The sequence below is a fragment of the Prunus mume genome, linkage group LG3 (assembly GCF_029339155.1).
Source record: "Prunus mume cultivar Tortuosa linkage group LG3, ASM2933915v1, whole genome shotgun sequence".
Taxonomy (NCBI): domain Eukaryota; kingdom Viridiplantae; phylum Streptophyta; class Magnoliopsida; order Rosales; family Rosaceae; genus Prunus; species Prunus mume.
The window spans coordinates 1,041,288-1,102,235 of record NC_142700.1 but is presented as its reverse complement, the minus strand read 5'-3'; the positions used below and the strand labels follow the sequence as shown (position 1 = coordinate 1,102,235).

At 37.1% G+C, this 60,948-nt stretch overlaps 6 protein-coding genes, 1 long non-coding RNA gene and 1 other non-coding gene across 10 annotated transcripts; 3 read left to right on the top strand and 5 right to left on the bottom strand.

Annotated features, from left to right (window-relative positions):
• Positions 1-5,677: 5,677 nt before the first annotated feature.
• LOC103324543 (autophagy-related protein 8-like) lies at positions 5,678-7,842 on the bottom strand. 2 transcript variants are annotated; one of them, XM_089048494.1, is made up of 9 exons: positions 7,703-7,842; positions 7,412-7,461; positions 7,241-7,317; positions 7,056-7,134; positions 6,890-6,951; positions 6,731-6,803; positions 6,592-6,644; positions 6,104-6,222; positions 5,678-6,006 (listed from the first exon to the last, which is right to left on the bottom strand). In XM_089048494.1, the coding sequence occupies exons 1-9, from the start codon at positions 7,737-7,739 to the stop codon at positions 5,894-5,896; spliced, it is 663 nt and encodes a 220-aa protein (XP_088904620.1). In that variant the 5' UTR covers positions 7,740-7,842; the 3' UTR covers positions 5,678-5,893. The 2 variants fall into 2 exon arrangements, with proteins under 2 accessions (XP_088904620.1, XP_008224837.2); XM_008226615.2 differs by having other exon boundaries at positions 6,911-6,951.
• A 396-nt stretch (positions 7,843-8,238) lies between these two features.
• On the top strand, positions 8,239-10,346 carry LOC103324544 (autophagy-related protein 8C-like). Its single transcript, XM_008226617.3, has 6 exons — positions 8,239-8,380; positions 8,522-8,584; positions 9,347-9,402; positions 9,470-9,522; positions 9,953-10,071; positions 10,151-10,346. Exons 2-6 carry the CDS (start codon positions 8,548-8,550, stop codon positions 10,243-10,245), a joined length of 360 nt encoding a protein of 119 aa, XP_008224839.1. The 5' UTR covers positions 8,239-8,380; positions 8,522-8,547; the 3' UTR covers positions 10,246-10,346.
• Positions 10,347-10,487: 141 nt separating this feature from the next.
• LOC103324545 (uncharacterized) lies at positions 10,488-11,395 on the bottom strand. The gene is made up of 2 exons (XR_001677513.2): positions 11,354-11,395; positions 10,488-10,868 (listed from the first exon to the last, which is right to left on the bottom strand). It is a non-coding gene; the product is annotated as an uncharacterized LOC103324545 (transcript).
• Positions 11,396-13,298: 1,903 nt separating this feature from the next.
• On the bottom strand, positions 13,299-16,282 carry LOC103324546 (ankyrin repeat family protein). The gene is given in 3 exon segments (XM_008226619.3): positions 13,299-13,866; positions 14,569-14,793; positions 14,795-16,282. Coding segments are annotated over 3 exon segments (1,899 nt in total). The 5' UTR covers positions 16,061-16,282; the 3' UTR covers positions 13,299-13,458.
• A 2,307-nt stretch (positions 16,283-18,589) lies between these two features.
• On the top strand, positions 18,590-24,037 carry ADT1 (arogenate dehydratase 1). 2 transcript variants are annotated; one of them, XM_008226620.3, is made up of 11 exons: positions 18,590-19,304; positions 20,665-20,729; positions 20,816-20,908; positions 20,997-21,197; positions 21,794-21,874; positions 21,967-22,062; positions 22,514-22,591; positions 22,700-22,789; positions 22,895-22,962; positions 23,252-23,333; positions 23,556-24,037. In XM_008226620.3, the coding sequence occupies exons 1-11, from the start codon at positions 19,028-19,030 to the stop codon at positions 23,610-23,612; spliced, it is 1,188 nt and encodes a 395-aa protein (XP_008224842.1). In that variant the 5' UTR covers positions 18,590-19,027; the 3' UTR covers positions 23,613-24,037. The 2 variants fall into 2 exon arrangements, 1 of the variants encoding a protein (XP_008224842.1); XR_016124998.1 differs by having other exon boundaries at positions 18,592-19,304; positions 22,895-22,969.
• A 501-nt stretch (positions 24,038-24,538) lies between these two features.
• Positions 24,539-26,499, bottom strand: GLX1 (glyoxalase/bleomycin resistance protein/dioxygenase superfamily protein). The gene is made up of 6 exons (XM_089047808.1): positions 26,359-26,499; positions 26,039-26,250; positions 25,726-25,773; positions 25,509-25,616; positions 25,237-25,389; positions 24,539-24,817 (listed from the first exon to the last, which is right to left on the bottom strand). The coding sequence occupies exons 2-6, from the start codon at positions 26,084-26,086 to the stop codon at positions 24,776-24,778; spliced, it is 399 nt and encodes a 132-aa protein (XP_088903934.1). The 5' UTR covers positions 26,087-26,250; positions 26,359-26,499; the 3' UTR covers positions 24,539-24,775.
• LOC148918366 (uncharacterized) lies at positions 26,380-26,786 on the top strand. Its single transcript, XM_089047809.1, has 2 exons — positions 26,380-26,546; positions 26,645-26,786. Exons 1-2 carry the CDS (start codon positions 26,380-26,382, stop codon positions 26,784-26,786), a joined length of 309 nt encoding a protein of 102 aa, XP_088903935.1.
• A 22,358-nt stretch (positions 26,787-49,144) lies between these two features.
• LOC148918365 (uncharacterized) lies at positions 49,145-50,511 on the bottom strand. The gene is made up of 3 exons (XR_016125622.1): positions 50,197-50,511; positions 49,674-49,740; positions 49,145-49,239 (listed from the first exon to the last, which is right to left on the bottom strand). It is a non-coding gene; the product is annotated as an uncharacterized LOC148918365 (long non-coding RNA).
• Between the last annotated feature and the right edge of the window lie 10,437 nt (positions 50,512-60,948).

Sequence of the window (60,948 nt, the reverse complement as noted above, 5' to 3'; positions counted from 1 at the left end):
GCATGAGAGCAAACATCATATGGGATTTGTGCGTGATTACGTTGAATGTAGTAGTTTACCTGCCATAGAACTGCGGGTGAAGGTTATCATTAGACGCAAATTTAACAGAAATACATTCCGCATCACTTATTTTAGACACACGCCAAATGTTCCCGAAATGGTAGTAGACATAAATAGGATGTCGTGAGATGAGGTTATGAACTCCGAGTTACAAGGTGCTTTCGTTTACGAACCTGATGCTTGCTGTCATTTGGATGGTTAAATATATTATGATCCAACATGATTGTTTATATATGACGGACTATGATTTTAAGTATTATTTATGAAGCACTTTGTACATGTTTGAGGAATATTATTTTGAAAACTTTGACAAAGATAATCACACTATTATTTTGTTGGATAATTCAAAATTAATTTCGAAGGAACACAATGATGAGCCTAATGTATCATCTAGCTTATTGTATTATTATTTATGTTGGAGAGGAAATAGATATAGTGGAGTACCCATCATCGTAGGGGATGAAATAGATATTGATTATAGTAATGATGGTCCGAGTAAAATGATTTAAGTTGTCAAGATAATTAACGGTCCGAGTAAAATGGTTTTGGTTGTCAGAATAGTTGAGGATTATGATAGTCTACTTAGTGGGCAAAATAAACCTTCGTTATGACTATTATGGATGAGATAGATTGGGTTTTTGGATGTTTGGTACTATATGAATGCGGAGAAGTTGGAGCGGATGATTAAATATGTTATGATCCAAAGTTGGAGCATAGCTAATAAAGATGGTTCGTTCCTTTTTTTTAAAATATATTTATTTTTTATTTTAAAGGATTCAAAATGTACTTATACTTATTAGGTTACATGGATTTGTGTGACAACAAAGAAGATGAAGGAGATGATGATACTTGGATGAATGAGAAGATGATATCGGGGATGAAGAAGCAGGTGGTGATGGAAATGGTTCCAATGGCAGTGGAAGTGATGAAGATGGCTTCAGTTCCTCCTCCGACAGTGATCTTATGTCACTACTTGTCATACGAGTAATATTGCGTGAGAGCAAGTATCGGGTGGGATTTGTGCGTGATTACCCTGAGTGTGGCAGTGTACCTGCCGTAGAACTGCGTGTGAATGGTATCCTTAGATGAAAGTTTAACGAAGATAAATTTCGCATCACCTACTTTAGATACACGCCAAATGTCCCTGAAATGGTAGTAGACATAAGTAGGATGTCATGGGATTAGGTGATGGACTCCGAGTTACAAGGTACACTCATCTACGAACTTGATGCTTGCTCTCATGCGGATGATTAAATATGTTATGATCCAACATGGATTGTTTATATATGGCGGACTATGATTTTAAGTATTATTCATGAAACACTTAGTACATGTTTGAGGATTATCATTTTGAAAACTTTGACAAAGATAATCACACTATTATTTTGTTGGATGATTCGACATTAATTTGAAGGAACACAATGATGAGCCTAATGTATCATCTAGCTTATTGTATTATTATTTATGTTGGAGAGAAAATGGATGTAGTGGAGTATCTATCATCATGGGGATGAAACTAATATTGTAATTATAGTAATGATGGTCTGAGTAAAATGGTAGAGGTTGTCAGGATAGTTGATGATGATGATAGTCAAGAATACTTAGTGAGCAAAATAAACCTTAGTCATTACCGTTATGGATGAGAGTTAGAGGTATATGGTGCTAAGTATTGTAAGGTGATATAAAAAAAACTTTGGGCTGAATATGCTGAGGACTTTGCTGATTGTGGTCGCTCAACTCCCGTACATGAGCAGGCGAAAAATATCCTTAGTGAAATCAAGAAAGATCTCATGCTTAATGAATTTTGTATAATATATTCTAAAGACTAGATGCATATACACTACATTGAGGTGGATATAACCAACATGTCATGGGATAATGTTGTTTTGGGCAGCTAGAATGGGTGTTCGCCTACGAGGACATTAACATACACCTCACACAAGATAGCAATTTAGTAGTTTATTTTTATGTTTGTTTTATTATGTGATATACTTATCAATTTCACTTGCGTTAATTTTTATGTTTCTTTTTTAAATTTGGTTCTTTTGATTTGGAGGAAGAAGATATGAGACTTGATGTAGACAACCTTTAGAGTTCTCCCGATGAGGATCCAGATAAGTTTGACAATAATCCAATCTATGCTTGGTGCTACACATGATTAATTATTACAATAATTCATAACAACTAGAAAATGGAGTTCAAAATCTCCTTATGGATACAAGTGCAATATTGCGTTAAACGCCATTGACCACCAAATATATCATGAGGTATCTTAGAAAGGATAATCATCAAAATTGAACAAATCTTTGTATATTTGTATATTTGATATGGATTGGGATGAAGTTTTTAAGTGGCTATCTGTAGTTTATAAAAAACATAACATAATGGAAGATTTAGACCTTCACTATGTGTGGGTGTTTCGGACAATTGATGGAGCATCACAATAGATTGGGTTTTTGGACCCTTGGAACTATATGAATGTGGAGGAGTTTGAGCGGATGATTAAATATGTTATGATCCAAAGTTTGAGTAAAGCTAATGAAGATGGTTAGTTTTTTTTTTTTTTTTTTTAAAGGATTCAGAATGTACTTGTGTTTTCTCCACTTATATATATATATATATATATTCTGCTTATTAGATTACTTTCATATGGAGGGCATAATTGAAGGTGAAGATATGGATGTAGATGACTCTAAGGCTCATGCCAGCGAGGATGACATGGATTTGAGTGACAATAATAGAGATGAAGGAGAGGATGATACCAGGGGATGAAAGAGAAGATGACATCGGGGATGAAGAGATGAAGGAGAAGATGATATCGGGGATGAAGGAGCATGTGGTGATGGAATTGGTTCCAATGACGGTGGAGGTGATGGAGATGACTTCAATTCCTCCTCCGAGTGAATTTATGTCACTGCATGTTATACAAATAATATCGCATGAGAGCAAGTATCGGGTGGTATTTGTGCGTGATTATGCTCAATGTGGCAGCACACCTACCATGGAATTGTGGGTGAAGGTTATCCTTAGACGAAAGTTTAATAGATATACATTCCGCATCACCTACTTTAGACACATGCCAAATGTCCTCGAAATGGTAGTAGACATAAATAAGATGTTGTGAGATGAGGTTATGGACTTCGAGTTACAAGGTGCTTTCTTCTACGAACCTAATGTTTTCTCTCATGCGGATGATTTATGATCCTACATGGTTGTTTATATATGGTGGAATATGGTTTTAAGTATTAGTCTGGAAGGACTTGGTACATGTTTTAATATTATTATTTTGAAAACTTAGACAATTTTGATGAGGATACTCGTACTGTTATTTTGTTGGATGATTCAACACTAACTTGGAAGAAACTCAATGATGAGCCCACTGGATCATCTAGTATATTGTATTATTATCTATGTTGGAGAGAAAATGGATGCAGTGGAGGACCTATCATCATTGGGATGAAACTGATATTTATTATAGTGATGATGGTCAGAGTAAAAAGGTGGATGTTGTTAGCATAGTTGATGATGATGATAGTCAAGAACACCTGGTGAGCAAAATAAACTTTAGTCATTACCGTTATGGATGAAAGTTGGAGGTGTATGGTGCCAAGTATTGTAAGGTGATGAAAAGACTTTGGGCTGGATATGCGGAGGACATTACTAAGTGTGGTAGCTCGGCTTGGAAAGATCCACATCAAAACATAATCAACAAAATCTCCAAAAAGTGCATCCTTAGGGACAAGGTACCTGCGGTAAGAGAAACAAAATCTTCAATTGAGAGAACGTTAATTACCAGCACAAATTGAATTTGGAGTTTGACTTTGTAGTAATAACTTAAGTATGTCTAAATGCACAAATTGAACACATGAATACATCCTATCTATAATCTATGTAAGCATAAACTGCATGTACACTTTAAAATGCACAACTTCATTTGCAACAACAAAAACATAATTGAGGATTTAGACCTTCACTATGTGTAGGTATTTAGGACAATTGATGGAGCATCGCAATAGATTGGGTTTTTGGACCCTTGAGACTATATGAATGCGGAGGAGTTAGAGAGGATATAAAATATTTTATGATCCAACATGGTTGTTTATATATGGCGGAGTATGGTTTTAAGTATTATTCAGAAGGACTTGGTACATGTTTAAATATTATCATTTTGAAAACTTAGACGATTTTGACGAGAATATTCGTACTATTATTTTGTTGGATGATTCAACACTAACTTGGAAGCAACTCAACGATGAGCCTACTGTATTATTTAATCTATTGTCTTATTATCCATGTTGGAGAGGAAATAGAAGCAGTGGAGACCCCTCATCATGGGGATGAAACTAATATTGATTATAGTGATGATGCTCTGAGTAAAAGAGTGGAGGTTGTTAGGATAGTTGATGATGATGATAGTAAATAATACTTGGTGGGCAAAATAAACTTTAGTCCATTACCATTATGGACGAGAGCCTAAGGTGTATGGAATTAAAACATTTATATTCCATGGTATGGTAGCAATAAAACAAATCAAGATATACTTAAAGTACAAGGGAATTGAATTTGCAACTAACTTCTTCATGTCAATCTCAGCAACTCATTAGTATATTGTGATGTTAGCCTTGAGGATTAACAAAGGAAGATTACTATTTGCCGGATTTGTAATTAAAGGATGGTTCCAGCTCCTCCTCTTACGGTGGTCTGATTCATTGCGTGCCATTCAAGTATTTCCAAATAACTTAAGAATTCTGGTGGGATATGACCTTTGGTAGCGTTTTTAATTTCCCTATTCACATTCACAACTTCTCTCTGCCTCTGGTTTAATAGTTGGTTTTGTAAACCAACTTAAACGTTTTTTGGATAAAATATGACCCAGTGTTCATAATGTTTCTGTTCACATTCACTTCTCTCTGTCTCTGGCTTAGTAGTTTATTACTTGTAGCAAACTTGCTTGATGCTTTATTATATGGTAATGGTGAGATAAATTAAACATCATTTGGAGTGGTGTGGCTTAAGGCCAATTCATTGTTTTTGGAGGCTTTAGGCAAAAATGAAAAATGAGGGCTTTTTTGTTTAACACTTGCCTCATTTTGAACAAAAATTATAATAAAAAGTTTCAAACTGAGGTGATAAGTAGGTTAGTTTAAGTTTAAAATAAAAAATAAAAAAAAAAAAAACCCTCATATGAAAGAAAAAGAAAAGGACCCAAAAAAATTCAAAAACATTAGTTTCACACAAAATGCTTTTTTTTGGGGGCCTTATGCTATCACCCAGCCCGCCAGGCTTGCTACTAAATAGAAATATTCAAATATGGATGCAATTTCATCTCAATGCATTTAATTTTGCACAACGTGTAAATGGAATGGGATGTTCTGTGTGTTCCAAAAGCCTGCCTTGTGGACACCCAAACCTGGCACATCTATCCAGAATTATGCCCTGTGCCCCATAAAGTTTATGTCCCATTTTATTGTGGCTTGGATATTCTAAGATGGCATTCCAAGAATGTATCCAATGATACTTGACCCAAAAGAATACATCCAATGATGTGAAAGATACTTTGAATTTGCAGCTCATAAACTTGGGGCACCAGATCGTCGGAGATTGATCACATGCAAAATCCGATAAAGCTTTTAACTAAAAGGCAACCACGGCAACCAAATGACATTAGAATTCCCTGATCCAACATCCATCCACATAAACATTACTAGCAAATCATTCAAATATTTCCACTCCATACACGAAAATCCCCTGCGATGTCAAAAAAATAAATACTTATAGCACCATAATAAGCTAGCCCATTGATCTCAAGATCAGGAGGATAGACTATAAATAATCAACAGGTCACATCATTCCCACAGTAGCTGAAGGTATCATTCCCACTGTAGGTCATGTGAAGAAATCCATCTTCACCCATATTTTCCTCATCAATTGCACCCATAGAGGCACCTGTAACATTCATTGAAAGACAAAGGAGAGTTGGGAACGAAGATACCATTATTATATATATGCCTATTTTAATAAAGGAGTTGCATGCGCATCTCACCCGTAGGAGGTACAGTGTTTTTGAAGAAGACAAATATAGGTTTTTTTTTCTTTAGAAAGATCCACATCCGAACATAAGCAATAAAATCTTCAAGAAGTGCATCCTTAGGGACAAGGTACCTGCAATCAGATAAACAAAATCTTCATTTGAGATAACGTTAATTATCAACACAAATTGAACTTGGAGTTTGACTTTGTTGTAATAACGTAAGTACGTTTAAATGTACAAATTGAACACTACATCGTATCTATAATCTATGTAAGCATAAACTGCATGTACACTTTAAAATGCACGACTTTATTTGCAACAAAAACACAACAGCATATATACATCTTCTGTTTTTCCTGAACGGTTTCTGAACATATAAATATATATATATATATATCAAAAGAACAAACAAAAAGAGAACATTTCTATTCCATGGTATGTTAGCAATAAATCAAATCAAGATATACTTAAAGTACAAGGGAATTGAATTGGCAACTAACTTCTTCACGTCAATCTCAGCAATATCACTCCTTGCATCCTTCTCCACAGCCACCTGCACGGAAGCTCAAATTAAAACAAAGTATAACCATCGAATGCATCCATACAAAGTAAACATATTTAATGCAGTGAAATTCTTACTGGTACACAATCTGGGTCCGTCACCCTCAAAAGCCAAGGGTCTATATGTTTTTCAGTACTAGCCCTCAGATCCCTGAACACAAATCAAAAGCATAAGCGAAAAAGATATAATCCTATTCCACTGTAGCCGTACCCAAAAAAAAAGAAAGATAATCAAACCACACGGGAATTGCAACTAACTTCCTCCCATCAGAGCCAGGAATTTCACTGCTTGCAGCCTTCTGCACAATCAGATGCATGAGGCTCAAGTTAGAACAGAGTATATATTTCCACTGAATGACATAGCCATAGGCAGTAAAACTACTTAATTCAATGAAATTCTCACCGCATGCTTCCCCACGCGCCTCATATTCCAATAGTCTAAAAGTCTAGCTCTAACCAGAGATATTTCTATTGTCGGTTTCCTGAACATAAAAAATAAATAAATGAAAGGGCGAACAATATTCTTGTTCCATTATTGTGGCAATACGAATCAAGAGAATTAAAGCACAAGAGGAATTGGTAGCAAACTTCTTCTTCTTCTTCTTCTTATTAATGTCAGGAATGACACGCAGGGAAGCAGCAGCGGCAGCATTCTTCACAACCATCTGCATAAAGACTCAAATTTAGAACATAAAATTTCCACTTAATGCCTGCCTAGAAGGAAGTGAACATATCTAGCTGATTCAGTGAAATTCTTACTGGTGCAGGATCTGAATTGATCTCTACTGTTTGCATCCTTTCTAAAATATCTGAATTGTCCAAAACCAGCACAAGAAAACAGATGAGAAAGAAACGTTAAACAAAAACAAACCATAATCACCATCAACCGCAGCATTTTGCATGAAAAGAAAAATTCTGCCAGAAAAAAAGGTCGACGTTTTAGAACCCTAGAGTATTATTCCATCAAACGGAAAAAGTTAAATACAATAATTCACACCAAATAGAATGAAACATCCAAACATATTGAACCAAAGCAAACAAAAAACAAACCCTGACAACATTCGTTCTTGAGAGAGCTTTCTGCCATGTCGCAATTCCAACCTCTGACTCTTCTCTGCAAATAAGCGTGGCTAAGGTATGTCACGAAAAAGTAAAGGGTTTAGGGGTTTTGGGAATTGAAGAATTGTTATGTAAGTTTCAATTTTTTGGGGAAAGAATTGATTGGTTGCGAGGGATAGGAAAGAATCATATGTTCACTAAATTTGGTACGCTAAAACTTAACACGTGTACATAACTTGGTCAGCAAGAATATTAATTATCATATTTACTGATTCTCAACGAAATTTCCGAATTTTTTTCCTTTTTTAAAAATAAAAATCAAGATTTTAGGAAAATAGTTATATAAGTTACAAGTGTAAACGGCGTCGCTTTGGTGACTCGGACGGACCCAGAGAGAGTTTGCCTGCGACACGCCGAATCAAGAAGAGATATAGATAGAGAAGACTACAAGTATGGATTTCGTGTTCGAATCGGAAAGGAACCTCCAACAAGTCTCTTCCCCGATACTAAACCCTTAATTTATATATTGTGTATATATATATACCATTCGTTGCCTCCAATAATTCTGTCCTTCTCTGTTTGATTTTGACCCTCTCTCTTCTTTTCCCAGTCCTCAACCAATCAATTCATCAATCCCCAAAACCATAATCGATTCCCCTTTCGTGTTTGGTATGTTTTTTTCTTTCGTGTAAAACATAATTCTCAATCGTTTTCTTATCATACTTGTGTTTGCTCTTGTTATACAATTTTTGGGTAAGAGGGACTTTTTGTGCGGTGCGGTTGTGATGTTTCGTTGTTTGAAATTTGCAGAGAACAATCGCAGTGGGAATTTCGCCATGGACAAAAACTCGTTCAAGCTTGACCATTCTCTGGGTTTGTTTTTTAGCTTTTGGTTAATTATGTTATTTGTGCAATACACATATCCCCCTATTTTGGTTGGTTTCTTTTAGTATGTGGTGGTAGTCTTTGATGTCTACTTAATGAACCTGAATAATGGAGGCTGTTTTGCAGATAAAGTTCGCTTTTTTTCCCTTTTTCTTTTGATAAACAAAAGTTCGGCTTTTTATCCATTGCTTGTGTTTGGTATTATTTAAATTTTGGTATTATCCATTGCTTGTTTGCTAGATGGAATTAAGTCGTGGGATTCTAAATAGTCCAACTTTTTTTTTGCTAAAGGCTGAATTTTTTGTTTTTCTTCTTTGTGAAAAGATTGTCTGTTTAATTTTTTGAATAATTAGGGCCCCTTTGATAACCATTTCAATTCTAGTTTTTACTTTTCATTTTTTGTGCTAGATTATAGAGGAAATTGACGGATAATGAAAGCGAGAATGAGATTGAGAGGGAGATGGGATGGAGAAGTAACAAAAACTAAAAATTGAAATCTATTTGAAATTGTTTTCACTTTCAAGTTTTTGTTTTCACTTTTTTTACTACTCCCACCCATCTCCTTTCATCCTCACTCTCATCCTCACTCTCATTCTCACTCTCATTTTCTCTATACTATAACACAAAAAATGAAAACTAAAAACTAAAATTGAAATGGTTATCAAACGTGCCTTAGTTTTTTGTTGTCTTTTTTCAAACTTTTGTTTTTCATATGTTTCTGCTCTGATAGTTTGGACTAAACTATTTCAGAAAGGAGACAAGCAGAAGCTGGTCGTATCAGGGAGAAGTATCCTGACAGAATACCGGTAAGAATTTTACTGGATCAAATATGTTTACAGGGGATGCTCTGTTCTAATTTGAGTCTCCATGCAGGTGATTGTGGAGAAGGCTGCAAAGAGCAACATTCCCGACATTGACAAGAAAAAGTTAGTTTCCAATTCCCTTCTGCCTTAATTCTCTTCATATCTGTGTTTCTTATATATCCTCTGTATTAGTACATTTTATGTTTGTATAGTGTAAGTTGTTCATTTTGAAGTGCACATGCGATGTGGTGGTCGTAGTCATGTCTATCTGATTTAGAATTGGAACTTTTACCAAAAAGATTTGTGTTGAAGAGCGGTTTGGTTGGCATCTTAAATGAAGTTCTAGGAGTGGTTAGGAATGGTCCTGATCATTGTTTTTGCATGAATTGGTTACCTAAGTAACTAAGTCTTCCTACCAAATATAACATTTGCATACCTGATTGAAAATGTACTTATTAATAGAAAGGAAAACTCCAAGTTCATAGTGTTCATATAGCTTCTCTAAGATCAAGGGGTTCTTAACCGTGTGCTGCTATTTTGTTATTCTCTGCAGATACCTTGTCCCGGCTGATCTTAGTGTTGGACAGTTTGTTTATGTTGTCCGGAAGAGGATCAAGCTCGAGGCAGAGAAGGCTATATTCGTCTTTGTCAAGAATACTCTCCCTCCAACTGGTCAGTTGCAATTCATTTGTTTTTAGTCATAAGATCTTGTTCCAAAGTTGTGGCCTTAATATTTCTTCCTATGTTACAGCTGCCGTGATGTCTACCATTTATGAGGAAAACAAGGATGAAGATGGATTTCTTTACTTGACCTACAGTGGAGAGAATGTCTTTGGTTCCTTTTAAAGCAAAACTGTAAATAGAATTTAGCAAATGTAAATTATTGGCATTAACATGATGATGGAACTAATTATTATTTTATTTTATTGAATTTCTGGGGATTATAATTTTTGGGTTTTAACTAATTTGATAAATTTCCAGTTATCTTTGTTTCTAATGGTCGTTACTTAGGATTGAGATTGTTTTGGATGAATTAGGCATGAAATAAAGTTGCCTGAAAAAAGGAAAAAGAAATCAGAGTCCCGTCCTGGCCTTCAATCAATGGTATAGAATAAAACACAACCGCCATTTAACAACAAACAATTGACTTCCAGATATATGACGGCTCTGGATACAATCTATTAAGGTCGACAATTTAGTTTACTGGTTTAGAGGGTTTTTTTTTCTGGCACTGATTTTTGATCCATTTGATACCATTGGATGTCCCATTTTTGATCTTTTCTGCGCCAGCCATTGCAGCCACCTTGGCTTTGCCTAATCCAGACTTGGTATCTGCCTTCTTGTTGTTGCTGCTGTTTTCTGTGGCTTTGGTGTTGTCTCCATCCTCCAGGGCACCGATGCCACCGGCACCCCATTGGTCGGCCCACCCCGGTGCTTCTGTTGCCATTCTCTCAAAGTCTCCAACCACTCTGTTCCATAAACATGTATAATAATTTAAGGGGGATACAAATTTACCATCACCATCCATCCAAAATGAAATCCAAAAGTTGATGTCATAGCAACTCAAAGGGAGATCTATACGTGTTTATATGATTTCAACCAATATGACATGTTAGTGTAGAAAACTCTTAACAGACGAAGGCAAACCACATTCAAAAGATGCAGAGACATCTATCTGGTTTTCACATTTTCTTTGATTACCAGTGGAAGATGGATCTGAACTCATCATGGAATCTAAGAGTTTATAGGAAGGCTTTTTATCAAAATCAAAGAAGATTCGCAGGCAAACCATAACTCCCCACATCATCCTTTATGAAAGCAAAGAAAAGACAACAACAACAACAATTAACATTCCAAGGCTATGCTGGTAGCAAACAAACAGAGGATTTAAACCCTTCAAACAGCAAATCAAGATAGCCATTATTTCAGAGAGAGAGAGAGAGAGAGAGAGTACCTGGTTTTAGATAGCGTGTAGATTTAGAAAGCTGGTGGAGTTAACCAAGAACACTAGCGAGTTGCAGTTGTATTTAGAGACCTTTGAAGCTGCTCAATAAAAGAAACAAGGGGCCACATGGGATGGGTGGGCTGTCTGTCACCTCAATATATACACCTTTTTTAAAGGACTTGCCAACTCACTGGTTGGTTTCCATCCAGTGAAGCAAAGCATCGTTTGGCATTTTCCCTTCATTGTGCTATCAACAATCATCACCACCATTTCCATTCTAGATTCCTAGACGTGCAGAGGCATAGGCAGAGAGGCAGAGCATCTTTTTCCTTAACGAACAAGGCATCTCAGTTCTCAACTCAAGACGCATCATCTCATCCTAATAAGCTCCGTGGCGCTTCGGGGCACATAGATATCTCAAATGAGCCCCGTAGCACTTTGGGGCTCCAAATGAGGGGTATTTGCTTTTCTGAGTTTAGCTGGTCAACCAAATGTGCAAATGCTCAATAATTGACTGCTTCAAGTGTAGGATAATGAATTCAAGATGACCAAGTCATTTCTATATCTAATGTGAATTCTTATATCCAACATAACTAATTTGTTTTACCCTTTGGTCGCTGCATTGCCTTCATATCAGCCAAGCATTCAAGGCCATAGATTTAGCCCATTTGGGTATTATTATGAGTGAACAAGAATCTTTTGTACCGTGTTTGTATGTCATCACTCCCTTGGCTCCAAGCCTGTCACGGAACTTTCAAAGACAATCGGCGAACCAGTTCTGTCAAGAGACTTGTCTTGTGTGTTGGAGTTGGGCACACAATTGATTAAAAAATGAATACTTAGCAAAGAGAAAGACATGATCAGGTGACTAATTGCTCCAAATAAAACAAAACTATGGGATCAACAATTTTACTAAATCAATACAAAATTAGTTGGTATCAAAATCCGTTGGAAAAACATGTTGCTTGATTGTAGCTTCACTTCTGAAGAGAGAGAAAACGGGGCAGGTAGGAGTTCATTTCATGCGAAATTTCAAGATGTGGTAGAAGTCCGGACGTTGCTTCGCCAAGAATGAGTGAGGGGAGCCCAACCTTCATGGACAAATTGTCTTGGGCTTTGACATTGGAGTGCAGATAATTTGTTGATCAGTTGGAGGGAGCTCATCCACCAGCATTGCTTGTTGCCTGTCCCACCAAACAACACCATAAGGTGAGCTTAGTTGTCCGTAAGTCAATTACCGACAAGAATATCATTTTATATCAAATCAAATATAATAGTTTGGTCTCCTCTGAGTCTTCTCACTCTCTTTCAAGTAAAATTTCCATGTAACGTGTGAAGAAAGATGGAGGAGTATGAAACATGGAAAATGTAAGTTTTTCTCCTCTCTTTCCTTTCCTCTCCTAATCATTAAGACCGGGAACACGCCACGGCAAAAAAGCAAACACATTTGAAAGAACGCAGAGATTTCGAATGCAATTTAAGTTGTGTGACCAATGAAATTTAGGCCCAACCTAAGAAAATAAATCTAGAGACCAAAACCAAAAGAGAGAGAGAGTGATATATATATATATATATATATAAATAGAGAAAATTACAACGTAGTACAAATTTCGTGTTGGAAACTTGAAATGTTTTAAGTTTTGCTCTTTATCTTTAGGGTTCTTTATGACTAATGGTCTTCAGAGGAAAGTAAAAGAGTGCTGTCGAGAGAGTACTTTAGTCACCATAACTGTTCTAGTTTGGGGGAACAAATGATTTGAAGGCTGAGCAAACGGCAAACACGTGACATCACTGGCTTGAGGTATTAGGCCACAGAAGACAACACAAAATTGGGGATTAACAACTTTACTAAATCAGTCTACATCATTGGATTGGAGCCAAACCCAAAAATCTTGTTGCGGCCCGCAACTCTATTAGCTAATTAACCAAACTCCATTTAGAAAATGACTGAAGATTAGATTGGCATATCTACAATCATCTTATATATGCAACTTTCAGAAAAACAAAAAGCACACGAATGACGTCACTCCTCATCAATAAAATCTATCTATCTATCTATCTACTAATTTCCATAAATTTCATGGTGTCAAATTCAATTGGGAAGATTACACAAGTCACTTGGATCTCCTGATGGACTTGGATTTCCTCATCTTGCGAGACTTGTCCTCGATACTTGTCCACGTATAGCCACTAGGAATGGCAAAAGGGTCGGACGAGTCTTGCGCTACTGGTGGAGCACCGCGTTGGGGTTGGTGGTTCTGCTTGCTCCCGGACCCCGACTGGCTGCTGCTCCGTCTCAGCCACGACGTCGACGACGACAAGGATGATGGTTTCTGTGACTTGTACTTGTGCTCCTCCTCCTCCTCCTCCTCCTGCTGTAGATGTTGGTGCTGGCCTCGTCCTTCGTGGATAAACTGTCTGGGGCTTGACATTGGAGTGAAGAACTGCTCGGTTGGCGGGAGCTCGACGAACTTAGTGAATGTTATCACCACTCTCACTGTGGGGACAACCGGTATCGCCACCTGTCCGACACCAAACAAAAACCATAAGCTAAGCTACGTTTTTATCCATAAACTCAAGTACCACATGAATTTTAAATCTACTAGTCTGTTTTGGTCTCCTACACAAATCCACACAATCGGCAGTTAACCGTTAAGACCGGGAATATGGCACGTCAGCTCTCCATGAGTTCTGTTGACGTGGCAGAGTCAAGGGTCAAAGAAACTCTATGTTTGGTCATTTGCCTGAAAATGGTTGGTGGTCAGCAAAATCATTGGGCCCACAACCAATGCCTGCCTGTAAAGATTGGGATTCTCGGGATGGTTCGGGTCTCACTTTTACCACCACCGTCGGATGACGAACCCGACAATCGTAAGCAGTACAAGTCAAATCACCGACCAGAGAGGCCCCAAAAAAAAGCTCCAAAACGTATGGTATCATCCAATGGTCTGATGAGAAAGCGACGAAGCTCTCACTTGTGGGATCCACAAAGGCGTGAGACTGACCGTATGAGTGAGGCTACAGTTTCTCAATTGTCACGAAGCTCAAGTCAGCCCTCGTTGCTTAAACAGCTTAAGGCTCTCTCATCAAGCATAAAAAGCACCAAAAAAAGCAAAGCAAAGTACAGACAAAAAAAAGAAGACCCATGACCCCACACAGGCAATTAAACCCCACCCAATCAAGACTGGGCCCCAATTAGTTCGAAATGCCCAAGTTGTCCTTACCTTCACCGGAAAAGATCCTGGCGGGAACTTGGTGGTGAGCAACTCCCTCATCCTCCTCACTGCCTTCACCTTGTTCGCCAGAATGTCGAGTAACGGCAAGAGCTCCTCCGTCTTCAGCGGAAACTGCTCCGTTAACCATACAGACGGCCTCAAGCTCCTCACGTACTCTTTCTCTTTAGTCTGCACCGGCGCCGGCATAGGCCGCAGCTGCCGCCATAGGCCTCGGCGGAGCTGCCGCCATGGGCCTCATCGGCGGAGCTGCAGCCATGGACCTCCTCGGAGGAGCTGCCGCCATGGATCTCCTCGGCGGAGCCGCCATAGACCTCCTTGGCGGCGCCGCCGCGGCCATTGACGATACGTCGACACTTTTTCTTCCCAATGCCGCGAACTCCCTGTCTTCCTTCACAAAACTACTGTGCCTCCGACCGTCCGGAATTCCAAAGCTTGGATTCTCCGCCACTAAAAACCCATCGTCGTCTTCGTCTAGCTCAAGAGGAAGCACCTGCTCGCTCCCTGCCACGTCAGCATCTCCATTGGCGACTTTTCTCGAGCGGAAGCTGAACAACACGTTGTGAATTTCAAAAACTCTAGCTTTCCATTCTCCGACGCTCTCCGTCTTCTCCTGCCTTCTCCAATTGGTCCTTCCCACGAGCTCGGCTTTGGTCACGTCCATGCCGGGCCGATACACGCTCGTTTGGGAGCAGAAACCGGCAATATCGGACTCGCTCATCGGAGACCCTGCGTTCTCGAACGCGTCGAAGATTTTCCGATCGTCGCGATTCAAGACGAGTAACGATCCCGAGGGAACGTCGTGGCTTTGATCGCCGTCGCCGAGGAAAAGAAAGCTCTGATCGGCGCGCTGGATCTTCAGGCCGTCGAAGCCGGCCAACGACGTGTCGGCTCGCAAGTTCCCGTCGCGCTTCCAGATCTTGTACGTATCGGAAGGAGCGATCTTACCGACGAAGGGAATGACGGAGCTTTCGAAGTGGAACGAGATCTCCATGTAAAAGTCACGCATTCTGCGGAGCACGGCAATGACACGGGGCAGGCGGCGGCGCCACTTGGCCCAAGCGGAGCGATGGTGGAGTCGGAGGAGAATTAGAGCTATGTCGGAGCTCCGGCGACACAAGGCTTCCTGCAGGGGGTTCCAGCCGGCGGAGTTCTGAAGGGAGACGTCAGCGCCAGCGGAGGCAAGTATTTTGGCGGAGACGGCGTCGTTTAGTCGTACAGCGAGGTGGAGGGGCGTTTCTCTGTAGGGGACGTCGCGGCGGTCGAGTACGGCTGAGATCTGGTCGGCGGTTCGTTCATGAGAGAGCGAGTCGGACTCTGTGTGGATCTGAGTGGGATCAGCGAGTCTGGGAAGGGCGGCGACGATTCGGGAGAGAGTGGTGTGGTCTGCTAAAACGACGGCGTAGTGGACCGGGCTGTGGGAATAGTCGTCGGGTTTGAGTGGCGGACACGACGCGGTGGAAGTGGCCGACGATTTGGACATGGTTTGCGTTGGGTGCCTCTGTTACTGCGTAAGGAGAGTAGAGTTTGAGAGTGTTTAATTGGATAAGGAAAGGGGAATGGAATGTTATGGGAGAACGAGAAGAGGGCGGAGTGGCAGTTTCGTCATTTGGAGGAATTTGGGTTTCGAAAACCGTACTGCTCAACGGCACGGCTTTTGTTGATACTAAGCTTCTGGCAAGGGGTCGGGGATATTTCTTTCCATGTAAGTGCTTTTTCCTCCTCCTCCGTTTGTTTTGTTTGGTTTTTTCTCCTCGTCCTTGGAATTTCTGTCTTTTTTGCTTTGTGTTTGATTTGTCTTTTATCATCAAGTTCGACTAAATTACAAATTCACGACATACACATAAACAGTTACGTTACGTGCGTGTGATTTTATATATTTAATCTTCTTTAAAAATAAATTATGTTCCTTTGTCTATATTCAAAACTGAGGAATTACAGAATGATTTGTGGGGCCCATTGATGTGGTGCCGGAGAGCGAGTAGTCAAGTCAGCGTCTAAAAGCCTGTATGTCGTGAATTTGTTTGTTGTTGTCACAGAGAGAGAAGAGGACAGAGGGAGCGTGTTTGGGTGAAGCTGGACCAAATCCAAACGAATTTCACTCTAATCCGTGGACACATACGATGCAACTGATAAAGTAAAGCAAGCCACCAACCAACTTCAAACTTTTTCTTCTTTTATTTTTGGTACTAAAAACTATTGTTTAATTTATACGCCAAATATATAGTCGGTGTTTTCAGGCCGCGGTATCAAAATCATTCTACAAATTCAATGTTTGGTTATCTTTTTATTTTCAAAAAAAGTGATAGTCTTTAAAATTAATTTCATCTAGAAAGAGGGGAAGTCGAATTTGAGTACAGAGGAGCAATGACATTGTAAAAAGTTATGGTGTTTTCATCCATTGATATGAGAACCACTATTCATATGAGATATTATTAGAGAATTTGTATAGAGTTTTGGCGTAGGAAATGAATAATATGATTAAGTATTTATTATAAATAAATAAATAAAATCTGAAATTTTAGCATTTTTTAAAGATTTTTTTATTTTTTATTTTGTTGCTGACATCATCACTGATGTCAGCAAATCCAGACTAGAGATCAGGTTGATTTGGCCTGCGGGCTGGCCCAGTCTCATGGGACCCACGGCCTGCCAGGACAAGCCTGGCCCGCTACCCTATCATTGTTTGTGTTTGTCTCAGACTGCCCCGACTTTAGTGCAATATGGCACTTTTACTTGGTCAGAAAGCGTAGATGACCCGTAAATAGATAATGGGCTGTAGAAGCACTTGATCGTTGATTGGGCTGGTTTTTTGTGACGATGATGTTTGGACTCTTTCATAGGGTTATTCGTCCTTGAAAGCTAGGATCAGTGGGCTCAGTTGGTAAGACAAGGCCATGTAGAGTCCAAAAGACAAAAAGAGAAAACCATAAAGATGGCCGCATTTGAATGGTAAATGAGCCGTTTGTGTCAAAAAATCTTTTCCCTATTTACTTGTTGGGCAAACCAAGCAAGCGTGAAGTGCAGAGAACCTAGTTGCCCTGCTGCTATAAACCAAGAAATATAGTACATGAGTCAGGACTCAGGAGGACCTTCTAGTTCTGAGATAGCAGCCTTTTTTGTCTCATCCACAACAAAATGCCATATTTAGAAAGCTTGAAGAAGAAGGCAAAAATAAAAAGTAACGACAAAAACAAAAAACAAAAAAAATCTCTAACTAAATGCTCCTCCTTCTGACGAAATTGATTCATAGTTTTAACGGTAAAATAATTACTCTATTATAGAATTTTAACTCTTGACATTCTTTTATCGGAATTTAATTCTCATTTAATTATAGAAGTTTAACTCTTGACGTTTTCTTATTAGACTTTAATCCTTATTTAATAATTTCAATGATAAATAAAATACTTATATAAAATATAGAGGTTTTTTTATATTATATAGATTTAACTCTCGTAGTTTGTCTCTCTCTTCGCGAAATTTAGTTATAATTTATTAACTTCAAGAGTAAAATACATACTCGTACATTCTACATCTTTGCTCACATTAGTTCTCAGATTGAAGATTTTAGGGGCAATGTCCCATTCTTGACGCCGGGGCAACACAAAACTCCAAGGGCATCGCCCCATTGCTGTGGGAGTATTTGACCAGTGTCTATGGCAGATGGTGACTCACATCTTGAAAGTGGTAATAAACTGTAAGACACTTCACTTGAAGTGTTATGAATTGTAGACAAAAGTTAACATGTTAACAGCAAAAACATATATTTCCATGAAATGAAAAATCTGGCAAGTAAAGTCGACTCTACCTTTCCTCACCAAAATGTTAGGTTCCACTTCTACATCCAGCAGCATCTTATATGATTGGATGCAACTCACAAGAAGCAGTGAGTTTAGCCCCACAAATCTCTATCTCTCGCTCTCTCTAAAAGCCAGATCCTTTCATAAATACTTTTATTCAAATATTAAAACTTTCTTCCTATATCAGTAAATATACTCAGCTTCAATTCTCTATAGCTTTGCCAATTTTGTTTCTTTCTATTTTACCCGAGGCTGAGGCAACAACGTGTGAGGTGTAGCTAACAACATTCTGCTCACCTACCTCTTTAAAACTCCTTTCCTCTAATCACTTCGACTTGTCGGTCTCTCTCTCTCTCTCTCTCTCTCTCTCTCTCTCTCTCTCAAAGTTCTATACTTTTCAACACCCACAGAATTTTCTTACAATTTTTTTCACCCACTGACTATACCTTACATTGTATCACACATACAAAGACTATACAATTTTGTGGGTCCAAGGCCAGCCACCATTTTCGTCCAATTTGACAATGTGCTACTGGGTTTCATCCAACAAACCCTTCACCAACTACATCCTCTCACATGAGCCTGGATTTGCCTGAGACTCTCTTTTGGGTTTTTGGATTATTCTGGGTTCAGTGAAATTGAGCTTATTCATGGCTGTCAAGGGTGCACCCACTTGGAGTTATGCTAAAACGCCTTGTTCTCATCCAGGCATCTCAGATTTGGGCTCAACTCGTTCTGGGTTGGCTTTCAATTTGAGTTTCCGCAAATGGGAATGTTGTTGTTTGGGTGTTGCTTCGGCTCAGAGAGCTATCACTCCGGTTGAAGATGAAAAGCCAAACTTGACCGGAGCCGAGTCTTCAGGGGCAATTCAACGGATTGAGGACAATGAGTCCAGTGGATTTCACAAGGATATGAACCTTCTTCCTAGTGAGTTGACTCAAAAGCTCTTAATTTTTTTTTTGCTCAATTCCTTTATGTTAAATTGTCAGTTAGAGACTTGTATGTATACATAGAATGGTCTACTGCGATCCAATGAGCCTATGTTGGGAATGAACAATAGAAATCCGGTAGTTGAAGAACAAAGTTAGCTTATGACTAGTTGTTGGGCAATGTAGAATGATTTGGCTCCTTTACTATGCTTTTGAATATCTACCATCCTTGTAAATTCAGTGGCTTTACTTTCTAAGATGGCCGTTGTTACTGAGGTAAGCATCATGAAGAAGATTTTTGTTCTGCTTTTAGTGCTATACATGACGCCTGTCCGATTGGACAGCAGTAACATGGGTGCATTTAACTAATTTTTCGTGAACCATATAGATTAGGGATTGAATCAATGAAATTAAGAACTATATACATAAAAATTAATGACAGGACAGCTTGAGGACTTGGAGAATTTCCACTATCACAAGGTTGATCTAAAAATGTAACAGTAAGTGCCTTACTCTTTCAGAGCCAAATCTCTTTACTCTGGAAGATAGGACTCTCAAATAGGCTCTCTGAGAAAAACACAGGACCCAGGTGTATAGCACAAGTCAGGTTATGAAAGTATTGATATTGGTGAAAATACCAATATTCATAATTTCATATTTAAGGAAATATCATATGGATCGAAACTTCAGTATTTGTAATCTCATATTTAAGGAAATATCGGATATCGATGGGAACTTGGGAAAACTTTACATAAACAACAAAATGAATAGGAACTTTGTAAAAATAAAAATAAAAACTCATGTAAGATGAATAGAATGTGCAAAAACATCTTAATTTCATAAATATCAATAAATTTATTAATGAAATTAAGATGTATTTCCACCACTAGAATGTGCAAAAACATCTTGACGATTCATACTAATGCTAAAATCCATCAATATCCCGACGGCTGTGATACCAGTAATATTTTTCCATCCCCTTACGGATATAGGTGGCTTAAAAAAACAGAAATATATATGGATATGTAGGTATGTAGACAGATATTTTCATCTTTGGATTACATCTATTAACCCATGTTCAAGTGGGACCAATCCAACAGGTTGAATTCAAGATGCAGTATAACAATCAGATTTTTTTAATTTTGGGGTCATCCAATTATTGAGAAGAATTTTTTTGTTCTAATTTATGGGAATGAGTTGTCTATGCAATTGTTTATTTACCATTTTCAGCGATATTTATATTTGTCGTTGTCTAATGCACTACAATTTTGCTTCATGCCAGTGATCCTTTAGTTTCAGTTTTCTCTTACAATTATTTCTTTCTTGCATCTCATAGCTTGAATATGAATTAATTGCAGAACCATTGACAGCAAATGACCTTTCTTCTCCTAGTGATGGTTCAAAAGTGAGAGTTGCTTACCAGGTAGATCTTCTCATTATTTGCTTGCATTCCTTTTGGTGGTTATGGATTTCTTTTCGTTCTTATGTTAGTTGTATTTGCCGTTTTAGGGATTACCGGGGGCATATAGTGAGGACGCTGCACTAAAAGCTTATCCGAAGTGTGAGACCGTCCCATGTGACCAGTTTGAAGCTGCGTTTAAGGTTTGAATAATCTTTTTAAAGAATTTTCCCTTTTTATTATATTTTCCTGTTTGTGTGCCTTGATTGAGTTTATTTTTTCATTTAACAGGCAGTTGAACTTTGGTTAGTGGATAAAGCAGTTCTTCCCATTGAGAATTCTGTTGGTGGAAGCATCCACCGTAATTATGACTTACTCCTTCGCCATAGATTGCACATAGTTGGAGAGGTACAATTGCAAGTGAACCATTGTCTTTTGGGATTACCTGGTGTAACAAAAGAGGAACTAAAACGGGTTTTAAGCCATCCTCAGGTTGGTCTTGCACTTCTTTTTTATTCTTATTTTTATATTTGCATATAAGGAAAGCTGATGAATATTTTGTCTGACCATTTGCAACAATAATTTTTTTGTCCCATTTGCAACAATAATTTTTTTGTCCCAGTTAGGTAATCTTAGGTTCTTAATTGCTTTGTAGCACATCCAAAATAAAAATCTGTAATGATAGCTAATATTTAGGATGGATGGTACCAGTAAGTATGTTAAAAGTTGACAATAACCTTCATGCTTGCTCCAAGAGTGAATTTCACTGGGAAAGGCTCAATTTTGGAGCTCCTCCATAATTGGCTTGTCTTGTCCTGTAACCTCTACTAGTAGTTTTTTTAACAACTACCAAATAGTACTAGCACATTGTAATTGCTTGCTTAGGTTTGGAACTTGTAACAAACTGGGTTATAGGCCTTGACCTAGCACTTTTTAGCCACCTTCTTGTTGGTTTGACTGGGGCAGAAAATTTTAGACTGGAGCTAATTAGTTTTTTACATGGCACACATGCATGCATATATAAGCTAATCTTTGAAATGAAAGACCTAGGTCTTCAAACGTTTTGTTGCGAACATTTTCGCTTGCAGGCTCTTGCTCAATGTGAGATGACGCTAAGCAGTTTGGGAATCGTCAGAATCAATGCTGATGACTCTGCTCTGGCTGCGCAGGTCACCAATACTTGTTTTCTGTATTCTGTCAAAGCACACTGTGATAGGCATTAGGGCTGTTTATATGCTAATGATTAGGACATTCTGTACAGATGGTGGCCTCAACTGGCCTAAGAAATACGGGTGCGGTTGCAAGTGCTCGAGCTGCAAAAATCTATGGGCTTGACATTCTTGCAGAAAAAATTCAAGTATGACTAGATTTTTAGAAATTCTTGTTGGGTTTAATATGTTGTTAAGTCTCCTTCCCTGTTCGAACAATCAATTTTGTATTGATATGGTACACATCTGGATGGATTGAGAATTCACTTTCTGCTTCTTAAGAAAGCAAAAGATGTACTTACACCAATGTCTCAGCATGCCATGAAGTTAGTTTGGTAGGGTGTCCGTAAAGCAATTTCTTCCAAGCATGACATGGAGTTCCACACGTCAAAATTTTCTTGCTTTGAGCATTTACAATTTACTAACAAAGGCTGATCTCATACTACAAAGCTGCATCACTCTCTGCAATACTGTTGGATGGATACTTCGGAGTTTTTAGACCTTTTATTGCACCTCTGTTTTCTTTCCTTAAGACAATAGCTGTTGTGGATTACAAATGATGCCACTTCATTTAATTTGCTCCCACTTTGCGCTGGCCAGGATGATGACGATAATATTACTCGCTTTCTGATACTTGCTAGAGAACCAATAATTCCAGGGACTGATAGGCCATATAAGGTATAAATCTTTGCTTTGTTTTGTTTTGTTTTGTTTTTGGCTTTTATTTTTTCATATCTTTGTATTTGATTAATATTCTGAATATTTATTTGTAAATCTTCTTCATAGACGAGTGTTGTTTTCACTCTTGAAGAAGGTCCTGGTGTACTATTCAAAGCCTTAGCAGTGTTTGCTCTTAGGGGAATTAACTTGACAAAGGTAACCTCAGATAATAACTTCTTTTTTCTTTTCTTTTTTTCTATTTCATTTTCACCACTATATAAATACCTTTGACAATATCTTCTCCTTTTGGAGCAATTTCAGATAGAGAGTCGCCCACAGAGACAACGTCCATTAAGGGTTGTAGATGATTCCAATGAAGGGAGTGCCAAGTGAGTGGTATACTCTTTTGCATCAGATGTAAAATATGATAAGTTTTTAAACATCCACGCAATAAACTAAGCCAGTATCATAGAAACTTTAACATCTTTTTCTTTTAATGTATATTTGACCACAAACAGTAAGATTAAGTCAAAGAAATGACTTGTAAATAAATTTTTGCTTAAGTATTTGGTGAAACTAATTCTACGTACTTATAGAAAATGAGATGACTCTAGATTTGGGTAATGTAGATATGCCACAAAAATTCTATTCTACACAATTGATTGATCTGTTTCGCAGGTATTTCGACTACCTCTTTTACATTGATTTTGAAGCTTCTATGGCAGAGCCCCGTGCCCAATATGCTTTGGGACATCTGCAGGTCAGTATTGTGTAATTTAGATACCGAGATCAAGCTCTTTATTTTTCGGCTTCTGAAACTTTTTTTTGTACTGGAGGTTTTGCCACATGGTGACACACTGATGCTAGAAATTACAATCTCTTCCTCTCAAACCTTCCCACCCCTCACCTCTAATAAAATAAGAAAGGTCACCAGACAGTATAAAGTATAATGGATTGAAGAACTTACTACTTTCTTTTGCAGGAATTTGCAAGATTTCTCCGTGTCCTTGGTAGCTACCCAATGGACACAATTCCATAGAAGTTATAGTTTCTTGGGCGCAATTTAGTATTTCTTTTGTATTGCCAGCCATGCAACACAGATCAAGCTTCAATGTGTATATATCTGATATCGTGGGCGCTGAAGCCGGAAAAGAATACCTTTGTCTCTCAATGAGGCTCTTCCAATGAGGAGAAAGTTCCTCTCAAAGCTTCATGTTTCTTTCATTTTGAACTCTCTATCATTCTTTCTTATCCTCCAAACGGGGGTGTTTACTGTTTCTGGAATGTCATGATATGTTGATATAAACAGAGGGAGGCACAAGCTTAACCTTGATGGATGTGTGTAGGTGTAGCCATGCATAAAAGTTTCGGTTCTGCTTTTTAGGTCCCCTCCCCACCCCACCCAAACCAAGTACATGTGTAAACAATAGGCATGATACATGAAAGACTCAAATTTGTGTGCTACGACAGTTTACTATGCTTTCTGCTTTGTTGACTAGTAATTCTTTCATAGTTTTGCAGTAGTGAATAAAAAGCGAAAGTTAAATTAAATTCTCTAACTCAATACTACCATCTTGTTATTTTAACAAAACTATAAGAAACGAAAAAAGGGAGAACACAAATTTTATTGATCCTTCTTTATGGACGTATCAGAAGAGCAATAGCCCATGGGGTTTATAAATCGAGGATATGAATGAGCATCCCAAAAATGACTTTCTTGACTCCAAGGATTTGCGGGCATTCTCCTGCTTCATAATGTTTACTTTTATACAAACTTACTTGCATCGCCATCAAATAATATTTATTTAGTTCATGACTTCATGTTCATGAGGAGGAGGGCGATTTAGCTTAAATAACTTTTGGCCTCTGCTAGTACTCCAAAATCACTTTACTAAACCGACACAATCATAAAATTTTCACAATGATGTCAACCTCGGTTACTACCATTACCATAGTACAACCACGTTAAAACAGACATAGATTTAACTTTGACAACCATATTAAAACAGATAGTCGAAGTACCATGTCCTATTAAAATAGACAAACAAAGTACCACGTCCTATTAAAATAGACAAACCAAGTAACATGCACAACCATACTGAAACAGGCAATGCCTGGTTGCTAATACAGCATGTGGAATATCTTATTCATATGACATGGACTATCCACAGATACTTTGACTTCATGCGGTTATATTCTTGCTTACTGCAGTTCCTTGAGAAAATCCTCATTGTCAACCAGCACCTACGCGGACGAAAGTCAAAACCACAACATGTTAGATATATTGGCGGAAGAAGGAGACATTATGTGATGATTGATAAATAATAACTGCTAGTGCACTTCAAAAGATGCTGGGGCTTTAATATTTTCAGCTACGGCTCAGTTACATATGACTCCTCTCCCCAAAAGAATACATAAATTGACATTGTAGTTTTTTTATCTATAAAGGGCCAAACAGATGCCATAAAAAAACCCTAAAAAATAACAGAGGATCTGACATATTAATTATGTTCTCTGTCATCTTTGCACTTCGGTGTTCCTTATGTGACTACGTTATATGAGATGTTACTAATAAGACAATGGTGGATGCAATTTAGACAGCACCTACAAAATCAAACTATTTCTGAGAGAAAGTTAAGCGCCAAATAGCGAACAAGACTCACAGTTTTCCAGCCATCTGGATCCAGAAAAGAAGTGATCTTGGTGTTGAGTCCGGGAATTGGTCCAGGTTGCCTGGTTATCTTTCCTCCAAGTTCTTGTGTAACCAAGTTGACAACCTCGGCACTTTTGTAGACATCATCAGTACCAATAGCAATCTGAAGTGGACGATAAAGGATCGGGAACGTGGAATCAGAATTAACAGCTTCGTAGAGTAAAAAATTGAAGTTGCAAAAGATTCTAAAAGAGAGGAGGACAAATAAACATATTAAATAACCTGCGCATATGCGTTTCCTTTGGTGTATTCAGTCACACCATAGTTATAAGTCAACTCCAAAATGGTTGTCTGGTCTTCCTCTGCATATCCCAGGATGGCTATGTTGTACTGCAAACAAAAGTATGCAACAAGAGAAAATGGGAAAGATTCAATAAGGCCCACTCATATACATGCTGCTAACATAATCATAATGCTTAGTGAGAAGAGGATTAATCACCTTGTATTCAGGCCTCTCAATCGTCCTCAATAGCTTCAAGCCCAAAGCCTGCAAAAGCCAAGAAGTAGGACAAGATTAAGAAACAGATCATGACAATGGATTTGATGAACACAATCACTTGGTTTCAAACAAGGACAAAGCTGAAGCCTTTCCATGCTAATATAATGTAATAGGAGACTTAAAATCCTAGTGTCTACCAACCCTACTGAAATTGCCACATAAAACATGGCTAATGGTAAAATTCCTTGATAACACAGATCAAGTTGACATTTTTGTATTCCTAATTTCCTATAGTGGGGGCTAAATTAATTACCTTTTCATAGAACTTGATTGAGCGTTCAAGATCACCAACGCGGAGCATTACTTGACAAAGTGGCTCAGGGGTGGAAGGTCGCTGAATGATCTCAAATGTGTAACCATCTGGGTCCTTCACAAAGGCAATGATGCTGGTCCCACCTTTCACAGGACCAGGTTCCCTCGTCACATTACCACCCTTGGCACGAACCTTTCAACCAGCTTTTTAACCTACAAACAATTCCACCCACCCATTATGAAAATTCAGAAACAACAAGAAGAACAAAATCCCAATTCCCAATTCCCAGCACCCAAAACCCAATTCCTCTGAAAACTTACATCGGGAGTAGCAATGGCGAAATGTCCAAAACCAGTCCCGATATCATAAGAAGACACTCCATAATTGTAGGTCAACTCGACCACGAAGTGAGACTCTTCAGGCCCAAATCCCAGAAATGCATTCGAGTATTTCTCTTCAGGAATATCCCTCTTCCTCAACAGCTTCATCCCCAGAGCCTCTGTGTAAAACCTGAATTTTTTTCCAAAAATCAAAAAATTAAAATTGAAAACCATGGAAATTGATCAGTGATCACAGATCAGTATGAACAATGTCGTAAAGAAGCGTACTTGATCGTGCGATCGAGATCGCCGACGCGGTACACGGCGTGAAGGAGGCGACGGTTGTCCTTCTTCGGCCATTCCAAAAGCTCAGCGCTTGGGCAGCTGATTTTGCCTCTGCCTCAGACATTTTCGAGTATCGAGTGTAGTGACTCACAGTGTGCTCGTGCCCTAAAGATTTCCCTGGAGCTGTATTTATATTATTTCTCAAATTCAAACCAACAGCTTGACCAATCAGAGATGCCTGTTACTCGTGAAATCAATATCACTGTTACTTTAGCTCGTCGGATAAGGACATTTTATCCGAGGATTTGACACCTGGTTGTCTCTGTATGTCTTCAACGGACATTGAAGATGCTGCGTGGCAACTCGTTGGGATTGAAGTAATGTTTTTTCGTTCGTTACGCGCCCGTTTTTGTTTCGGGCCTTGTTTTAGGGCACAATACAGAGTACTAGAACAAAACAGCTATTGCCCCTTTGGATAAATCAATTAAAGTTTGAAACTTTACCTTTCTAGGATATTCCATAAGGACCATAGGTTATGTTGATCAGATCGTACGGTATGTATGTGAATTGATGGGAGGTCTAGAGTGTTCTTAATATCAATTTGGGATGGGAGAAATTCTTGCCTGGTCGAGTCCCCATTTTAAGAAGGTGAGAGTTCGAGAGAAAATTGGGGGCGGATACAAGGATTCTCAAATTTTATAAATCATCGGTTATGCTTGGATTGAGATGTTATTATTAAGTCTATCTTGGGACTAACAAAATTATTTAATAAAATATAACCATGTAGTTGAGTTGAATTTTATTCTTCAATCAAATGTAATTGAGTATAATAGTAATTTAATCTGAAACACAAGTGTTATAATGTATGATAAATATTTTTTAATAATTCTTCTCAAAATAAAAGCTTAGACCAAGCAGAAGCAGAAGATAAAAATGAAAACGAAGATGGTATTGTCATACTCGGCATTGTCACCCCTAAATGGACCACATCATGTGTGCAACTTTTAAAAGATTGAGGGCGCTGTGTCACAAACAAAGCTATAAAAGTTGTGGTTCGCAATGAGACACTTTTTGGAGGCTGTTGGCAACATATGGGCAGCCGCGAATCATTTGTGGACATATTTTTGTGCACGTGGACATCTTAGTACTTTTGGTCGAAAGAAGGATTGCTTTCAAGTTCACTCTTTTGTCAGTGGAGGAAAAGAAGAAAAAAACAAAATCATAAGTGATGATAGGGTAATGTTCTTTTCGCTAAGCACTAAAAAAACCAAGGTCGATCTGGAGAAGTTAATGATGTGAACGTCCGTTAAACAGCCCACCCTAGATTAACAGATAGACAAAGTAGCATGTCCTATTAATAATAATATAGACGAACAACGCAACAGTAGGCAATGCCGGAGGTTGATGCTGTTATTCTTTCTTGCTGCTTTGCAATTCCTTGAGAAAATCCTCATTGTCAACCAGCAGCTACTAAAGCATTTGAAAGGATCCCCAGAGTCTCTCTATACTTGATCGCCGACGCGGTGCACGGAGTGAAAGAGGCACTATAACTAATGTTGCTAGCTCAGCTGATAACTACTCAATTGATGGGGGGTCTAGACTCTAGAGTGTTCCTAATATCAATCAAATGCTGCAATTTTAAGATGACGAAGATTGAGTTTTTCAAGTTAAGTTTGTGAGTAGTAATATGTATTTGTATTTTGCAAGTTTTTCAAGTTAAGTTGCTTATAGAAAGCGGTGATTTGGATCATGGGGTCATCTCATGTCCTCCTCAATCCAATTCCAAATTCCAAATTCCAATTCAAGTTTAACCGAACTCTCCATCATTCCAAGAGAGCCAAGAGGTGCTGGACCAAACCCAACTAATATTAGTATTACTGTTTGTCTTGGAGAATTGGACCCTACATCCTATCATATCTATTTGGTGTTTCAATGAAGGCCTTGGTTGATTGAAGAAGTATTTTCATAATTTGTACTGGAACTGTTGGCAATTATTTGGCACTCACGTCTTGTCCTCATTTGCAGACAGACAGAAACGCACCATTAGTGAATATTTAAATATTTTACCGATTTCATAAATGACTTAATAAATAATAATGAATTTTTTTGTGGATTTTTTCTTCTTTCAATATTATATAATAATTAAAACATAATATGTTTAAATCGTATAGCCGCATGGCTATAATGTTTAAATATTTGGATATATATAAGGAAATATGACAAAGGGAACTTTGAAAGATAAGCAATCTCTTTGTATCACTTCTCATATACATTCAACACACAAACAAGGAACAAAGCTAGAAATACATACCGTGTCTAATTGATTCATTATCTCAAGGCTCAGCTTTGCTACAGAGAAATTCATATTTTTAATGTTGATTTAAAGAGTATAGCCGCACGGCTATACACTATTAAGATTTTAAAGGTATAGCCGCGCGGCTGTACGATACTCGCTTAAACAAGCTGAACTGTATATGTTTTATGTATGTGCAGTGGCACATCTTCTCGCTGAATGGTTAAACGGCAATGGGTTGCTGTTGAGCTTCAATCCTGATTTCTTCCTTCTTTTTTCTTATAAATTTTTTGAATTTTTTATTGAGTTCATCTGTTCTGTACTGGTAGTGGCTAAGTAGTCATTAACATGATTTGTTTCCAGCTCTGGTGTGTCCATCTCTTCTTCTCGTAGCTTTATCAAAGATTCACTTCCTCCTCCTTTTTCTTCTGCGCTAAAAGCTTGAGGTATTTCTTCTGCCTGCAACAGAGTCCCATTTTTATGTTCTTCCTGTTGTCCATCATCTCCGTCGTCGTCTTCTTCTTCTTCTTGTATAGTTGGCGATTCCCCTTCATCTTCACCAGCAGCATAAGCGATGGAGTCATGAATAGAGGTGGTCCTGCAACTGGAACTGCAAAGTCTAGGACTAGGCACAGAGATTGCTTAGTTTATGGCAGCAATATTTCAGGCTGGTACTTGGGCATGTATATGGTACAAAAATGTCCAAACAGAACAGTTGTTTGGGTGACCAACATAGACACCCCACTTTCAAATTCATCAGGAGCTCTTTTGATGACTGGTGAACGTGGAAACATTGTCCTTCTTGATCCATCTGGAAATGTCACTTGGTCCTCCAATCACACCCAAGTTTTGAGACCAAATGTCCTGCTTTTGGATATAGGCAATCTTGTGATCAAAGAAGGAACCGAAAACAGCCAATCATTTTTCTGGCAGAGCTTTGATTATCCCACACACATTCTGCTTCCAGCTATGTAGCTCGGATGGAAGTTGAGCACATGTTTAAACAGGTACTTGACCTCGTGGAAAAGATCAGAGGACCCATCAACAGGGGGCTTTTCTATCAAACTAGATCACCATGGCTTCCCGGAGATTTTCGTTTGGGACATGAGGGTATATGCAGATGGTGGCCAAGATCTCAATGTTCTAGGCGGGCTAGGCGGCTGGGGCTAGGCTCGCTAGGCGGTCTAGGCGGTCGCTAGGCTGGCTAGGCTGGGGCTAGGCTCGCTAGGCGGTATAGGCGGTGGCTAGGCGGCCTCTAGGCGGTCTAGGCGGGCGACATGAGGGTATATGCAGATGGTGGCCAAGATCTCTATGTTCTGGGCGGGGGCTAGGCTGGGGCTAGGCTCGCTAGGCGGGCTAGGTGGGCTCTAGGCGGGCTGCGCATAGAAAAAAGGCGACATGAGGGTATATGCAGATGGTGGCCAAGATCTCTATGTTCTGGGCGGGGGCTAGGCTGGGGCTAGGCTCGCTAGGCGGGCTAGGCGGGCTAGGTGGGCTCTAGGCGGGCGCTGCGCATAGAAAACAAAAACACCATTTTGGAATCTCCAAGGTCAGGGAAGAGATCACGATGGTGCTATGAGCGAGAGACAGAGAGATGAGGATTGAAGAAGAAATCTGAGAAGAGGGGCTGGAAGACGGCTCTTGTTAGAGTTAGGGTTTGAGAAGGAAAATTGCATTTATATGTTGAAGAAAAAAAAAAAAACAAAGGAAGAGATGGGCCCCCGATTACTCCTCATTCTGAAACCCCTTTTATTTTCTCTCTCGTGTATGCAGTGCAGGTGCCAAAGACTGGAAAAGGCAAGAAAAAGGGCTCAACCCGTTAACAAGGAAGGATATTTTATCATCAGCAAGATGTTTCTTCATGGGGATTCAGTTATCATTGTTCTTAGGAGTATTAAGTGAGGTGTATTGTATGTAGCTTTGACAATTCCAATAGACTTGTACAAGTAGAGTTCATGCTGAAGATTTATATGCACTGAAGTTGGGAGCTTTTATATGCACTTTTTTAAATTAAAGCAACTTTCAAGTGGTGTATATTTCTTTGGATTTGTTTGTGAATTTCAGTTTACTTGTATTGAATGCACTTTTTAGTTGTATAGCTCTTGAACAAAACTTAACTCGTTTGAATCTCTTCATGAATTCAATTGATGGTACTTGCACTTCACCATATATAAGTGGTAATCTTAATTTACCTTGTGCAAGACATGGAGAAATTATAGAGTGGTTAGATATCACCACGTAACTGATGATATACTTTCTAGGAAATGTATCTTTCTTACTATTATAACTGAAATTATATACTTTCTTTTGAAAGGAACAATGACAATACATTCTCCCATTAACTATACAAAAGATCATATAGCTTTTTTAAGAACAAAAATAATTTAAATTTGATATCTTGTACATATATATATATATATATATATATGAAGCAGCCCTTCATGAAACAAATTGGCCAAATTAATCTTTAATTAATATACAACAAATATGTTATAGTCAACGAGAAAAAATTAACACTAGCTTCTACTTATATTCTATATATGTGCTTGTCTACAACATAAATTGTACTTTAGTTCAACATATTGAATACCTCATGTATCGGACCTCTTGTTGAGTCTTTACTCAAACCCAGTGATTCTGTTGAGTCTTGTATCGGACCTCTTGTTTTGGGGCATAGTTGTTTCAATAAGGTAGAATTTCTACCCAATGGGAATTTTGAGAAAAACTTAATTACATTATTGACACAAAGATTATCTGAAGAAATTCCATATTCTGGGTATCGAAGTGAAATCGTTGGTGACAAATCTAAATCTTTAACAACAAAAAATAGTTCTATATATGGGCTAGCTAATGTTGGGACTTTAGTCTGAATCACGAGCGCTCTGCATCATGCAAAAGGTGTCTCAATACAGCAAGCCAAAATCTTGGCGAGCGTTGTCGTCTTAGTCGAGAAGCTATAATATGGATGGTTGGTTGCATCCTAAAATATTAAGACACAAAATTCTTTGGTATAATCGACAAGGATAACAGGGTGTATGGGAAAAATCCTCAATGATCTGTTCCTAATTCCAAGTAATTTCCAATGGCACTAGATCATTTGTTAAATTGATTAACTTCTGAAATTGTTTCCGGACAATTTGTATGCTACTGGAAGCATTCAGGTGACAAAGAGGAATAAAAGGACAAAAAGGATTGATCTTTATAGTTTTGTCGAGTGTACTAGAGACTTGTCACATGAAGATTGCAAGAAGTGCCTTCACGTTGCAATAAGCGAACTTCAAGGTTATAGTCAAAGAATGAGTGGTGGACGTGCTATTTATGAGAGTTGTGACGTCAGATTGAATTTTACATCTAATACTAAAATTTGTTTCTTTCAAATGGAGGTATTTATGAATAAGTAAAAAGATGTGTTAACCTTAAAAGAGATAAAATATTAAATAAATCTCAATTTCAATAGGACTAAATAAATGGGTGTGTAGGACTACATAAATGGGTAAGTACATAAATAAACTCCCCAACAGCAAATGGACAAAAATTAAGATTTATATATATATAAAGACAATCTCAAGGTTTGTTTGATAACCATTTCATTTTCACTATTTTTGAAACTCATACTTTTGAAAAAGAAAAGATATTTGGTAACATATTTTGTTTTCCGTTTTCAAAAAAGTGAAATCAAGTTATCAAAATTACCCTTATTTTTTAAAACAATTTGAAAGTGGTTTTAGTTTTCAATTTTCATGCGCTCTTTTTCACTCATCAATTTGACATCACCAAGCATGGAATGCATCCGAGATACCAGAACTCAGTATTTGGGACCACCTTTAACTACTTTAATTAGTAGTTATGTTTTAATTATTATTCACCTAGTGAATAATTAGTATTTAAATATTTTATCAAAGAATTTTTTTTAAAAAATTAAATACTATTTATTAAGTAATATAATTTGTAAAGTTAATTAAAATAATTAATACTAATTATTCACTAAAGAAATAATAATTAAAATATAATTACTAATGAAAGTGATTAAATAAGGCTAAGTAAGATATGATTTAATTAATAAAAAGAAAGTTTTTTTTTAACCAAAAAAAAAAAAATCAATTGACTTAAAGATGCTAAGTATATTATTTATTTTTAAAATAAACCTCTTCCAAAGAAATTTTGTCGGGAGAGGTCTAATCCGGCAAATATAAATTCATATTTTTATTGTTGGTGCAATGTGGAATTATCTTTAAAGGATAGAATATTTCAACAGTATAGCTGTAGGGCTATACTCTACAAATAAAATATTTCAATAGTATAGTCGAGCGGCAATTCTTGATAAATAGAAATTTTATGTAGTACAGCAGCTGGGCGATACTCTCTAAATAGAAATTTCAAGCGTATAGCTCGGCTATACGGTAAATAGAAATTTGAGCGTATAGCCGCGCGGCTATACGCTGTAAATAGAGTATTTCAACAAATTTTCAAAGTATAGCCGACCGGCTATACTATGTAAATAGAGTATTTCAATAAATTTTCAAAGTATAGCCGACCGGCTATACTATGTAAATCGAGTATTTCAATTAATATTTCAACTGTATATGCTTAACTACAAAGACATAATAACCTTCACTCCATCATACCATCTTGATTACTAAATTTATTCAATTATAAAATTACTAAGCTATTCCAAATATGATTCATTCCACCCACTCCCAAGCTCATTCACGTTTGTTTACACTAACCCAAGCAAATCCTGAACGGAAACAACCTGTTCATATACTTGAAGAAGTGTTGGCACTGCACTAACCTGAGAGAAGATGAAATCCATTCCCTGAGGGTTCGAGCATTCAACATAGTTTCGGCTGTTGTAAAGGTCTTCGAAACTACCACAAGTGCAAATATCAAAAGAATATGAATGAACGATAAGAAACCCCACATAGAGCTTAGATTACAAAAGTCAATATGTAGTGATAAAACTAAACTTAATGCTTATCGAGGGTAGTTTCTTGGTTTAACTCTGCAATATTTTGGGCAACTTCAAGCACCACAACTACAACCAACACACAGAATACAGATGGTGGCCAAGATCTCTATGTTCTAGGCGGGCTAGGCTGGGGCTAGGGTCGCTAGGCGGTCTAGGCGGGCGACATGAGGGTATATGCAGATGGTGGCCAAGATCTCTATGTTCTGGGCGGGGGCTAGGCGGGCTAGGTTGGGGCTAGGCTAGCTAGGCGGGCTCTAGGAGGGCTAGGCTGGGGCTAGGCTCGCTAGGCGGGCTAGGCGGGCGCTGCGCATAGAAAAAAAAGAAGGCCATTTTGGAATCTCCAAGGTCAGGGAAGAGATCACGATGGTGCTATGAGCGAGAGACAGAGAGATGAGGATTGAAGAAGAAGTCTGACCGAGAGAGAGGGGCTGGAAGACGGCTCTTGTTAGAGTTAGGGTTTGAGCAGGAAAATTGCATTTATATGTTGAGGGAAAAAAAAAAACCAAAAGAAGAGATGGGCCCCCGATTACTCCTCATTCTTAAACCCCTTTTATTTTTCTCTCTTGTGTTTTGTTCCACTATTCGGTTCTGTCTTCTTTTATGTTGGTTGGTAGATCTTCATCAATCATCAAAGTTCTTTTTTCTCGTGATATTTGTGTGATCTTTTTGTGTGTGTGTGTGTGTGTGTGTGTGTGTGTGTGTGTGCAGTGCAGGTTCCAAAGACTGGAAACGGCAAGAAAAAAGGCTCAACCCCTTAACAAGGAAGGATAGATTATCATCAGCAAGATGTTTCTCCATGGGGATTCAGTTATCATTGTTCTTAGGAGTATTAAGTGAGGTGTATTGTATGTAGCTTTGAATAATTATACAGAGAATGCGTCTAACATAGTCCCTGAATATGGGCTATGTTTCTTCATGCACCACAACTACAACAAACACACAGAATACAGATTGCTTTAAAAAATAAACACAAAGAAAATTTGAAAGCATGCAAAAGCATGCCATGTCCTAAAATCCTATGTGCTGTATCAAATACAAAATGCTTCTCTATATGTCTTTAACAGATGTATGCATACCTCCTTCAAGAACTATGCCACTGAAATAAACTCATGAACACAGACAATCTCATTGTTCCAATCAGGTAGGTCCTAAAATGAAGGAGCTGAAAGAAAATATTAAAGTTCGAACTTACGCCCTCATCTTGGAAGGACTTGTTCCATCAGCACCAACTATTGATCTTGACATCTGATGTAAATCTATCAGAAATAAATGAACAAAATATAACTTAATCAGAGCTAACTTGGTCTTAGAATGGTAGGTTTTAATAAAATTTCTCAAGATGCAACACAAATGTTTCAGAAATGAGTACAGCTATGTTTAACATCAGATATAGCAGATGAGGATAATTATAAATGACACACAAATTAAGTGTTATGTTTGCTTTAGGTGAACCAGAAGATGCTACTAAGGTTGAATCCCATACTCAAACTCATACAGATCGGACTATGGAGATCTAACAAGACATGTTAGCATTGAAATTGAATGAAAATATGGAAAAATGGGTACAAGTACTCAACCAATGGATTTCCCTGTCCCCATCCATTTCATGTTCATGCATTCTTTAGCTCATGTCCTGAAGATAACACATAAAACAACAAAAGTGGATACTCACGGAATGTAAACAAGTAGCTCAAGATCACCCTCATTGCTCTCCAAGTGTTCCTGTGGCAGAAAGTAGGATCAGATGGGCTTCATATGACTAGTAATTGGAACATAAATTAAAACCAATATATGCATGGTAAACCTGAACTGAATCTCAACCAATGATTCAGTAATTCCTTGGCCGAATATGAGTGTTTTTCCTCTTCTACAGCAACTGTATTATCTTGCATCTCTCTGGGAGTTTTTGATTTACTCTTCTTACCCATCTTATGGATCCAAAAGCTGCATTTCACCCAGATTACATTACTGGGAATTGACAAAAATGTATTTGCAGAGATGCTAGACTCGCCAGGAAAAAATAAATCGGAAGGAAAAAAAAAAAAGCCATTCAAGTTTTTGAAAAATCAGGCGCCTATGCAGGCTAGGTGGTTTTTTTTCTTATTAAAAAAAAAAACCGCGCGGCTATACTATTTTTTTTCTCTCTAGAGTTGATGCCATTTTGGAGTTAGCATCAAATGGCATTCGTTTTCTCTGTAAATGGCCACAGGACCTTAATTCTAGTTGAGTGGTATAGAATGACATGCTTTATAATTCTTTCCTATTAGATTTCTCCTCTCTTTTCTTTCGAAATTGAAATTGGAGTGATAGTTGGTCATTTGATTCTGATGATATTGGTTGAATGCAAGCAACTTCCAAGGTTCACCCTAATTTACGGAAACCAAGGAGTGGCTTAGACCCGATGAACAATGACCTTCCAAGCACCAACCTTGAAGACTCTATATCCTGCTTTGATTTTTCCAAGAATGATTCATGTCTCATATCAGCAACAGGAGGGATGATCTCCATTTTTGAGATGAAAACGTTTAAGGTAAACCCAACACAAATAGTATTCTTGAAATTTTCTTTTCCCAGCCAAAACTTCCCAAATCTTGTTTGTCAATATGCTTAGGTTCTGTTTGCAAATTTCTCATGTTCTAACTCATTGTACTCATACAAATCTGTTGCGTAAAAATGCAGACGATGAAGAAAGTCATGCCACCGCCACAGAGGCAACATGTCTTGCTTTTCACCCCCGAGATGACAGTATAGTTGCCATTGGCATGGACAATTCCACCATTGTAATATATACAATCTCCACTCAGACGAGGTAGTTTGTTTGTTCTTGTAAAAAAAAAAAAACAAATCATGCTCAATGTTGTGATGAATCAAACCCGAAAAGAGTCATTGCCTTGATTTATATTTTTTGGGGGTTACAAGGAAGCTTGAGGGTCACGCCAAAAAGTCACTAGCCTTGCCTTCTCGAACACACTGAATGTACTAGTTTCTTCTGGTGCTGATGCACATTGGAAACTACAATATTACTTTCAGACGTGGCTTCTACTCTAATGTGACTTCTGTTATTTAACGATCAACGTCGTTTTGTCCCTGCGGATTTATGTGTGGGGTGCTACTGGGTGTGAAAAACACAAAAGCAAATTGTTGCAGATTCCAGATGGGAAGGAGTTGAAATCATTGTCATATACTTACATCCAAATTCAGGAGAATGAGCTGCACCTCATTGCCATAAACAAGACTCACCTGCAGTGTATGAAGTGAGAGAACTAGCATGTGTTTAGGGGGAGGGGAGGCTACCCCATCCCAAGGTCAGGGCATACCAAGGCCTCTTTGAGGAACTATTTGGCTTTTTTAATTCTTCACTTTGGGATTCAAAACACAAGGCCCAAGAAGGGATCAGGCCACTCAATGCTTCGCCATGATTTTTTTTTTTCATATAAAGATGTAGTCACCGCCCCTTCGAAAGTATATGATACTAACCTATACAAATTGTGTATCAATTTTTACTTTGCCTGGCATTGCAAATGCTCAAAAAGAGCCTGCATATTTTACCATTGATTTCAAGAAAGATAAGGTTCTTTTTGAAAATTCTGCAAGCTAAGTATTCTTCAAGTGGTCACACTATCTCTAGGAGCTTTTCCCTTAGGAATGACTGTCCGGTAGTTGTGCAATCACAAATGTAAAACAGAGATTAGAGGCCTGCCACCTTTTTGGCTTTGACCGGCAATATTATCATCTCCTGATTCACTTTTATATGTGTTGTTGCATAAGGAACCTGTTGTGTCAAACTTTTCACATGGGCACTTTACCATCATTCCTTCGGGTAAGAAAATGACCAAAATACCCTTATCCCCAAAATTCCATTTAAATTAAAAACTGATAAATTTGGGGTCGGGGTGTTACATGGCACATCATTGTGCTGTGGTGGCTTGCAAATTCTCCTTTCCATAGAGAAAACGAACCATCAACGTAACCAGCAAAGGAGATAAAAGATCAAGAGTCCTGAAAATTCCAAGAAATGGATCTCCTTGTAGAAAGGTCCTAATGCATACATCATGTGATTAACTTGCATATCAGATGTAAATATCAAATAATTTGGCATGCAAAGCAAGGCAAAAAGTAAATGAAATCAGCAGAAGACAAGGTCCATGGATGCATCTAACAAAACATTAGCTTATTTGTTTTGGTTGTCAAATGGCTACAGCATTCCTAAGTTATTACATACATTTGGCTCTTTACATATCAGGTCAGTATTAAAATTCCATTTACTGATTTCGGTTCATCATCATATCACATTAGTCCCACCAGTTTTAACTCAAAGTTTATTCTCAAGTCTCCACTAAGGTTGCACCAAATTTCAGTTTGTATATTTGTTTATCCAAAAGGATTCCAAATCTGCTTCAAATATTTGTTCTGTAGACAAGTTCATATAATTCCAAATGTATATACTTGTATAAAATACCTATGTAATTTGAATATGAACTGTATGCCATACGACTAATTGCATTGAAAAGCCAATCAAAGGATTTAGTAGAAATAACCAGATTCAAAATTAAATCTTGCTAAACCTCAAACAGTATTTCTTTGGTCTATAGGATTAACTTCTTGTAACCGGCATTAGTAAAGCAGGGAAATTTCTACTCTTATCAAACTCATGAGATCAGAAGTCACATAAACTGACTACCAACACCTCAACTACAGAGGGACAAAATTATGAATAAAGACATGCTTAATATTTTATTAACACATCAAAGAATCATAATTTCTTATAAACTCTATCTCTGAGCCTGCATTCTATATGAATAACTAACACTGCCAAAACCATAAAAAACAAACAACATAATGCATTAAGTCACCAAACATACATGCCAGCTAAAAAACAGGAGAAAAAAAAAAGAGAGTAAATCTTACTGCTTGTAACTTAGATTTCTCCTCTCTTTCCTTTCAAATTTCTCAAGATGCAACACAAATGTTTCAGAAATGAGTACAGCTATGTTTAACATCAGATGTAGCATATGAGCACAAGAACAAAAGATAATTATAATTGACTCACAAATTAAGTGTTATGTTTGTTTTAGGTGAACCTGGAGATGCTACTAAGGTTGAAACTTGAATCCCATACTCAAACTCATACAAATCCGACTATGGAGATCTAACAAGACATGTTACCTCTCAAATTGAATGAAAATATGGAAAAATGGTTATAACACTAGTCAAACAATGGATCTCCCTGTCCCCATCCATTTCATGTTTATGCATTCTTTAACTCATGTCCTGAAGATAACACATAAAACAACAAAAGTGGATACTCACAGAATGTAAACAAGTAGCTCAGGATCACCCTCATTGCTCTCCAAGTGTTCCTGTTGCAGAAAGTAGGATCAGATGAGGCTTAATATGCCTAGTAATTGAAACATAAATTAAAACCAAAATATATGCATGGTAAACCTGAACTGATCTCAACCAATGATTCTACAATTTCTTGGCCAAAGATGAGAGTTTTTCCTCTTCTACAGCAGCTGTACTATCTTGCTTCTCTCTGGGAATTTTTGATTTACTCTTTTGCCCATCTTACGGATCCAAAAGCTGCATTTCACCCAGATTACATTACTGAGAATTGACAAAGATGAAATTTAAAAAGAAAAAATTCAAAAGAAGAGATGACTCAACAATTGGAGCCCCAGAAAGCAGCATACTCCTTTTGGGTCAGTTTGTAAACAATCAAAACAACTAGAGGAACATGAAACTGAATATTTAGGTAAGAGAATATTTGTTCATCATCAGCTTCCTAGCAACCAAACATAACATAAACCAAAACAGAAAACAGAAAATACTTATTTTCAATTGAAATTTCTCAGCTTCTCATTAACTCTGTCTCTGGCAATTCAGATATCAAGGATGGTCTACACAAACGGAGCTGATGCCATTTTGGTGTTAGCATCAAATGGCATTCATTTTCTCTGGAAATGGCCACAGGACCTTAATTCTAGTGGAGTGGTAAAGAATGACATGCTTTATAATTCTTTCCTATTAGATTTCTCCTCCATTTCCTTTCGAATTGAAACCGAAGTGACAGTTTGTCATTTGATTCTGATGATGTTGATTGAATCCAGGCAACTCCCAAGGTTCACCCTAATTAATGGAAACCAAGAAGTGGCTTAGAGCTGATGAACAATGACCTTCCCAGCACCAACTCTGAAGAAGAGGCCATGTCCTGCTTTGATTTGTCCAAGAATGATTCATATCTCATATCACCAACAAGAGGGATGATCTCCATTTTTTAGTATTTGCAGAGATGACAGACCCGCTCGGAAAAAAGAAATCTTTTATATAAAACAAACGACATTCAAGTTTTTGAAAAGTGGGCCGCCTAGGCGGGCTAGGCGGGTTCTATTTTTAATTTTATTTTAATAAACCGTATAGCCGTACGGCTATACCTTTTGAATATATTATTTATTTAAACGGTGCCGCTGTGCGGCTGTACGCCATGAATAATATATTTAAATATTAAAGCCGCCCGGCTGTACTTTTAAAGAAATTATATTTTCTGTGATTTTCCTTTATCAATAAGAGTAGTTTAAAACATTATCCATTACTATTATGCCATACCCGAGTCTTTATTGTCCCCTTTTGATTTTTTTTACTTATTACCCATAGAAATAATTTAGCATTTTCCCATTCAATACTTGTATTATATACGTAAGTACGTATTTTTCAATAATACTTTCGTTTTCTGTACACGTCTTAAAGACTCGGTAAAATACATATATATTTTTTTAAAAGCAAACATACAATATATGTATTGTACATGTACATATATATTATTCATGTTTAATACACAAGTTTTTTTACAAAATTTTCAATAATACACAAAATTTTCACATATTATTGAATAAAAACAATATATATATTAAAATATTATATAGTTGCCGAAATTTTTAGTTGTAACTTGCTAAAATTTTTTTGAATAAATCACGTACGTATTTTTCCCATTCCGTATTTTACTAACTATGAAAGAATGTGAGAGGCTAAGATTATTTCTTGTTATAACAATAATGCAAGATAGTGAACTTTCGAAATCTCTTCTAGCCAGAACAACAATTTCAAACAAAGATGTATGAGTATAGTAGTAAGAGGTGGTAGTATTCTTTTTGTAAAAAAAAATATAGAACAAGAGATTAGGCGAGATTAGCTCTTCAAGTATCGGTTATCGAATGCACAAACATCCACAACCCTCAAAGAAGGGACCAACACATTTCGAGAGCCCCCGCCCATCCCCTTGATCATAATTTCATTAATATAAAAGAAACATATAAAGAAAACACGTACAGCAGGGAGGACCAAACCAAAACCCTGCAGAAAAGAAAGACAGTGACATAAAGGCACAGCAACATGCGGACCCAAAAAACCAAAACTTTGGAGGAGTAAACAAAAAGAGACTAAGTAAAACGGTAACTGGGCATGCCTACCTGGTCTCGACGACGAAGACAAAATAAATGAAGATGCAATGTCCCACCACGTGAACCCAAAGCCCTGAACATCGTGATTTGCCGAAGTGTCAACTCTATGATTACCCTTGCGAAATATATGAGAAATCTTAAACAACATGTACTGGAGACGATGCAAGCAATTCTGCCAATCAAATCACAAGTGCCAAGGGACCAAATGAGGAGAAGCGAAAGAATTGAGTAACTAATAACGAATCAGTTTCAATCCAGACATTATGCCAAGCATGAAGCCAAGCAAGCTTAATGGCCTTGATGACATCCAAAACTTCAACATGTACCGCACTAGGGACATCTAAATTGGAGCAAAATGCCCTAAGTACACAACCATGATAATCTCGAAACACACCACCACTACTACTTTACCAAAGTTACTTTTGCGAGTGCCATCAGTATTAATTTTGACCGAACCAAAGCAAGGGGGATGCCACGTAACCTCAATAATTTTGGGATTAGGGCTGGGTCTACAGCGCACCCCAAAATGAACGAATAGTACACAAGTCACACACATTGTTCGACATATGACCCTTGGCCAAAGTACTAGAGGCACGCACATGATAAATGGTACAACAAGCAAAATAAACTGTAGAAACCTTTGAGTAGAATATTTTATAAGTATAGCCGCCCGGCTATACTCTTGAAACAACAAACTTTGGATTTCTCTTTTTACATTACTTTAATTAGTAGTTATGTTTTAATTATTATTTACTTAGTGAATAATTAGTATTTAAATATTTTATTAAAGAAAATAATAAAAAATAAAATGCTATTTATTAAGTAATATAATTTGTGGAGCTAATTAAAATGTTTAGTACTAATTATTCACTAAATATATACTAATGAAATTAAATAAATAAGGCTATGATATTATTTAATTACTTAAAGAAAATTTGAAAAAAACAGCTAAAGATACTAAGCTTATATATATATATATATATTAAAAACCTCTCCCGACGAATATTTGCCGGATAAGACCTCTTCCGATGAAATTTCGTCCACAGAGCTAATTTTCATCGGGAGAGGTCTAATCCAGTAAATATTTGCCGGCATAGACCTGTTGTCGAGAGAGGTTTTTTGCTTTTTTTGTTTTAATTTTTAAAAATATAAAATTAGTTTCTTTACTTGTGTTGTTTGGCCAACTTCTTTAATTTAATATATGTAATTAATTAATATCTTAGTCTTTTTTAATTAGTAATTATTTTTTCATTAGTGAATATTTAAATATTACTGATTTCATAATTGACTTAATAAATAGCAATTAATTATTTTGTGAACTTTTTTTTTTCAATATTATATAATAATTAAAACATAATATGTTTAAAGGGTATAGCCGCATGGCTATAATGTTTAAATATTCGAATATATATAAGGAAATATGACAAAGGGAACTTAAAAAGAGAAGCAACCTCTTTGTATCACTTCTCAAACACATTCAACACACAAACAAGGAATAAAGCTAGAAATACATACCGTGTCTAATCGATTCATTATCTCAAGGCTCAACTTTCCTACAGAGAAATCCATATTTTTAACGTTGATTTCAAGAGTATGGCCGCACGGCTATACGCTATATTAATGGTTATATGTTTAATGGTTAAACGGCAATGGGTTGCCGTTGAGCTTCAATCCTGATTTGCTCCTTCATTTTTCTTATAAAGTCTTCGAATTTTTTTATTGAGTTCATCTGTTCTGTACTGGTAGTGGCTAACACGATTTGTTTCCAGCTCTGGCGTGTCCATCTCTTCTTCTCGTTGCTTTATCAAAGATTCACTTCCTCCTCCTTTTTCTTTTGCGCTAAAAGCTTGAGGTATTTCTTCTGCCTGCAACAGAGCCCCATTTTTATGTTCTTCCTGTTGTCCATCTCCGTCGTCATCTTCTTCTTCTTCTTGTATAGTTGGCGACTCCCCTTCATCTTCACCAGCAGCATAAGCGATGGCGTCATGATCCAGAGACTCATCGTTGGATTCATGATTATTAATAGAGGTGGTGCTGCAACTTGAACTGCAAAGTCTAGGACTAGGCACAGAGATGCTTAGTTTATGGGTCCACCTCCACCTTTCCTATATTTATGTAAATAGTATATAGTATGGGGCAGCAACATTTTCTATATGGTCATATTGTTTAAATATAATGTAAGCTTGGTGAGGTAGGATTACGAATATAATCATCATCACGGATTCACGGAACGGATGATCAAGTGGCATAAATTCATTGGACAGCTAGCTTTTAAAAAGTAGATAGCTATAGATAATAGACAGAGAAGTTTGACCCCAGGATCTTCTTGACAAAGCACCTTAATTTGCAAGAATAATCATGCCTTCCAATTACGGGTTCATCAAAACATCCCCCATTTAATTAGGAAATGGAAATACATTACGCTTGGCAATGGCATTATGGCAAGCCGATGTTAATGAGGAAACTGACATTATTAATTGATTAATTATTGTATAATTTCAGGAGCCAATCTCTCGCACTCAAATGCTTGTCCAGAGTACAGACATGATGTATTCACTTCACTTGTACTTCTGTTAATTGGTTGGTCACAGCAAAAATAAGTGAGGAAGGCAAGGCATACATATATAATATATATAATATATTAATTAATTGTCGAAGGAAACATGACCATTGTCTCCCCCTGTGAAGTCTTTTTGTCCAAAACAGAACAGTTGTTTGGGTGACCAACATAGACACCCCACTTTCAAATTCATCAGCAGCTCTTTTGATGACTGGTGAACATGGAAACATTGTCCTTCTTGATCCATCTGGAAATGTCACCAGGTCCTCCAATCACACCCAAGTTTTGCGTCCAAATGTCCTGCTTTTGGATATAGGCAATCTTGTGATCAAAGAAAGAACCGAAAACAGCCAAACATTTTTCTGGCAGAGCTTTGATTATCCCACACACATTCTGCTTCCAGATATGATGCTTGGATGGAAGTTAAGCACATGTTTAAACAGGTACTTGACCTCGTGGAAAAGCTCAGAGGACCCGTCAACAGGGGACTTTTCTATCAAACTAGATCACCATGGCTTCCCGGAGATTTTCCTTTGGGACATGAGGGTATATGCAGATGGTGGCCAAGATCTCTATGTTCTAGGCGGGGGCCTAGGCGGGCTAGGGGGGCAAGGCTGGGGCTAGGCTCGCTAGGCGATCTAGGCGGTGGCTAGGCGGCCTCTAGGCGGTCTAGGCGGGCGACATGAGGGGTATATGCAGATGGTGGCCAAGATCTCTATGTTCTGGGCGGGGGTAGGCTAGTTGGGCTAGGCGGGCTAGGCGGTCACTAGTCGGGCTCTAGGCGGTCTAGGCGGGCGCTGCGCATAGGAAAAAAAAACACCATTTTGGAATCTCCAAGGTCAGGGAAGAGATCACGATGGTGCTATGAGCGAGAGACAGAGAGATGAGGATTGAAGAAGAAGTCTGAGCGAGAGAGAGGGGCTGGAAGACGGCTCTTGTTAGAGTTAGGGTTTGAGAAGGAAAATTGCATTTATATGTTGAAGAAAAAAAAAAAAACAAAAGAAGAGATGGGCCCCCGATTACTCCTCATTCTGAAACCCCTTTTATTTTCTCTCTTGTGTATGCAGTGCAGGTGCCAAAGACTGGAAAAGGCAAGAAAAAAGGCTCAACCCGTTAGCAAGGAAGGATATTTTATCATCAGCAAGATGTTTCTCCATGGGGATTCAGTTATCATTGTTCTTAGTATTAAGTGAGGTGTATTGTATGTAGCTTTGACAATTCCAATAGACTTGTACAAGTAGAGTCCATGCTGAAGATTTATATGCACTGAAGTTGGGAGCTTTTATATGCACTTTTTTAAATTAGAGCAACTTTCAAGTGCTGTATATTTCTTTGGATTTGTTTGTGAATTTCAGTTTACTTGTATTGAATGCACTTTTTAGTCATACAGTTCTTGAAAGGAACATGACCACGTAAACTGATGATATACTTTTTAGGAAATGTGTCTTTCTTACTATTATAACCCAAATTATATACTTTCTTTTGAAAGGAACAATGACAACACATTGTCCATTAACTATACAAAAGATCATATAGCTTTTTCAGAACTAAAATAATTTAAATTTGATATCTTATACATACATATATATGTGTATATATATGAAGCAGCCCTTCATGAAACAAATTGGCCAAATTAATCTTTAATTAATATACAACTAATATGTTATAGTCAACGAGAAAAAATTAACACTAGCTTCTAATTATATTATATATATATGTGCTTGTCTAAAACATAAATTGTACATTAGTTCAACCTATTGAATACCTCATGTATCGGACCTCTTGTTGAGTCTTTACTCAAACCCAGTGATTCTGTTGAGTCTTTCATCTTTCTTTGTTTTCCTAAAAAATACCTTATGTATCAGACCTCTTGTTTTGGGGCAGCAATGGGAATTTTGAGAAAAACTTAATTACATTATTGACACAAGGATTATCTGAAGAAATTTCATATTCTGGATATCGAAGTGAAATCGTTGGTGACAAATCTAAATCTATAACAACAAAAAATAGTTTTATATATGGGCTAGCGTAATGTTGGGACTTTAGTTTGAATCACGAGCCCTATGCATCATGCAAAAGGTGTCTCAATACAGCAAGCCAAAATCTTGGCGAGCATTGTCGTCTTAGTCGAGGAGCTATGATATGGATGGTTGGTTGCATCCTAAAATACTCAGACACAAAATTCTTTGGTATAATTGACAAGGATAACGGGGTGTAGGGGAAAAATCCTCAATATGTTCCTAATTCCAAGTTATTTCCAATGGCACTAGATCATTTGTTAAATCGATTAACTTCTGAAATTGTTTCCGAACAATTTGTATGCTACTAGAATCATTCAGGTGACAAAGAGGAATAAAAGGACAAAAAAGATTGATCTTTATAGTTTTGGTCGAGTATACTAGAGACTTGTCACATGAAGATTGCAAGAAGTGCCTTCACGTTGGAATAAGCGAACTTCAAGGTTATAGTCAAAGAATGAGTGGTGGACGTGCTATTTATGGGAGTTGTTATGTCAGATTGAATTTTCCATCTAATACTAAAATTTGTTTCTTTCAAATGGAGGTATTTATAAATAAGTATAAAGATGTGTTAACCTTAAAAGAGATAAAATATTAAATAAATCTCAATTTCAATAGGACTAAATAAATGGGTGTGTAGGACTACATAAACTGGTAAGTAACTAAATAAACTCCCCAAAACCAAATGGACAAAACTTAAGATATATATATATATATATATATATATATATATATATAGCTTCCATTGAGGGATCCCTCAAATAAGCTTATTTGAGGACACCTGTAAGGCCCACCGGATTGTATTTACTAATTCAAACCGTCTATTTTGTAGATACACATTCAAAGATCATCTCTACAAAAAATCACTTGAATCCGATATCATTTGACCATCAATTGAGTTATTGAAATTTTAGAATTTTCTTGAAGCACCATGTTCATTGATTTTGTAGGACACAATTGGATGTCGAAACGGTTTCGATTTGTCTAATTTTGTAAGGATGATCTATGAATGAAGACATAAAAAATAGATAGTTTTGATCATTGGAAAAAAAATTGTAGGGTACCCTAAAGGGCATCCCTCAAATAAAATTTTATACAGTCCCTTCTATTGAGGATCCCTCAAATAATTTTATTTGAGGATGCCCTTTAAGTACCCTACAATTTTTTTTCAATGATCAAAACTATCTATTTTTTGTCTTCATTCATAGATCATCCTTACAAAAAATTAGACAAATCGGAAACCGTTTCGACATCCAATTGTGTCTTACAAAATCAATGAACACGGTGCTTCAAGAAAGTACTAAAATTTCAATAACTCAATTGAGTAGTCAAATGATATCAGATTCAAGTGATTTTTTGTAGAGATGATCTTTGAATGAGTATCTACAAAATAGATGGTTTGGATTAGTGTGTGGGCCTACAAGGAGTGTCCCTCAAATAAGCTTATTTAAGGATCCTCATTGGACTATATATATATATATATATATACATCTATTGAGGATCCTCAAATAATTTTATTTGAGGATGCCCTTTAGTACCTACAATTTTTTTTCCAATGATCAAAACCATCTATTTTTAGGTCTTCATTCATAGATCATCCTTACAAAAAATTAGACAAATCGAAAAGCTTTTGACATCCAATTGTGTCCTACAAAATCAATGAACACGGTGCTTCAAGAAAATACTAAAATTTCAATAACTCAATTGCATGGTCAAAAGATATCAGATTCAAGTGATTTTTTGTAGAGCTGATATTTGAATGAGTATGTACAAAATAGCGGTTTGGATTAGTGAAATACAATCTGAGTGGGGCATACAAGGTGTCCTCAAATAAGCTTATTTGAGGATCCTCAATGGAAGCTCTCTGTATATATATATATATATATTTATAAACAATCTTAAGGTTTATTTGATAACCATTTCATTTTCACTATTTTTGAAACTGATACTTTTGAAAAAAGAAAATATGTTTGGTAACATATTTCGTTTTCCATTTTCAAAAAAGTGAAATCAAGTTATCAAAATTACCCTTATTTTTTAAAACAATTTGAAAGTGTTTTAGTTTTCAATTTTCTTTTCATTTTTTGTGCGCTCTTTTTCACTCATCAATTTGACATCATGGAATGCCAAGACATGGTAGTTATGTTTTAATTATTATTTACCTAGTGAATAATTAGTATTTAAATATTTTATCAAAGAAAAAAATTAAATAAATAAATAAATACTATTTATTAAGTAATATAATTTGTAAAGTTAATTAAAATAATTAATACTAATTATTCACTAAAGAAATAATAATTAAAATATAATTACTAATGAAATTAATTAAATAAGGCTAAGTAAGATATGATTTAATTAATAAAAAGAAAGTTTTAAAAAAATCTATTGATTTAAACATACTAAGTATATTATTTCTTTTTAAAAGAAACCTCGTCTGAAGAAATTTTGTCGGTAGAGGTCTAATCCGGCAAATATAAATTCATATTTTTATTGTTGGTGCAATGTGGAATTATCTTTAAAGGATATAATATTTCAACAATATAGCCGCCGGGCTATACTCTACAAATAAAATATTTCAATAGTGTAGTCACGTGGCAATACTTGATAAATAGAAATTTTCAACAGTGTAGCCGATGGGCAATACTCTCTAAAGTAGAAATTTCAAACGTATAGCCGGTCGGCTATACCCTGTAATTAGAAATTTTGAATGTATAGCCCCGGCTAAACGGCTTTAAATGGAGTCTTCCAATAGTAAAGCCGTCCGGCAATACTATTGAAATAGATAAGCGCGGCTATACTCTCTAAATATAATTTTTCAAACGTATAGCCGCCCGGCTATACTCTGCAAATAAAATATTTCAACTGTATATGCTTAACTACAAAGACATAATAACCTTCATTCCATCATACCATCTTGATTACTAAATTTATTCAATTATAAAATTACTAAGCTATTCCAAATATGATTCATTCCACCCACTCCCAAGCTCATTCACGTTTGTTTACATTAAACCAAGCAAATCTGAACTGAAACGACCTGTTCATATACTTGAAGTGTTGGCACTGCACTAACCTGAGAGAAGATGAAATCCATTCCCTAAGGGTTCGAGCATTCGACATAGTTTCGGCTGTTGTAAAGGTCTTCGAAACTACCACAAGTGCAAATATCAAAAGAATATGAATGAACGATAAGAAACCCCACATAGAGCTTAGATTACAAAAGTCAATATGTAGTGATATAACTAAACTTAATGCTTATCTGGGTTTAACTCTGCAATATTTCTGGCAACTTCAATCCTCTGATAAAAATCAACGTTTGCATATAATCAGAATCATCCATCCTCTGATAAAAATATGCATATAATCCTTTAACCCAACTACCAAGACTAGAACCAAATATTTATACAGAGAATGCATCTAACATAGTCCCTGAATATGGGCTATGTTTCTTCAAGCACCACAACTACAACCAACACACAGAATACAGATTGCTTTAAAAAATAAACACAAAGAAAATTTGAAAGCATGCAAAAGCTTGCCATGTCCTAAAATCCTATGTGCTGTATCAAATACAAAATGCTTCTCTATATGTCTTTAACAGATGAATGCATACATACCTCCTTCAAGAACTACGCCACTGAAAAAAACTCATGAACACAGACAATCTCATTGTTCCAATAAGGTAGGTCCTAAAATGAAGGAGCTGAAAGAAAATATTAAAGTTCGAACTTACGCTTTCATCTCGGAAGGACTTGTTTCATCAGCACCACCAGCTATTGATCTTGACATCTGATGTAAATCTATCAGAAATAAATGAACAAAATATAACTTAATCAGAGCTAACTTGGTCTTAGAATGGTAGGTTTTAATAAAATTTCTCAAGATGCAACACAAATGTTTCAGAAATAAGTACAGCTATGTTTAACATCAGATATAGCAGATGAGCACAAGTACAAAAGATAATTATAAATGACACACAAATTAAGTGTTATGTTTGTTTTAGGTGAACCTGGAGATGCTACTAAGGTTGAATCCCATACTCAAACTCATACAGATTGGACTATGGAGATCAAACAAGACATGTTAGCATTGAAATTGAATGAAAATATGGAAAAATGGGTACAAGTACTCAACCAATGGATCTCCCTGTCCCCATCCATTTCATGTTCATGCATTCTTTAGCTCATGTCCTGAAGATAACACATAAACAACAAAAGTGGATACTCATGGAATGTATACAAGTAGCTCAAGATTACCCTCATTGCTCTCCAAGTGTTCCTGTGGCAGAAAGTAGGATCAGATGAGGCTTAATATGCCTAGTAATTGAAACATTGAGGAGTGTGAAATTGCCTTGGAGTGGGGGTGCATTTGTGGATGGGGACATGAGCCTTGAGGCATGTAAAGAGAAGTGTTTGGAGAACTGTTCTTGCACTGCTTATTGTAACATGAAGATTTCAAACGGAGGGAGACGTTGCGTCATGTGGTTTGGGGAGCTAATGGACATGAGGGTATATGCAGATGGTGGCCAAGATCTCTATGTTCTAGGCGGGGGCTAGGCGGGCTAGGCTGGGGCTAGGCTGTCGCTGAGCCGCTTTGGTCTAGAGCGGGCGAGCATGAGATGGTATATGCAGATGAGGTGGCCAGGATGGCTCATGAAGTAGAGTAAGTATGAGTGGTCTAGGTGCAGGCAGATTAGGGGGCTACCTCGTTGTTGGCGGGCTAGGCGGCACTTTAGATAGGCGGTCTCCCTTGGCGGATTCTAGGCTAGGAATATTTGGCGGTACTAGGCGGTTGGGCAGTCATAGGGCTAGGGGGGCGATTTTCCCGGCGCTGCGGGCCTAGAAAAGAAAAATGCCATTTTGGAATCTGCATGAGGTATATATCAGGGTCAGCGGGGAAGAGATCACGATGGTGCTATGAGCGAGAGACAGAGAGATGAGAGATTGAAGAAGAAGTCTGAGCGAGAGAGAGGGGCTGGAAGACGGCTCTTGTTAGAGTTAGGGTTTGAGAAGGAAAATTGCATTTATATGTTGAAGAAAAAAAAAAAAAACCAAAAGAAGGATGGGCCCGATTACTCCTCATTCTGAAACCCCTTTTATTTTTCTCTCTTATGTTTTGTTCCACTATTCAATTCTGTCTTCTTTTATGTTGGTTGGTAGATCTTCATCAATCATCAAAGTTCTTTTTTCTCGTGATATTTGTGTGATCTTTTGTTGTGTGTGTGTGTGTGTGTGCGCGCGTGTATGCAGTGCAGTGCAAAGACTGGAAAAGGCAAGAAAAAAGGCTCAACCGTTAACAAGGAAGGATATTTTATCATCCGCAAGATGTTTCTCCATGGGGATTCAGTTATCATTGTTCTTAGGAGTATTAACCAATGGATCTCCCTGTCCCCATCCATTTCATGTTCATGCATTCTTTAGCTCATGTCCTGAAGATAACACATAAAACAACAAAGTGGATACTCACGGAATGTAAACAAGCAGCTCAAGATTACCCTCATTGCTCTCCAAGTGTTCCTGTGGCAGGAAGTAGGATCAGATGAGGCTTAATATGCCTAGTAATTGAAACATAAATTAAAACCAAAATATATGCATAGTAAACCTGAACTGAATCTCAACCAATGATTCAGCAATTTCTTGGCGAAGATGAGGGTTTTTCCTCTTCTACTGACAACTGTATTATCTTGCATCTCTCTGGGAGTTTTTGATTGAGTAATCCTACACTTACCACATTTTTATACCAAATGATGTGGCATGTCCATATCATATGTCACATCAATTAAATGAATGAAGTATATTTTAATAAATAAAATTAGAAAAACGGAGACTAGTATTTTACATGATGTGGTATGTACACATCAGCTGCCACATCATGTGGTATGTAATTGTGGTATAAAAATGTGGTAAGACTAGTATTATTCTTTTTGATTTACTCTTTTTGCCCATCTGAGAATTGACAAAAATGTATTAGCAAATATGCTAGATTCGCCAGGGAAAAAGAAATCTGAAGAAAAAAAAAACGCCATTCAAGTTTTCAAAAAATGGGCCGCCTAGGTGGGCTAGGTGGTTTTTTTATTATTAAAAAAATAATAATATAGCCGGCGGCTATACAATTTAGTTTTCCTAGAATTGATGCCATTTTGGAGTTAGCATCAAATGGCATTCATTTTCTCTGTAAATGGCCACAGGACCTTAATTCTAGTTGAGTGGTAAAGAATGACATGCTTTATAATTCTTTCCTATTAGATTTCTCCTCTCTTTTATTTCGAAATTAAAATCGGACCGATAGTTGGTCATTTGATTCTTATGATATTGATTGAATGCAGGCAACTCAGGTGTCCCACCACGTGAAACCAGAGCCACTGAACATCGTGATTTGCCAAAGTGTCAACTCCATGATTAGCCTTGCACGAAAGATATGAGAAATCTTAAACAAAATGTGTTGGAGACGATGCAACAATTCTGCCAATCAACCCGCAAGTGCCAAAGGACCAAATGAGGAGAGCGAAAAAATTGAGTAACTAATAACGAATCAGTTTCAATCCAAACATTATGCCAAGCATGAAGCCAAGCAAGCTTAATGGCCCTGATGATATCTAAAACTTCAACATGTATTGCACTAGGGACATCTAAATTGGAGCAAAATGCCCTAAGTACACAACCATGACAATCTCGAAAACACACCACCACTACCTGCTTTACCAAAGTCACTTTTGCAAGTGCAATCAGTCTTAATTTTGACCGAGACCAAACCAAGGGAGATGCCACGTAACCTCAATAATTTTGAGATTGGGGTGGGTCTATAGCGCACCCTAAAGGAACGAATAGTACACAAGTCACGCACATTGTTCGACATATGACCCTTGGCAAAAGTACTAGAGGCACGCACATGATAAATGGTACGACAAGCAAAATAAACTGTAGAAACCTTTAAGTAGAATATTTTATAAGTATAGCCGCCCGGCTATACTCTTTAAACAACAAACTTTGGATTCTCTTTTTACATTACTTTAATTAGTAGTTATGTTTTAATTATTATTTACTTAGTGAATAATTAGTATTTAAATATTTTATTAAAGAAAAAAATTAAAAATTAAAAAGCTATTTAATAAGTAATATAATTTGTGGAGATAATTAAAATGTTTAATACTAATTATTCACTAGATAAATACTAATGAAATTAAATAAATAATGCTATGATATTATTTCATTACTTAAAAGAAAATTTGAAAAAAACAACTAAAGATACTAAGTTTATATATATATATATATATATATATTTCTAAACTCTCCCGACGAATATTTGTCGGATTAGACCTATCACTGATGAAATTTCATCCGCAGAGCTAATTCTCATCGGGAGGGTCTAATCAGGCAAACATTTGCTATAGACATGCCGACGATATTTCGTCGGGACATGTTTTTTAATTTAAATTTAAATTTTAAATTTTTAAATTTCAAAAATATATAATTAGTTTCTTTACTTTTGTTTTTCGGCCAACTTCTTTAATTTAATATATGTAATTAATTAATATCTTACCAATTTCATAAATGACTTAATAAATACCAATTAATTATTTTGTGACTTTGTTTTTTTTCTTATAATAATATATAATAATTAAAACATAATGTTTAAAAATAGCCGCATGGCTATAATGTTTAAATATTGAATATATATTTGACAAAGGGAACTTAAAAAAATGCAACCTCTTTCACTTCATACACATAGGCATAAATATAATAATAAGAACAAAGCTAGAAAACATAATATGTTTAAGGCTCAAGTATAGAAATCCATATGACTATAAACTATATAAGATTTTAAAGGTATAGCAGCGTGGCTATACGATACTCTGTTAAACAAACTGAATTCTATATGTTTTATGTATGCGTGCCATCTTCGGATGAATGCTTAAACGGCAATAGGTTAAGTCGTTGAGCTTCAATCTGATATCCTCCATTTTCTTATAAAGTCTTGATTTTTTTATTGAGTTCATACATCTGTCTTGGTAGTGGCTAAGTAGTCATTAACATGATTTGTTTCCTACTGGTGTGTCCATCTCTTCTTCTCGTTGCTTTATCAAAGATTCACTTCCTCCTCCTTTTTCTTTGCGCTAAAAGCTTGTGGTATTTCTTTGCCTCTGTGAGTTCCATTTTATGTTCTTCTCTGTTGTCCATCGCCGTGTCATCTTCTTCTTCTTCTTCTTGTATAGTTGGCAATTCCCCTTCATCTTCACGGCATAAGCGATGGGCGTCCTGATCCGAGACTCATCGTGGGATTCATGATTATTAATAGAGGTGGTGCTGCAACAGGCTGCAGAGTCTAGGACTAGACACAAAGATTGCTTAGTTAATGGGTCCACCTCCACCTTACCTGTATTTATGTAAATAGTATATAGTATAGGGCAGCAACATTTTCTTTGTAGTCATTGTTTAAATATAATGTACGCTTGGTTAGATAGGGTTACAAATATAATCATCATCACGGATTCACGGAAGCGGATGATCAAGTGACATAAATTCATTGGACAGCTAGCTTTTAAAAAGGAGATAGCTATAGATAATAGACAGAGAAGTTTGACCAGGATCTTCTTGACAAAGCACCTTAATTTGCAAGAATAATCATGCCCTCCAATTACGGGTTCAGCAAAACATCCCCCATTTAATTAGGAAATGGAAATACATTACGCTTGGCAATGGCATTATGGCAAGCCGATTTTAATGAGGAAACTGACATTATTAATTAATTAATTAATTATTGTATAATTTGAGGAGCCAATCTCTCGCACTCAAATGCATGTACAGAGTACAAACATGATGTATTCACTTCACTTGGTGACAGCAAAAATAAGTGAGGAAGGCAAGGCATACATGTATATAATACATTAATTAATTGTCGAAGGAAACATGACCATTGTTTCCCCCTGTGAAGTTTCTTTGAGCTGGGTTTCTTCAAGCCAGGCAATATTTCAGGCTGGTACTTGGGCATATATATGGTACAAAAATGTCCAAAACAGAACAGTTGTTTGGGTGGCCAACATAGACACCCCACTTTCAAATTCATCAGGAGCTCTTTTGATGACTGGTGAACATGGAAACATTGTCCTTCTTGATCCATCTGGAAATGTCACCAGGTCCTCCAATCACACCCAAGTTTTGCGTCCAAATGTCCTGCTTTTGGATATAGGCAATCTTGTGATCAAAGAAAGAAGAAAACAGCCAAACATTTTTCTGGCAGAGCTTTGATTATCCCACACACATTCTGCTTCCAGATATGATGCTTGGATGGAAGTTAAGCACATGTTTAAACAGGTACTTGACCTCGTGGAAAAGCTCAGAGGACCCGTCAACAGGGGACTTTTCTATCAAACTAGATCACCATGGCTTCCCGGAGATTTTCCTTTGGGACATGAGGGTATATGCAGATGGTGGCCAAGATCTCTATGTTCTAGGCGGGGGCTAGGCGGGCTAGGCTGGGGCTAGGCTCGCTAGGCGGGCTAGGCTGGGGCTAGGCTCGCTAGGCGGTCTAGGCGGCCTCTAGGCGGTCTAGGCGGGCGACATGAGGGGATATGCAGATGGTGGCCAAGATCTCTATGTTCTGGGCGGGGGTAGTCGGGCTAGGTTGGGGCTAGGCTCTCTAGTTGGGCTAGGCGGGCTAGGCGGTCACTAGGCGGGCTCTAGGCGGTCTAGGCGGGCGCGCGCACATAGGAAAAAAAAACACCATTTTGGAATCTCCAAGGTCAGGGAAGAGATCACGATGGTGCTATGAGCAAGAGACAGATAGATGAGGATTGAAGAAGAAGTCTGAGCGAGAGAGAGGGGCTGGAAGACGGCTCTTGTTAGAGTTAGGGTTTGAGAAGGAAAATTGCATTTATATGTTGAAGAAAAAAAAAACCAAAAGAAGAGATGGGCCCCCGATTACTCCTCATTCTGAAACCCCTTTTATTTTCTCTCTTGTGTTTGCAGTGCAGGTGCCAAAGACTGGAAAAGGCAAGAAAAAAGGCTCAACCCGTTAGCAAGGAAGGATATTTTATCATCAGCAAGATGTTTCTCCATGGGGATTCAGTTATCATTGTTCTTAGTATTAAGTGAGGTGTATTGTATGTAGCTTTGACAATTCCAATAGACTTGTACAAGTAGAGTCCATGCTGAAGATTTATATGCACTGAAGTTGGGAGTTTATATGCACTTTTTAAATTAGAGCAACCAAGTGCTGTATATTCTTTGGATTTGTTTGTGAATTTCAGTACTTGTATTGAATGCACTTTTAGTCATACAGTTCTTGGCATGACCACGAATACTGATGATATACTTTTAGGAATGTGTCTTTCTTACTATTATAACCTAAATTATATACTTTCTTTGAGGAACAATGACAACACATTGTCCATTAACTATAAAAGATCATATAGCTTTTTTTAAGAACTAAAATAATTTAAATTTGTATCTTATACATATACATATATATATATATATATATATATATGAAGCAACCCTTCATGAAACAAATTGGCCAAATTAATCTTTAATTAATATACAACTAATATGTTATAGTCAACGAGAAAAATTAACACTAGCTTCTAATTATATTATATATATATGTGCTTGTCTAAAACATAAATTGTACATTAGTTCAACCTATTGAATACTCATGTATCGGACCTCTTGTTGAGTCTTTACTCAAACCGAGTGATTCTGTGAGTCTTTCATCTTCTTTGTTTTCCTAAAAATACCCTGTATCAGACCTCTTGTTTTGGGCAGCAATGGAATTTTGAGAAAACTTAATTACATTATTGACACAGATTATCTCAAGAAATTTCATATTCTGATATCGTGAAATCAGCAGACAAATCTAAATCTATAACAACAAAAAAAGTTCATATATGGCTAGCGAATGTTGGGACTTTAGTTTGAATCACAGCTATGCATCATGCAAGGTGTCTCAATACAGCAAGCCAAAATCTTGCGAGCGCCTTAGTCGAGGAGCTATAATATGGATGGTTGGTTGCATCCTAAAATACTCAGACACAAAATTCTTTGTATAATTGACAAGGATAACGAGGTGTAGGGGAAAATCCTCAATATGTTCCTAATCCAAGTTATTTCAATGGCACTAGATCATTTGTTAAATCGATTAACTTCAAATTGTTTCGACAATTTGTATACTATAGAATCATTCAGTGACAAAGAGGAATAAAAGGACAAAAGGATTGATCTTTATAGTTTTGGTCGAGTGTACTAGAGACTTGTCACATGAAGATTGCAAGAAGTGTCACGCAATAAAATTCAAGGTTATAGTCAAAGAATGAGTGGTGGGCGTATTTATAGAGTTGTTATGTCAGATTGAATTTTCCATCTAATACTAAAATTTGTTTTTTCAAATGGAGGTATTTATAAATAAGTATAAAGATGTGTTAACCTTAAAAGAGATAAAATATTAAATAAATCTCAATTTCAATAGGACTAAATAAATGTGTAGGACTACATAAATTGGTAAGTAACTAAATAAACTCCCAAAACCAAATGGACAAAACTTAAGATATATATATATATTTATTTATTTATAAACAATCTTAAGGTTTATTTGATAACCATTTCATTTTCACTATTTTTGAAACTGATACTTTTGTAAAAAGAGAATATGTTTGGTAACATATTTCTTTTCTGTTTTCAAATAAGTGAAATCAAGTTATCAAAATTACCCTTATTTTTTAAAACAATTTGAAAGTGTTTTTAGTTTCAATTTGCTTTTATTTTTGAGTACTCTTTCACTCATCAATTTGACATCACCAGACATGGAATGCATTCAAGGTACCAAAACTTAGTATTTGGGACCACCTTTAACTACTTTAATTATTTTAATTAGTAGTTATGTTTTAATTATTATTTACCTAGTGAATAATTAGTATTTAAATATTTTATCAAAGAAAAAAAATTAAATAAATAAATAAATACTATTTATTAAGTAATATAATTTGTAAAGTTAATTAAAATAATTAATACTAATTATTCACTAAAGAAATGATAAAATATAATTACTAATGAAATTAATTAAATAAGGCAAGTAAATATGATTTAATTAATAAAAGAAAGTTTTAAAAAAAATCTATTGACTTAAACATACTAATATTATTTCTTTTAAAAGAAACCTCTTCAAGAAATTTTATCGGTAGAGGTCTAATCCGCAAATATAAATTCATTTTTATTGTTGGTGTAATGGAATTATCTTTAGAGGATAGAATATTTCAACGATATAGCCGACGGGCTATACTCTACAAATAAAATATTTCAATAGTGTAGAATATGTGGCAATACTTGATAAATAGAAATTTTCAACAATATAGCCGATGGCGATACTTCTATATATAATTTTCAACGATAGCCGCTGCTATACCTTAATTAGAAATTTTGAACATATAGCCGCCCGCCTCGCTAAAACGCTTTTAATGGAGTCTTCAATAGTAAAGCCATCCGCTATATTGAAATAGATAACACTATACTCTCTAAATAGTTTTTCAAGCGATACCCCGCGCCATTCTATGTAAACAAAAATATTTCAACTGTATATACTTAACTACAAAGACATAATAAACCTTCACTCCATCATACCATCTTGATTACTAAATTTATTCAATTATAAAATTACTAAGCTATTCCAAATATGATTCATTCCACCCACTCCCAAGCTCATTCACGTTTGTTTACATTAACCCAAGCAAATCCTGAACTGAAACAACCTGTTCATATACTTGAAGTGTTGGCACTGCACTAACCTGAGAGAAGATGAAATCCATTCCCTAGGGGTTCGAGCATTCAACATAGTTTCGGCTGTTGTAAAGGTCTTCGAGACTACCACAAGTGCAAATATCAAAAGAATATGAATGAACGATAAGAAACCCCACATAGAGCTTAGATTACAAAAGTCAATATGTAGTTTCTGGGTTTAACTCTGCAATATTTTCGGGCAACTTCAAGCACCACAACTACAACCAACACACAGAATACAGATTGTGGCCAAGATCTCTATACCTGGGGGCTGTGGCTAGGAGGCAGCTAGGGTCGCTAGGTGGTCTAGGCGGGCGACATGAGGGTATATGCAGATGGTGGCCAAGATCTCTATGTTCTGGGCGGGGCTAGGCGGGCTAGGCTGGGCCAGGCTAGGGCAGGCGGTCGCCAGGCGGGCTTTAGGCGGTCTAGGCTGGGGCCAGGCTCCGCCAGCTGCTAGGTGGTCGCCAGGCAGGCTTCTAGGCGGCCCAGGCAGGAGGGCTAGGCGGGCCTGCGCAGAAAAAAACCCCATTTTGGAATCCCTAAGGTCAGGAAGAGATCACGATGGATAGTAGAGAACAGAGATGAGGATTGTGTAGTAGTCATGAGCGAGAGAGATTAGACGGTCTGAGTTAGGTTTGAGAAGGAAAATTGCATTTATATGTTGAGGAAAACAAAAGAAGAGATGGGCCTGACCCAAACCTTTTATTTTTTCTCTTGTGTTTTGTTCCAATATCTCTGTCTTTTATGTTGTTGGTGATCTTCATCAATCATCAAAGTTCTTTTTTCTCGTGATATTTGTGTGATCTTGTGTGTGTGTGTGTGTGTGTGTGTGTGTGTGTGTATGCAGTGCAGGTTCCAAAGACTGGAAACGGCAAGAAAAAAGGCTCAACCTTAACAAGGAAGGATAGATTATCATCAGCAAGATGTTTCTCCATGGGGATTCAGTTATCATTGTTCTTAGGAGTATTAAGTGAGGTGTATTGTATGTAGCTTTGAATAATTATACAGAGAATGCATCTAACATAGTCCCTGAATATCAGAATATGGGCTATGTTTCTTCAAGCACCACAACTACAACCAACACACAGAATGCAGATTGCTTTAAAAAATAAACACAAAGAAAATTTGAAGGCATGCAAAAGCATGCCATGTCCTAATATCCTGTGTGCTGTGTCAAATACAAAATGCTTCTCTAGAGTTGAAAAATCGGGCGCCTATGCAGGCAGGCTAGGTGGTTTTTTTTGTTATTAAAAAAACATTATAGCCGCGCGGCTATACTATTTATTCTAGAATTGATGCCATTTTGGAGTTAGCATCAAATGGCATTCGTTTTCTCTGTAAATGGCCACAGGACCTTAATTCTAGTTGAGTGGTATAGAATGACATGCTTTATAATTCTTTCCTATTAGATTTCTCCTCTCTTTTCTTTTGAAATTGAAATCGGAGTGATAGTTGGTCATTTGATTCTGATGATATTGATTGAAAGCAAGCAACTCCCAAGGTTCACCCTAATTTACGGAAACCAAGAAGTGGCTTAGACCCGATGAACAATGACCTTCCCAGCACCAACCTTGAAGACTCTATATCCTGCTTTGATTTTTCCAGGAATGATTCATGTCTCATATCAGCAACAGGAGGGATGATCTCCATTTTTGACATGAAAACGTTTAAGGTAAACCCAACACAAATAGTATTCTTGAAATTTTCTTTTCCCAGCCAAAACTTCCCAAATCTTGTTCGTCAATATGCTTAGGTTCTGTTTGCAAATTTCTCATGATCTAACTCATTGTACTCATACAAATCTGTTGCGTAAAAATGCAGACGATGAAGAAAGTCATGCCACGCCACTTGCGGCAACATGTCTTGCTTTTCACCCCCGAGATGACAGTATAGTTGCTATTGGCATGGACAATTCCACCATTGTAATATATACAATCTCCACTCAGACGAGGTAGTTTGTTTGTTCTTGTAAAAAAAACAAATCATGCTCGATGTTGTGATGAATCAAACCCGGAAAGAGTCATTGCCTTGATTATAGATTTTGCAGGTTACAAGGAAGCTTGAGGGTCACGCCAAAAGAGTCACTAGCCTTGCCTTCTCGAACACACTGAATGTACTAGTTTCTTCTGGTGCTGATGCACATTGGAAACTACAATATTACTTTTCAGACATGGCTTCTACTCTAATGCGACTTCTGTTATTTAACGATCAACGTCGTTTTGTCCCTGCGGATTTATGTGT

Coding starts and splice junctions, on each gene's coding strand:
- GLX1 (XM_089047808.1), bottom strand. CDS start 26,086: ATGCTCCGCGTTGGTGATCTTGAACGCTCAATCAAGTTCTATGAAAAG. Junction 25,774..26,038: donor CAATCAAGTTCTATGAAAAG/GTAATTAATTTA, acceptor TGGCTTTTGCAG/GCTTTGGGCTTGAAGCTATT. Junction 24,818..25,236: donor ATCCAGATGGCTGGAAAACT/GTGAGTCTTGTT, acceptor TCGTCCGCGTAG/GTGCTGGTTGACAATGAGGA.
- LOC103324544 (XM_008226617.3), top strand. CDS start 8,548: ATGGACAAAAACTCGTTCAAGCTTGACCATTCTCTGG. Junction 8,585..9,346: donor CAAGCTTGACCATTCTCTGG/GTTTGTTTTTTA, acceptor AAACTATTTCAG/AAAGGAGACAAGCAGAAGCT. Junction 9,403..9,469: donor AGTATCCTGACAGAATACCG/GTAAGAATTTTA, acceptor GTCTCCATGCAG/GTGATTGTGGAGAAGGCTGC.
- ADT1 (XM_008226620.3), top strand. CDS start 19,028: ATGGCTGTCAAGGGTGCACCCACTTGGAGTTATGCTAAAACGCCTTGT. Junction 20,730..20,815: donor AAGTGAGAGTTGCTTACCAG/GTAGATCTTCTC, acceptor TTGCCGTTTTAG/GGATTACCGGGGGCATATAG. Junction 22,592..22,699: donor GGACTGATAGGCCATATAAG/GTATAAATCTTT, acceptor TCTTCTTCATAG/ACGAGTGTTGTTTTCACTCT.
- LOC103324543 (XM_089048494.1), bottom strand. CDS start 7,739: ATGGCAGAAAGCTCTCTCAAGAACGAATGTTGTCAGG. Junction 7,462..7,702: donor CAAGAACGAATGTTGTCAGG/GTTTGTTTTTTG, acceptor TGGACAATTCAG/ATATTTTAGAAAGGATGCAA. Junction 6,804..6,889: donor TTAGTTGCAATTCCCGTGTG/GTTTGATTATCT, acceptor ATTTGTGTTCAG/GGATCTGAGGGCTAGTACTG.
- LOC148918366 (XM_089047809.1), top strand. CDS start 26,380: ATGTCCAAAACCAGTCCCGATATCATAAGAAGACACTCCATAATTGTA. Junction 26,547..26,644: donor CCCCAGAGCCTCTGTGTAAA/ACCTGAATTTTT, acceptor GTAAAGAAGCGT/ACTTGATCGTGCGATCGAGA.